Here is a 72,089-nt window from a genome sequence, read left to right on the forward strand (position 1 = left end):
GAATCTGCACTAAAAAACCCACACAATATTTTTTCAGATTGTCAATGTTTAATTTGAGGTATTAATCAGAAAATTTTTTAATGTTAAATTTATATTAATAAATTGTTTAATTTTTATATATGATAATACTATATTTTGTTAATAAATTTTTGTTAAATGGTGAATACATAAGATGAACTTCATATAAAAACCCAAAAACATGTGTAAATGGAATAACTTCCACAGTTAAAATGACATAGACAGTTTCTATTGAACTTCAGAATAATACTTGATAAGGTTAAAGAAAATAAAAAAGACAATGAAAATATCTAGCTTAAAATACGAGGGAATCTATATCAAAATAATTAAATTTTATTCATTTGTCAAACTGTCTATATACAAGTTTGGGAGATACATAAACATTTAAATAACTATCATAAATGTTATCAAATTGTTTTATTTTGTTTACTATATTGTGAATACATAAAATTGATATTTTATATAAAAACTCAACATTAAAAAAAAAAATTATAATTAAAAAATATACTGAATAACTTCTAACCAACCATTAGAGTTAGAAACGTTTGTTGATATAAATGTTTAAAAAATTTATAAGGATTATTATCAAATAAGCATTTCTTCAATAGAACAAAAGTCTTAATACAAAAAACATAGAATTATACATTTGTAGTTGTTTAAACATATTCCAGAAGTTTTTATTTACTAACACAATTTTAGTTTACTAACATAAATAAAGTTAAAATTTAACAAAACAGAGTTAGAATTAAATTTTTAATTATTTGAAAAACAAAATAAAACTTTCGATATATATAGTTGTGTGGATGAAACCTTTTTATAAGATCATAGATTTCTGCAAAATTCTAATTTTGTAAAAAACTTAACATTAGAAAAATATTTATTACTGTGGTGCTTACTTTTTTGTTTATTCTTCAGAGTTATAATGCTTTAATATGGCCAGGTATGAGTAAGAGGCAAGTGCAATTTTGTTTTAAATCTGTTTAATTAATCTGTAAAAAATAGGTTTTAAATAAATGCTGAAACTATAAAACTATTTCTTAATAAAAATAATAAATTTAATAGGTCACCAAAAATTATTTGTTATAAACAGTTTTTACTTTTTCATAATTTATATTTTTAACAATTTAATTTATATGCAATTTTATTTTGTTTTAACTATACAACACTAATAGATAGATATTAACTTAATATAATGCAAAAATGATAAGAGAGGTAAAAATATTTTAAACTGTTCCAAGTTTAAAAATTATGATCAAAAAAGGCAATGGATGGTAGAAATTTTTTATTTAGGGAAAGCAAGAAAAACTTAAAGAGTTTTATATTTATGTTAAATTGTCAGAAACAAAAAAGACAACGATTTTTAGAATAACTATACTTTACTAAAATTACTCTTTAAAACAAAAAAAAAATTCAAAATTTTTATCGTAATACATTTTATATAATTAAGTAAACAGTGAATCATACAGGGTTGCAACTGTTTTTTCAAATTTTTTCCAGATTTTAGAAGTACAAATCTTTGGGTATATTTTTAGTTTTAAATTAAGTTTAAGGTAAAAAATGGTTAGTAAAGAATAAAAGCATCGAAAAGAAACTCTAAAGCTATTTTAAATATGTTTTTTAATAAAAAAAATTTTGATGATCACAAAAATGTTTTATTTATATGAAAGATTTTTTGAGTCAAATCGAAATTTTACTACTGAACATGTGAAGATTTTTAAAATTTCAGGTTTTTTTGCCTAAATTGTCAAATTCCAGGTTTTTCCAGGATTCCAGGTAAAGTGGCAACCCTGATCATAATAAAATACAATAAAAAAATTATAATTTTTAACTAGAGCAAAAACTTATTTAACAATAAAACAGATTCAACAAGCTAAGACAGCTGCAAAACTAACTTTAAAAGTTTTTTATGATGAAACATTACTTAATTAAAGTAACTGGAAACTTTTTAATTAAGAGAAAGTAGCTCTATAAAATCAAATTACTAAAAGCAAATACTTTTGCATGACTCTCTTTCAACACATTAACACGAAGCTATAATTTTTGTTAGTAGCTCACTGTAACAGCTTAACTTTTAAATATTTAACAAAAGAGCTTTAGGTGTTAAATGAGTTACTTTTAACTACTTCTTTACTGTTTCATGTTTATGAAAATTGTTGTGAGTTTACTCAATTATTTTTATACAACTGTTTTGTGCAAAAAATTATTTAATATTTTTCAAACCTTATAAAATTTGTTAAACTTCAAAAATAAAAGTAGCAGTAACAATATAATCAAAGATAGAAAACTGTGGATGCTAACAATTAGAATCAACAGATTATAGTGGAGAAAAATTTCAGTAACCGAGCTTGTATAAACTATTTTAAACTACTTTAGTAAAAAAAGAATTTATGACTAAAATTTTCTTTTAAACATTTTAACTAAATTAAAAATTAAAGTTTAAAAAAAGGTAAGCACTATTTTTAGTTGATCATGGAAACATTAGTTTAGTACTTAAAAACTTACATATGTAATAAATAACCTTTCAATTCATTTTGTAAAAAAAAATAATAAAATAGAACTAAAAACAAATTGAGCAGCTCAAAAACAAAAATTTTAAGCCTTTTAATTAATTAATAAGTTGGTCATAATTTGTATTAAAATAACATGAAAAAAAAAGATAAAAGTAATAATAAATTTATTAATAAAAATAGAACAACCAATACAAATTAAAAAAACAGCTTACAAAAAACATATATAAAATCTATTTATAAAAAAAAAACAACTATTTTATGTTAGCATACACTCACTGCTTAAGCAACTAAAAACACAACTACTAGTTGAAACAAGTTTTTCACAATGATGCAAGTCTCATGAAAAAATAGCAAGAAAATTCTTGTAGAGGAGAAAGTAACTGTGTTGCAACTCTTTAGCGAGTAGCAAGTATTTTTTTTCGGCGCGACTAATTTGCATAATTGTTTTTTGCGAGCTCTCTTGTAAAACTTAAATAGTTGTAATTAAATTAATTAGTAAAAACAGTTACTGAGCTATTTTTACACACTTTTGTGCTGATATTTAACCTTTAAAAAAATTATTTGAATATTTTTTATACTAAAAACAATCAATAATGAAACTTTATTTTTATTGCAAATATTCTTTTAAACTATAAAAATACTATATCTATGCTTTTACATCGAAGGTAGTTTATTTCAAAGAAAATACTAACAAAAAACACGTTGAAAGTTTAACCTTTACATTCAAAATTGAACTACAAAATGCCTAAAATACTTCACTTTCTCTGTATATTAAAACAACAACATAACTATTCTAATTAGAAAACAATAGAATGCAAAAAATTTTTGTAATGAAGCTAATTTGTTTTTTCTAAAATATTTTAATTAGTATAAGTTGTATAACAATATATAACTTAAACTATTATAACAAAAGTTTTCTGAAAAGTCAATTTAATTTGTGTAAACTTTTCTGTTTGTCAGTAAACAAATCATAAATAGTATAAAGAATATCAGAAAATAACTTTAAACTTTATTTAGATAACTTTAAAAATTATTTGTACATATATTCTATATTACTAAGTCATTCTTTTGTATGAAGTTATAAAGTGCTTATTTTTTAAGAACAAAACTTTATAGGTTTAGTCTTCAATAAGCAACAAAAAGTACAACATAGAAATGCTTTGACTGAAAGTCAAGCGAAAAAATGCACAGATGCCTACTTATGAAAACTAATTTAAACTAATTTAGTCTGACATATCTTTAAAATAAAAATGCTTATTTGAAATTTTTATAGTTATTAATAGCTTTAATTTTAAAATAAAAAGTGTTAAGCTAGCTAAAACAGCAATTCAAATCAGCAAAATTAATATTTTCTAATAAACTTAAAACCAAACAGAGTAAATATTCGCGCACATTTTAATTATCATAATTTTTCAATGTAAAAGCTTAAACAATGTACAACAGCTTTGTACAAAATTAATAAAACTATTTGAATTTTTCAGCCAGTAAATAAGCAGTGAGAAAGAAATTGTAGTTTTTAAATTCTTCACTTAACTAATTATTAAGTATTTCAAATTAGTTTTCTTTCAAAAGTATAAAATTTTAAGCATTCTAAAACTAAGCATTCAGTATCAAATAACTAAATAATTACTTCTTGTTGCTGTAATAAAAAAAAAAAAGTTTATTACTTTTCGTTTGTACAAAAATTTTAAAAGTCCAAACAAGTGTTTTAATTTGAAAGAACTTGAAACGTTTTAAACTAAATTAAAATAATACCAACTTTAATATAGAAGTGAGTAGTTTTCCTAACACTTTTTAGTAACTAACGCAGAAATTTATCTAACTCGAATAGTATCGAATCGAACTATTTTGTTTTCTGAGAAGTACTTTGTCAGTACTTTACTCTTTGTCACTTTTAAAAAGATACTTTTGCTAGTTTTAATTTTCTATAGACTTGAACAAATTGAAGAATTAAATTAGCGATTAAACAAGTATTAAACCTGCTATATAAATAAAATTTATAATTTAGTGTATTTCTAACAAATATCATAAATAGTTTATAAGTTTTTAGTATAGGCTACAGTACAGAGTATCAAATTTGAATAAGCTATACTACTTCAATATTATTAAATAGAATTAACAACAGAATATAAATATACTCACGATTGATTTTGAACTAAATAAACTATACATATTAGTTTTAGATTTGAAATATCTTGTTATTCTATTCTTAGCTGCTTAATTAAAATTTCACTGTTTTAAACGTTTGTTATTTTGTCCATGTTAATAAACTGTTAAAAATCATAACACTTTTAAAAGCTAATTGATTTTTTTATTTACTAGTTTGAATTCTTCTTTTTGGGATAAAAGGCTATAAAACATTTTTAACTTGTTTGTCTTACATTTGTAAACAATGCTTTTATTTTTGCCCTTATATTCTACAAGCAATCTGTTTTTATCTAATACGTTGTGTACTTTTTAATTACAAGTTTTTAGTTTAAATCATTAATACAAATATATGTTTTGTAATGAACATTTTAATGAAAATCAAAGCTTTTATTGTCTTTAATTGAATTTTTCTTTCAAACTCTTAAAAAACGTAAACGATAACTGTAAATATTTATCTCTTACTTACTTATTGCATCATGTAAAAAAAAGTTACCTAAGTGTTTATTGTATATGACCAAAGTTTGTAAATGTTGAAAACATCTGATATGTATCATTGAAAATATCATTGACAGATAGACCAGTTACCAATGGTTATCACGATGTGCACAGTACTGCGCATAGATATTATATTACAGCTCACAGAAAACTAAGTAAGGTGATGAAAACTTTTCAGAGGACAACAAGGTTTTAATTTTTAATAAAATTTAAGTACTAACATAAATTAGAGCATAGACTAATAGTTGTTAACTAACACTTAGAAAGTTTTTGATAATACACACGATTTTTTATTAATATAAAATGATTTTTACGAAGCTAAATATTTTTCTTTAAACTGCTTAAAACACATCAAAACGATTTAAATATTTGAACTAGTAATAAGCAAAACAACATTACTGTTTTGTATTAACATTTTTTTGTTTAACTACTAGTTATCTAAAGTGTACAGATTTAATATTATAAACAGTCTAAGTTTAGCAGCTAAGCTAGTATCAATATACATACTATAACTTTACTAAACATTACAAAACTTTTATGATTAACTAATAATGGTTCAATCAAGCTTTTCTTGTTAAAATACAGTTACTTAAAAAACGTCCGAAACAAAGTATTTCAAATAATTAAAAGTAATTTTTCTTTTGAGAAACTATATTCAGTTTCAAAAACAATCACATTAAGATTATAAAAAATCTTCAGAAATCACTAATAAAAACTAATAAATATAAAGATAACCACATATTTATTAACTTTTGTCTAGGGTAACAAGTATTTGTTAACACCCTTTATTTCTGTAGAACATAAAATAAAATAGAAATGTTTAAACTTAAAGTACTTTGAATGGTTAATTTATAGTTATTATTATTTCGTCATAATGAAATAAACAGTTTTTCTCTGTACTGTTTAAAACTTTAATAGTTCTTTTTTCCTGTATAAATTAACTCCTTTTATAGTTTATTAGATGTTCTATAACAAGATTTGAGAACTTTCCTAGTCTATCCGGACAAGTGTTACACCCTTTTACACACAGAGAGCCGGATTTGTTTGAAATAGACTTTAAGGGGCATTAATTGGTAAATAGGTATTTCAACAGTTTTGTTTTTTAAAAAACCAAATTCAATCGTGGAACTTGCTCTACAGTTTACTCTTTGAATCTATTTATTTCATATTTAATTCTTTTATCCTAACAGTTGTATTGAGTTTCTTGTTTTGCACATATGTTTTAATTTAAAAATCTCAAATCCTGTGATAAAATCTCAATAAGCAAACCATAAAATTTGTAGTTTTTTATATAAAACTATGAGTATATACAAATTTCTAGGCTACATAAGGTCATTAAGCAGTAACCTCTTCTGTAAAATAATAAAAATAAGCAACTTTACAACAAACTATATGACATATGCTATTAATTTAAATACTAGTAAAAACAGGGTGCTATTAAATGATTATTTTAGTACACTTTTGCTTAAAATACGAAAGATGTTAAATAAAACTACTTATTAATAGCCAAAGGTTTTTTAATCTTCTAACAGGTTTTTCTTACAATACATGTTTTTCCATTTTTAGCATAATGTTATTATTACTTTAAAATTAAAATAAAAAATTGTCTAAAATAGTATTAACATATTGAAAAGATACTACTGTAGTACTATTCAATGTGTTTTTTAATAAAACAATCATAATGATAAAGTAAACTTTTGTATACCATTGATTTTTTGTATATAATCGAAGTTTCATCGTTTTAATTTAAAAAGTTGTTTGAAATTTCAGAATTTTTAATTTTAGTTTAAAATCGATGTTTTTCCAGGATTGCAGGTTTTATGGCAACCTTGTATTTTACCTTTTTTTTTAATATTTAGACTTACTCTAAACACAATACTACTTATAGTAACTCTGGCCCGCCAACAAGTAAAATGGTACTATTATATATAATAACGTTGAAATTTATCAAAAAATAATTATATTTTCTTAATCAAATGATTCGGACGGATCTTGTTTGTGAAAAGGATCTCAATCAGTTAGATCACTATCATAAAAACATATATATAAATATGAGCTTAAAGAAATAAATGCATTTTTTTTAATAAACAATTTATTACTCAAAAACAATAGCATGATATAAAATAGCCGAAATATAGAATATTGGTAATTGTTCAAAAACTAAAACTTCAATGTTAGTTTTTATTTTCCAACTGTTAAACATTGAAATAAAAACTTGAATTTTTGAAAACTCAAGTAATATTTGATAATATTTTTAGGAAGATTAAGAGTATATAAAATTAACTAACTATAAACAAACCAAGGGCTGTTAAATAAAAAAAACTACTATATGTCTTTACTCATAAACACCAAAAAAAACATAAGCAAAGATTATTAACATTATTAGTTGATCTGTTATGAAGCAACCGTACAAAAATAATAAATTGACAAGAAAAAATCATTCATAGTTGTATATAAACATAAACTAATTATACCAAATAGTATGTTAAATTTTTCAGCAAACAAGGAATATACAACGAAAACAATGAACAAAATTTTAAATTATACAAATTTAAAACCTTATCAAACACGAAAAGAAATCAGAAAGATGATACAAGTATAACAACATTAAATTGTGTTCATTTTTAATTAGCTGTCGTTTGGTAAAACAACTGTATATTAACAAGTAAAAAATAGTGTATTTACAACAATATAAAGCTATACATTTATATACATGATAATTTCTACTGCTGATTGACTTTCATGGCGCAGATGTTGATGCAGTTCTTGTAGCAGTTGAGTATGTTGCTGATCGTCCTCACATCTTTGTAATTTCTCTCCTCACACTGCTTCACCTCCATCAAATCAACCAGCTCCTCTTCGAACTCGCACGTCGCTGAAGTTGAAAAGTTATATAGGCAAAAAAAATGATATTGTTATTGATCAAGTTATCTAAATGGTATACTATCAAAATCCACCCGCGTTCAAAATCAACCCCATATTTTTCTACATTTCCTTTAATTATTAGTTTATTTTAAAAATTTTTTACATTTTATTTATTTTTCACTATCACTGTTACCCCTAACCCTTACCCTCGATCAGTAAGCGTTTCTCGAATTTGGATTTCGATCGGGTGGATTTTGAACGTGTCACATCTAAATCATGGTAACTAAAGAGATGTCAACTTTTTAGCTTAGAACTAAACTAAAGTCACGACAGCGGTTGAAATAAAAAACAACTAAGCATTTTCTTAAATATGCTTATAGAATACAAATATATGATTTTGAAGTTAGTAAACATAATTTTCATTTAAGTTTTAAATTAGATTTATTTTTATAGAAATTTTCGTTTGTACTGTTTTTATTTTAAAGACAATATAAAATTTTATAAGTATTTCATGTGTATTGAAATATGTGTTGGTTTATTGAAATATATGCATTTAAAAAATTAAGTTGCTAAAAAAAAGTTTTTTAAAATTTTGAAGTAGAATATAATATGATTAGTTATTTATTATACTATTTGGGTAACTAAGGGTTCTTAAACCAAAGTGTTAACAAAAACCAATGTTATGTTTAATTTTAATTGTTTCAATTTTACTACACTGCTTAAATTAACAAATAACACAGAATGTAGTTTCAATTTCTCTTTGCATTATGCATGTTTCATGATTAAATTAAATAAACTTGGTACCAAAAACGTAACAATACTATACTACTGACCAACGAAAATTATTACCTTTCAAAGAAAAATATACCTTTTATTATTGTTAAATAAAATATAAAAATTAACAACCCACCATCACCGCCACGTTGAAACAAGCTGGTGATTTCCGGTTTCAGCCACACGGCGTCGCTGTTCGGGTAGTCCCTGTTTATTTGCATTCTGAGCGAGGAAATTCCCATGTTCGAATAACTTTCGTCGACTGTTGAGAGAATTGAGTTAATTAACATAAATGGTTTAAAATATAGCTGAAAAAAAATTATTTGTTTAATTCTTAAAACTACAACATTGAAACAACTTCCCAAATCGAATAACTGTGGTCGACTGTTGAAAAAGTATTTATTATTTTTATTTTATATATTTTATTTAAAAACACAACCTATATGTAATTAACAGTAGAAAATAAAAACAAATATTATTTAAAACATTAATTTGGAACAAATGTTTGATAATAAAAAAATAATTGAAATATAATAAATTTTATTAAGCCAGTTTATTTTTAGGTTGTTTAAATTACCAGTTTGTTCAAATGAACAAGTAAAATACATCAAACAACTATACAAACTTAAAATATTCAAATTCAGAATATATAATTTTTTACAGTTGATGGCTTAATAAGCTTGTATATAAGTAATTTGTATAAATTAGTCATCTACCAGATGAATAAATTGGAATTTCCATCATTTTCGTAACCTCCATAGCAAAATAACATAGTTTTAAGTACTAGTAAACCTATGCTAGGGAGATCAAACATAATTTGTAAAACCATGAAGTTTTGTAATTTTTTGCGTCTGATAGTTTAAAAAACAACCAAACAAAAAATGTTAGATACAACAAGGCGTAAGAAAACTGAAGATATTTAACTAGCAAAGGTTATATGATAACTTTTTTATTTATAATATGTAACCACAAAACTTGATTGACAATTTATATTATTAAACATTGACTAAATATAACAAACAAGTATTAGTGTTACATACATCAATCACAAAAAAAATATTTTGCTTCACAAAAACATTATAAGGTCACAGAAAGTTAAGATATTTAGAAATAAAATTCATTTAAACAAAATCTATAAGTATGAGTTACACTTCACTTTTATAAAATATTATGTTTCAATTAACTTATAAAATCTTAGCATTTTTTTTCTTATTAATCTACTTTGAAAAAAAAAATATCTACTATTGAGTTTTTGAGTTATAGGTCTCAAATTTTAAGGACACATTCCGAAAGTATTAAAATACTAATATGCTAAAACTTTTTAAAAATCAAAACTTTTTTCTTCTAATTTTATTTTTAGTGGTGGGATTCAGATATCAGTGATAAACTTTTTGTATTTTGATTTAAAACTGAAACTTTAACAAGTTACATTTTGTACCAAATAGAGGTTTCCAAATTTACCAACTTTGGTTTCTTCTATCTCAAAAGTTACTTTAGGTTTCTAATTTAAAAAGTTTTTCTGGTAGTTAACATATCATTCTACGAAATAATATCAATTTTAACTGTTTTGGGCAATCTTAGCATATCTTAAGTTACACATAGTATGAAGCAATTAATTCTACTACTGAGAAGATTATTTAGCAATTTTAACGACAAAAATACAAAGTGCATGATTGAACATTTTTCAGAAAAAATTCAACTTCTTACTCAATTCAATAAGATAAGCAGTAACAAAAACAAAAAGTTATACTAACAGTTATGCAAGTAACAAATAAAAGTTAACTAATATATAGAGCTTTACTGTATCACAGTTTGAAGGAGGTTGGTTTTAAGACACATGAAAACAATATAAATTGTTTAAAAAAAAGTTTAAGTTAGCCAGAGCTAAGTAAGTGACAATCCTATAAAAGAAAAAAAAAAACTACAGAAATACATTTTCACATAAAAAAATTTGAAAAAAAGTAGCGACAAATAAATATATTTTTATAAAGTATGTATTAAGATTGAGGACTTTATACCTCATCTAAACATATTTATTTAACCAACTGACATAAGTAGCTAGCAAATGTATCTAAACAAAAAAAAAACATTATAGGCAGAATGAAAGAAATCACTAACAATTAAACTATTGTCAAAAAAATATAAACATAAATTTAGAGAATTTGTTATATTTTATATTACATTTCTCTATACATACCCAACCAAAAAAATCCAAATACTTAACTACTTAATTATTAAGTCAACTTTTATTATACTCACTCGAACGGTAGACACCATGAAGTGAAGTACAAACTATTAAGGTAAAGTCGTGTTTTGTTACATAAATAATTAATTAACTGTTTACATTCAAACTCACTCTAATGGCAATCTACATGTAGGGAAAACCAAATAACTTTACAAACCAATTATATCAACAAACTTAATACACATATCAATTGTATTATATTTATCAAACTCAAACTTACCCAAATGGCATACAAAGCAAATACATTATTTATTTAGTTTTTCATAATACAAAAAAAACAAATACTAATGTTCGTATTGTTAACTAAAGTTCTGACGTATTACACGTTTCATCAGAACAATATATAGCAAATAGCAAATGTTTTTTAAAGAATTACAAAAAAACACATTAGAACGTTCGAAATGAAATTGAATAATTTTAGTTAGCCAGTCTTAAAAACAACTTATGTACAAGGTAACTTATGTTTTGTTTTGCTTTGTTTGTTCTTATCTTTTGTTTAGTGTTGTTATAATATTTTTTATTGATTGAAGATTTTTGTATTTTTAAAATACATATTTTGGTTGTATTTTAAAACACTGTGAAATTTATATTTTTTCAACTCATCTAGATGGATTACAAAGTGAATCGTTTAGTCTATTATATTTATACTTATTTATTTGTTTAGAATATATTTATTTTCAAACTCACTCAGATGGTAAACAACGTGCAGTGAATCGCCAACAACCACACATAAATGATATATTTTTTTCAATTAATTTTTTAACACACTCAAATGGCAGACAACACAAAGCAAGTCATTAACACAGTGGTAACTATAGACCAATATACAGGGTCCGTGCGCGTATCTTTTTAATTTAGCCTGATATTTTTTAAAGTAAGGAAAATCCCCATTAAAAATAATTTTGGGTAGTGGGGGGTCTTAATAAGTAAATTAAAAAAATAACTCGCAAACATAATTTTTAAAGAAAATAAAAACTTAAAAAAGTTGTAAAACTTTATTTATCAACCAACTATCATAGAAACAAGTTTTTCCCATAACTTTTGATATAATGCTATCACTTAACTAATTATAGTAAATTAACCAAATCTGAAAAAAAAAATTCAAGCAGAAAAACTGAAAAAATCTGATAATTTGCAATTAAAAAAAAAACTTATTTAGCCTGATTTGGTCTTATGCGCAGGAACCCTGAATATATATAAAACATTTTAATTTGTTAATTTCTACTCACTAAACTCACTCAGATGGCAAACAACGTGTAGTGTGTCAGCAATAACAAGTATACAATACAACCATACACACATCATCTATGTTTTTCAACTAAATATTTTAACACACTCAAATTCAGACAACATAAAACGAGTCATTAATACAGTGGTAAGTACAGACCAATATATGCAAAGGTTAACAATTTCCAACTCACTCAGGTGGCAAACGACGTGCAGCGAATCGCCGATAACAAGTATATTTTACAACCTTACATAAATGATATATAATTTTTAGATAATATTTTAACAGCTTTTTTCCGGTGCATAACTTACTAAAAATATATAACAGAGTGCATTTCATTTTGTTTAAATTTATTTAAGTACTTTCAAATAGGACTCGTCAGAAATTGTTTCCTACTGGATTGCAATGAATACAAATTGAAATAAAATTATACTACAGTTTAAAGTTTTAAGATATAAAATGACGTAATAATCAAAAGTTTAAAATTAAAGAAGTTCTAATGCTAAACAAATTTGGTATACTAATAAAACTCGGTAGAATTAAAACATTCTAAATAAAGAAGCGAGAAAAAATTTTTTTAATTAAAACTATGCTTAAAAACAAAGTTTAACAAGAAACTAATTACTTTAAAATTACTAATATAACGATTTAAAAAGTCTAGTTTGGTAAACAAACTTTTTCTGTTTACATAAACTGGGCCTTAAAGATTGAATACATAAGGCTTCCAGAATATGCAATTGAAAAGAGTTCTCCGCTCTCACTAAGACTGAAAAATTGTCCTTTTTATAATTTTTAACACACTCAGGATTGTCCAATAAATGTTGCCCAATCGCCGAGAAGTAGTTTTTAGTTGGTTTCTCAGAACGGCCATCAAACCACTTTTTCAAGACTTTCGGAACATGTTGATCGATTTTTACATGGAACCTTTGAGATGTTTTTCCCACGTAGTCACTACCACAGTGACAACTAAATTTATAGATGATGTTACTTTTTTCATGGGTGGGAGAAACATCTTTGTAAATTCCATTTAGAGGTCGATCAGTATACAAAACTGTTCTTAAATGAACAGAGCTGAAAACTTGGCTTATTTCCTCTGAAATTTTCTTAGAAAACCTCCCAGAAATATTTCCAAGGTAAGGAAGTTTTAAGTATACTGGACACTTCTGAGGGCCAATCATTTTTAAAGCTGTTGAACTTCTAGCTCTTGTTATAACTTTCGAAACTAAGTTACCTGGATAACCAAGCGAAAGGAAAGTGTTTTGAAGTGTTTTCAACTCGCCCTCAAGAAAGCAAGGAGAACAAAGTCTGGTGAACCACTTCACCATACCCGTTAAAACTCCTAACTTCTGTTTGACTGGACCAAAAGATGCCCACGGAACATATAATGCTTCTGAATTTAATTTACGATGAATTTTAGTTAAAAGTTCCCCCTCAACTGATCGTTGGACACAAACATCTAAAAAGTTTAACGAATTGTTGTGTTCTTCTTCTTTTGTAAAACTAAGATTTTTGTGAAGATTATTAAGATCATTAAGAAAACTGGAGCTCTCTTGTCTATTTTCAAACATAATAAAAGTGTCATCTACGTATCGAAGATACATGAGAGGACTTTTACAGTTCAAAAATAACTTACTTTCTAGGTAACCAACAAAAATATTAGCCAAGATAGGACCTAAAGGTGAACCCATTGCAACCCCATCTATTTGTTTATACATTTTACCATCAAAACTAAACTCAACACCTAACACAGCCATGTGTAACATTTCTTTGCACACAAATTCCGGCATCTGAGGGTGTTTTAAATCGGAATGATACAATACCTTTAAGCAAATTTCAATAACCTCCACTACTGGAATATTAGTGAACAAGCTTTTGATATCATATGAAATCATATAGCTACTTTTGACTTTGGAACGAGGAATTAGACTAATTTTTTCTATAAATTGGAAAGAATCTTTAAGAGAGTAATTTGAAAATTTGTGTAAAACTGGTGCAAGTGTTTTTACTAAGAATTTTGCCAAATCATTTTGTGGCGAACCTATCATTGATAAAATTGGCCTTAAAGGGCAATCATTTTTGTGAACTTTAGGAAGACCATACAGTTTCGGACGTTGTGAGCCTGTTTTTGTGAGCGTTGATTTTAATAACACACTCAAATGTCAGACAACATAAAGCGGGTCGTTTATACAGTGGTAACTATAGACCAATATAACAATAATATAAAACTCACTCAAAACCAATATGATATATGCAAAGTCAAATAATTTGTTAATATCAAATTCCACCTCACTCAGGTGGCAAACGACGTGCAGCGACTCGCAAATTTATACAATACATGTTATATTTTTTTTACACACTCAAATTCAGAAAACATAAAGCGACCACCAATAATAAGTTTACATTACCATATATATATGACATACTTTTTTAATAATACTTTTAAACAGACAACATAAAGCGAGTCTTTAATACAGTGGTTACTATAGACCAATGGAATATATGCAAAATCAAAAATTTAAGTACACAACACAACAATGAGCTCACGCTCATGCTTATGAACAACATATGCTAAAATAAAATAAAAAAAGTTTGATAACTTTTTAACTGATACTAAAACTCACTCAGGTGCAAAAACGTGCAGTGAATCACCAATAATAAGTTAAATTATAGTTTTTAATTAAGTGTACAACCATACATTTTTAATTATAGTTTCTAACCCACTCAAATGGCAGACAACATTTAGTGATAATTATAGTATAGACCATTCAATTTAGTTAATACAAAATTTAATAATTTTATAAATTTCCAACTAACTCAAATGGCAAACGACGTGCAGCGAATCACCTATACTCTTCCTCTCGTCGATTTGAAAGTAGTAAGAAGCCGTGTTCCCACCCAACTCGCTGTTGATCCTGTGCGGGCACACCTCCTTCATGTCCTCCTCCTCCGCCTCCTTGCAAGCCTGCCGCATCATCGCCTCCTCGTCCGCTATCGTTTCCGGCCTGTTTGGGGGAATTGTTTTAATTAGAGATAAATCATTAATTGTTTGAAATTAAAGGTGAATCATTTAAGATGCCTATTCGGGGGATTTTTTTCACTTAAACACAATTTTTAATTTATTATTTGTTACAATAAATATTGTGAGTAGGTTCCGGCCTGTAGTGGTAATTTGAAATAAATAATTTAAGAGTAATTAAGATTGGAAGGAATTGTTTTTGAAATTAGAGGTGAATCATTTAAGAGTAAAAAACTGTAATACAGCTTGGTTATATTAGTTAGGCCGTAGGGGGAACTCTTTGAACTAAATAAATAGAAAACTTAATTTATAAGTATAAAACTAAGTTTTTATGCGTTTTAGGCTTTCAAATTTTAAAATTCTTCACTAATTTTATCTGTGATTGTCTTTGGTCTAAGTAAAATGAAAAAAAAACTTTTTGAAATAAGTTAATGGGAGATAAATTATTTAAAAGGACATTTAAACTTGATGAAACGAAACTGAGTTAAGTTTATTGAACTGTTTTCAAAAAATACCGTGTGATCAAAGTGTGTGACGCAAATGAAAAATATGAAGTATAAATTCAATGCACTTCAGTTGCATTTCTTGATTTTTCAAAAAAAGATAAGAGTTAGGCTTAGAATTTAAAAAAAAATCCACTATGATCATCTTTATTTTCTTTGGTATACAAAAAAATAAAACAAAAAAGCTTCAAGAGATTGTATTACGCTCATTTCGCTACTTTCACCAACTGTGAGGTCACATGATAAAAATCAACAACAACTGCTGAAAAAGCTGCTTTTAATTTAAAACAAACACAGGGTTGCCACTCTTTTTTTCAAAACTTTTTCCAGGTTTTCCAAATTTCTTCTAGGTTTTTAAAAGTACACATTATTGGGTCTTTTTTTAGTTTAGTTAAGTTAAAGGTAAGAAACTGTTTCAAATAGTATAAAAATATTTAAAAGATACTATAAAGTTACTTTAAATATGATTTTTAATAAAAAAAAATATTTGATGATGACAATTTTTTTTATTTATATGATAGATTTTATGAGTCAAATCGAAATTTTACTACTAAACATGTGAAAACTGTTAAAATTCCTGGTTTTTTAGTGGTTTTTGTTCGAAATTCCAGTTTATTTTTCAAAATTTCTCAAATTCCAGGTTTTTTTGCCTAAATTGTCAAATTCTAGGTTTTTCAAGGTTTTTCCAGGTAAAGTGGCAACCCTGAAACACTTTAAGGTACAATTTCATAAAAAAAACTATTTTACTACAAATTTGCCAACTAACAGGTTGTAATCTCCCTCAATGACGTCGACCACCGGCTGGAAAGTCCTCTTGAGCGTGTGGTGTAATAACTTGAACTGGATGGCCGCCCCTATGGTGTTGAATATCGACTGGCACATGTGCTGGTTGTGCGGCGAGTTGGACTGCGCCGGCTGCTGCTGTTCGTTGGTTTAAATTAAATAAATAAAAATATGCATAGACAGGATTGCCACTCGTTTTTTCAAAAAATTTTCCAGGGTTTCTAAATTTCTTCCAGGTTTTTAAAAATTACACACTTTTGAGTCTATTTTTAGTTTATAGTTAAGTTTAAGGTAAGAAACTGTTTTAAAATGTGTAAAAACATTAAAAAGATAATTGTCAAATTCCAGGTTTTACAAGGTTTTCCAGGTTTCCAGGTAAAGTGGCAACCCTGCATAGAATGTTTATTGATTAACAAGCTTCAAACTGGGTGTGTTTAAAGGCCGGTTGCTGCTGTTGCATTAAACATTAATTAGGTTTAAACTGGATCTAGTTGGTTGAACTAGGAATGGATCACTTTTGCACACATCAATTTTGTGTCAAACCCGTGCAAAAGTGACAACCACCCAGTTAAATTAGTTGTTGCTGTTATTTGTATCAAATTTAGAGGAGTTCATGTGTTATAATAATAATAAGAAAATTAAACAAATAAAAATATACACAGAATATTTATTCATCAACAAGCTTCAATCTGGGTGTGTTTAAAAGCTACTTGAAAGTGAAGCTCTCTAGCAATTTACTGTTTAAATCTCAACATAAATTGGATATAGTTGGTTGAATTAGTAGTTGCTGTTATTTGTTGGATTTTCAAAATCTAAAGCAGTTCGAAATTAGCAGTGCAGAATCATACTTTTCTGCACATGTATGCTATTTTTAAACTGGCCACACATTGATTCTCAAATTTTTAAAAATAAATCTGTGATCTCTGTGTGCACTGAAATTTATTTTCTTACATAATTATCATTATTATGAATTCTTATTGTAACCACACAGTTTTTTTAAGTATAAATTTTAGTATACAATTGACACTTAACAGGTTTAATTGTAGTACTTTTTTCCTATAAAAATTGTAATATTTTGGATAAAACAATAATAATTAAATTTACTGTAGTACCTTTATACTGTACATAATATATTAGTGTAGTGAGACCAAATGTTCTGTTTTGCACTGTTGCTTTACTAAATATTATCAGCATTTCATATACAACAACGATAAATAAGATCAACATTCTTACATTGGTAGCAGGTTTGTAAAAATTTAATAAGCAGTATTTAAGCAACATTCTTTATATAAAAAACATATGTTTTATATTCAAGTAGAGAATTGTTTAACTAGAATATATTTTTCTTTTAGAAAAAATATTTTAATTGACAAAAATAAACAAATCCCCACCTTGGCGGCGGGCTTCTTGTCGAGCCAGCTCTGGAGCACCTTCTCGCACTTCTCTAGCGTCGACCACGGGATCCTCTTCTGCGGGTTCATCAGCGTGTCCCTCAAGTTCTTCATCTTCAGGTAGTCCTTGTTGTGCTTCTCGTCGTCTTCGTTGAACTGCGGTGTATACTTTTGTACAAAAAATAACTGGTTATTATCAGGTGTATACTTTTGTACAAAAAATAACTGGTTATTATCAGGTGTATACTTTTGTACAAAAAATATTTGGTTATTATCAGGTGTATACTTTTGTACAAAAAATATTTGGTTATTATCAGGTGTATACTTTTGTACAAAAAATAACTGGTTATTATCAGGTGTATACTTTTGTACAAAAAATATGAGGTTATTATCAGGTGTATACTTTTGTACAAAAAATAACTGGTTATTATCAGGTGTATACTTTTGTACAAAAAATATTTGGTTATTATCAGGTGTATACTTTTGTACAAAAAATAACTGGTTATTATCAGATGTATACTTTTGTACAAAAAATAACTGGTTATTATCAGGTGTATACTTTTGTACAAAAAATATTTGGTTATTATCAGGTGTATACTTTTGTACAAAAAATAACTGGTTATTATCAGATGTATACTTTTGTACAAAAAATATGAGGTTATTATCAGGTGTATACTTTTGTACAAAAAATAACTGGTTATTATCAGGTGTATACTTTTTAAAAAAAATATGAGGTTATTATCAGGTGTATACTTTTGTACAAAAAATATGAGGTTATTATCAGGTGTATACTTTTGTACAAAAAATAACTGGTTATTATCAGGTGTATACTTTTGTACAAAAAATATGAGGCTATTATCAGGTGTATACTTTTGTACAAAAAATAACTGGTTATTATCAGGTGTATACTTTTGTACAAAAAATAACTGGTTATTATCAGGTGTGTACTTTTGTACAAAAAATAACTGGTTATTATCAGATGTATACTTTTGTACAAAAAATATGAGGTTATTATCAGGTGTATACTTTTGTACAAAAAATAACTGGTTATTATCAGGTGTATACTTTTGTACAAAAAATATTTGGTTATCATCAGGTTTATACTTTTGTACAAAAAATAACTGGTTATTGTCAGGTGTGTATTTTTGTACAAAAAATATTTGGTTATTATCAGGTGTATACTTTTGTACAAAAAATAACTGGTTATTATCAGGTGTATACTTTTGTACAAAAAATATTTGGTTATTATCAGGTGTATACTTTTGTACAAAAAATATGAGGTTATTATCAGGTGTATACTTTTGTACAAAAAATAACTGGTTATTATCAGGTGTATACTTTTGTACAAAAATAACTGGTTATTATCAGGTGTATACTTTTGTACAAAAAATAACTGGTTATTATCAGGTGTATACTTTTGTACAAAAAATAACTGGTTATTGTCAGGTGTATACTTTTGTACAAAAAATAACTGGTTATTATCAGGTGTGTACTTTTGTACAAAAAACAACTGGTTATTATCAGGTGTATACTTTTGTACAAAAAATAACTGGTTATTATCAGGTGTATACTTTTGTACAAAAAATAACTGGTTATTATCAGGTGTATACTTTTGTACAAAAAATAACTGGTTATTATCAGGTGTATACTTTTGTACAAAAAATAACTGGTTATTATCAGGTGTATACTTTTGTACAAAAAATAACTGGTTATTATCAGGTGTGTACTTTTGTACAAAAAACAACTGGTTATTATCAGGTGTATACTTTTGTACAAAAAATAACTGGTTATTATCAGGTGTATACTTTTGTACAAAAAATAACTGGTTATTATCAGGTGTATACTTTTGTACAAAAAAAACTGGTTATTATCAGGTGTATACTTTTGTACAAAAAATAACTGGTTATTATCAGGTGTATACTTTTGTACAAAAAATATGAGGTTATTATCAGGTGTATACTTTTGTACAAAAAATATGAGGTTATTATCAGGTGTGTACTTTTGTACAAAAAATAACTGGTTATTATCATGTGTATACTTTTGTACAAAAAATAATAGGTTATTATCGGGTGTATACTTTTGTACAAAAAATAACTGGTTATTATCAGGTGTGTACTTTTGTACAAAAAACATTTGGTTATTATCAGGTGTGTACTTTTGTACAAAAAATATGAGGTTATTATCAGGTGTGTACTTTTGTACAAAAAATAACTGGTTATTATCAGGTGTATACTTTTGTACAAAAATAACTGGTTATTATCAGGTGTATACTTTTGTACAAAAAACAACTGGTTATTATCAGGTGTGTACTTTTGTACAAAAAACAACTGGTTATTATCAGGTGTATACTTTTGTACAAAAAATATGAGGTTATTATCAGGTGTATACTTTTGTACAAAAAATAACTGGTTATTAACAGGTGTATACTTTTGTACAAAAAATATGAGGTTATTATCAGGTGTATACTTTTGTACAAAAAATAACTGGTTATTATCAGGTGTATACTTTTGTACAAAAAATATGAGGTTATTACCAGGTGTATACTTTTGTACAAAAAATATGAGGTTATTATCAGGTGTATACTTTTGTACAAAAAATATGAGGTTATTATCAGGTGTATACTTTTGTACAAAATATAACTGGTTATTATCAGGTGTATACTTTTGTACAAAAAATAACTGGTTATTATCAAGTGAATACTTTTGTACAAAAAATAACTGGTTATTATCAGGTGTGTACTTTTGTACAAAAAATAACTGGTTATTATAAGGTGTATACTTTTGTACAAAAAATACGAGGTTATTATTAGGTGTATACTTTTGTACAAAAAATAACTGGTTATTATCAGGTGTATACTTTTGTACAAAAAATACGAGGTTATTATCAGGTGTATACTTTTGTACAAAAAATAACTGGTTATTATCAGGTGTATACTTTTGTACAAAAAATAACTGGTTATTATTAGGTGTATACTTTTGTACAAAAAATAACTGGTTATTATCAGGTGTATACTTTTGTACAAAAAATAACTGGTTATTATCAGGTGTATACTTTTGTACAAAAAATAACTGGTTATTATCAGGTGTATACTTTTGTACAAAAAATATGGGTTATTGTTTGGTGGTTTCAATTTATTTAATAAATAGTTTAAATAAAGAAAAGTATTGTACAAAAAATATGGATTATTATTTGGTGATTTCAGTGTGTTAAGTTATAAAAAATCAAACGACGGTTATAAAATTCTACAAATTATTGCAAACTAGCTCAAAACGCTTTCAGACAAAAGTCTACATCAGAACTATTGATGCAGAAGAAAATCACAAGTAAAAAATTGACTGTGTCCTGGACAAATTTAAGAATTTTATAAAATTCTTGTCAATGTATTAAGTGCAAAGACTACAGCTAAACTTAGTTGTGGAAAATTAGTATTTGATTTTGGTTATTTGAATATGCTTTAAATTAAATTACGATAATTTACTGGTTAGTTTAAAGATGATTATACTATTTGTTTTATTAGTTGAAAACCAATAAAAAAGCAGTCTAAAATAAATTAGTTATCATAAAGTTCAAGTCCTAGTTAAATAGTGGTTTATACTCATACATAAAAATATTTTGAGTTATTTTTATGGTCTCAACGAATTTATAGTAAACAAAAGTAATAAATGGTACTTAGATTATTCCTTTTTTAAAACTCAAACAACAAAACTTAATAATTTGAACCTGTGTTTCCAAAACTCATTTTTATATTCACCTTTTGGAAAAAAGCTTGAATAAAGCTGCTTATTTTTATTGGATAATGCCCCTTAAATAATGGTTTTTCTAATGGGTGATATCACATACTGTCAAAGTAGCGAAAAAAACACAAGTAAGTTGAATTTTTTTTTTTTATGATACTAAAATTGTGAATAACTTAAGAGAAAAAAAAAAAGCTAGCTATACTAAAACATATGATTGAAAATATTTTCATTAAAGAAAATTAGAAAATGCATGAAAAAGAAAACAACTATTTTAACAATAAAGATTTAAAAACCTTTGATGGTTAATTTAGAAAGCGGCTAACTGAACTTTATAATATTTAAAAATTTAACTGCAAAAATGATTAAAAAGGATACAAGTAATTTTAAAACAACCATTTTTAAAGCTTTAAACTAATGTGGAAAGTGGCTCAAGTTTTTTGATGATTTCAATAAATTTAATAATTTTTTTACCTAAGAAACACTTTTTGAACAAAAATATTTGGTTAGTTTTTCATGCTTTTTATGAGTTGAATAACAGTTGAACTAAATTTAGGCATAAAAGTAATGAGTTAAAAAAGTAATAAATATAAATATTTTTTTTTTGTTAAGTAATCAACAAAACTATTCTAGTGGGATACCTAGCAAAAAACACACTAATTAACTAGGTGAGTGTAAAATTTACCATAAGGATGCAACCTATTTAAATAGAGTATTTTCAAAAATAACCAACCTTGTGGATGACTTTGGAAAGCGGTTCGATGTACTTTTGCAGCTGCTTCAGCTTCGCCCTGTAGGCGGCTTCCGAGTCAGCTTCGTTCTGATGCCGCAACTGGGGGTTGCTGCCGAGCTGCTGCTGGTTCGCTGACACTTGAGGGTTGATTTGCTGCTGGTTCATGTTTGATTGAACCGGGCTCGGCACTGGGTTGAGAGCTGGAAAAAAATTTAAAAACTGTTGATAGCTTGGTACGGGTGTTAGCTTGATTTTTAGTTTGTTTTAGTAACACCTCGCATGCTTTAGTTGTTCGGCTAAAAGATTAATTCAAAAGCATGTAAAATTAAAAAGTATCAATTTAAAAACTTTATTAGAATATTGATTAATTTGGTATAAATTAGAGCTGTTTGAGTGTTTTTTTTGGAGTTGTGCAAAAATGAATTAAATAAAATTTACTAGATGTAGCTGGTGAAATAACTGGTTGATTGATGTAATTGTTCTGAAATCCACCGTTTAACTGTGCTGGAGCTGAGAAACAAATATACAATAAAAAACTACAATTTATTGTAAATTCTAAAAAAACTAAATACATACTTACTTAGGATGATTAAAATTGTTTGTAAAGTTCTCTAACTAAAGGTTGCTAATGGTTGTTCTATTAAACATTTTTTTAAAAACTATCTGATTTGAGTCTAACTAGTTTAAGACGTTATAAATAATTATATTGATAAAAACACATTTGTTACAATACCATACACAACAATTTGTAAACAGGACCGAATTTAATACATCCATCCTTTTTTAAAAAATTTAATATTTCATAGAAAACAGTAAAGTGTTCTAAAACTTAAACTTTTTTTTGATAAAAACATACTGCTTGGGAATGGTGTAAATCGGGGTTTTCCTAAACTTTTTTTTTCAAATGGACCCATTTAAAGAAATTAAAAAAGCCATGGCAACCTTCAACAAGATTACTTGAAAGACTGCCATTAAAACACCTAAGATCATTTTTTTTGCTCTTTTTCAACAACTCCAGAATATCTGGTGTAAGTTTCAAATTATGACCTGTGACTCCTTAACTGACCTTGCCTCCCCCCCCCCTTTTGCTACTCATGGCCCCAAGAGAGCCATTTGGCCCACTTTGTCCCCTGGTGTAAAAGCTTTAAACAGACTTTCAATGTTAACGACAGTCAATAAGGTAAAAGTAGTAATTTACTTAAACTAATGGTGACCAATTTTTTGGTAAAAAAAAATATCTTAGAATTTTATAAAGCAGGCCTTTGTAGAGAGAGCTATACAAAACACGTGTATAGGTTACAAATGCGCAACGAGCACTTTTGCATGAGATTTATATTATATTGTAATCAACCACTTTTAAAACTTTTTTTTTAATAAATAACAAACAGTTTGCTAACTAATTTGAAAATTGAAAGTTTTTCATTAAACTTTGATCAGTTTGTGCAAAAGTGTTGCTTTGCGCATTCCTGACACCTAACCACAAACACATGTTGAACAATATAAGTAGTAGTATTAGTTGTATAAGTATTATTTCAGGGTGGCCACTAGGTATTAAGAGATTTCTTCAAGGTTTACTGATTTTCGTACAGGTTATTTAAAGTACAAGTTTTCTTGACTCTTCTTAGTAGAAAATAAAACTTAAGGCTAAGGTTAAAATGCTTCCAATAGTTCAAAACTACTAAAAAATACTACAATGCTACTTTAAATGTGCTTTATAACAAATAAAACTTGTAAAGATTAAAAAAATTATTTAGGTAGTTGTTAAATTATATAATTGTTCATTATCTTATTAAATCTAAATTTTTACACATAAACATGTAGTATTGTTTATAATTCATAATTTTCTAGGTTCTTGTTATGATTTTTGTTTTGAAGCTCAGGGTCTTACAGATTTTTCAAAAAGTATTGAAATCCAGGTTTTACCAGGTTCTTAGGGACAAATTTTCTATTCCATGTTATACCAGATTTCCTTGTATAATGGCCACCCTGTTGTATGAAATCAATGATTTCTTCAACTAGAAGATCACCCTGTAGTCTGAAAACTGCTACTAAGTTATTTAAAAATCTAAGAAAACATTACTTCCCAATGTTTCTTTTAGAATTGATAGCATGCGGGCAACAGCAGTTGTTAATTTAGAATTTATAGCACAATACTTTATTCAATTATAAATTTTAAAATTTTTTAACAATAAAATGTTTCAAGCGAGTTAATTCATAATTTATCATTCTCCTTTCATTTAAGTTGAGAACTTTGATTGCAATCTTTAAAATATAAAGTACATAACACTTTATCTCTCAAATTTTTTCAACTACCTTGCGACATGCCAGCAGAATTAATATTGGGCACGGAGCTGCTAATCTGACCGGGCTGATTCAACTGCATTTGGTTGGGCTGACCCATTGGTTGGTTCAACTTCATTTGGCTCGGCTGGTTCATTTGAATCTGCTGGTTGGGCTGGCTCATTTGCATCTGGCCGGGCTGGTTCATCTGCATCTGATTCGGTTGACTCACGTGCATTTGGTTTGGCAGGTTCAGCGGAATTTGACCGGGTTGATTGCCCTGCATCGGGCCTTGCATCGGCCATTTGCTTTTTGCTTGAGCCTCGATTCCTAAAACCAACAATGGATCTTGGCAATAAACAACAAAATAATTTTATGCAGTGTTAGCAAATTTCATTCAGGTTTTCAATATAACACGTTTTAGGCTCAATTTTTAGTTTAAAGTTAAGTTTAAGAAAAAAAAACTGCATTAAGTAGTATTAAAACATTAAAAAGACAATGTAAAGCTACTTAAATTTTATTAGTAAGATACTTTTTTGTAAAAGATTAAAGTTGTCTGTAGCATTGAAAAAATAATGTATTGAAAATTACTAACAAAAATTGAATAGTGTAATAATAATAATACAAACTGTCACTTTAATACAAATTGAAAAAGCAACATGTACTCACTTTGGAATATCATACTCATGTATTGTAAATATTTTTCTTTCTGTTAAAAATAGTATTCAAGTCATTAGTGTTTTTTTTTAAGATAAGTAGAAAATTTTATGAATATAAAACTGTTGTGTAAAAATAAATTAATGATTTTTTAATTATTAAAAAATTAGGTGTCTTTTAAAAATACTTAGTTTGTAAAGCATTGTAACAAGAAAACATGTTTTTATAGGTAAGCAAAAAGCCAAAACATCAAGTGAAGCTTATGAACCAAACTTATGTATGAAAATCTAAAAAAATCATTTATAGTAAATCTCACATCTCCAGCAGCTTTTTGAAACATGTTTTGTTCAAACAGATCCCAGCCGCTTGTTTTTTTCAGTACGGTCAGAAACATGTTTTTCCTGTAAATATTGTTATTATTTTTCTAAAAAACATGTAACTGACATTTATTTTTTAGTATAAAAGCTTGTACTAAACCGTTACAACAAGATTACCACTCTTTGAAGGAAAAACTATAAACCATAGATACCATTGTGGTAACAAGCCACCCAATAGTTTAATTAATACTATATTGTACACAAATATAAAATTTAATTTAATTAATTTGTAAACTTCAAGTATTTTATATCTAACTAACAATTTATCTCTGTGGAACTGACGAACTTGTGGTTGCCACGGAGCTCTGTTTGGATCTCCACCAAAATTTTGCATTTTATTATATTAGTTAATAAACTAAAATAAAAAAATTAAATTTGAAAAATCACTGTTTTTGTTAACATTTTACTTTTTATTTAACTGATCAAAAAAAAAACATATATTTTTTTTTTTAATTTGACTTGTAAACAACTTTTAGTAAAATACTTCATTATGCTAGCAGTAGTTTAGTAAAAAATCAAATTTAAATAACATATGGTTCATATTTTAATTTGATGTTGCAAAGAGCTACCAACATCATTTAAACTTAAGTTAAAAAAAATTTACCAACTAATGTGGTAATATGATCTATTTCAGTGATAATAAACATTTTCAAAAGTTGTGCACTGTAAATAAGTGAAAACAAATTTTGTGCACACCAGACTACAAAAATACAAACTATAAATAAAAAAACACAACTTCTTTATGTGTATTAATATGCCATGATTTTTGCAAGGGCACAATGGGGTCAATCTTTTTTTTACAAAAATTAAGATTAGACCTTATATGAAAGATTTAACTACATTATATACTTTTCAAAAAAATATTGCTAAATTTTTAAAAATCAAATATGGTCAATTATTATATAATGTAAAAAGTTTCAGATACAAATGTATGGAGGAAAATTTTCATTGCCAATTTTGTAGGAGTTTTGAAGAACCCACTAAACGTCTATCTTTTTGTTCATTTTTTGGCCAATTAATCTCAAATTTTTAAGAAATGATTCTTGCCTAAATAAAAAATCCTGTTTTTGAGAGTTTAAAAATTCTAAAATTTGAGAATTTTATAACCAAAATCAAAAAACTATCAATTTCTATTTATAAATAAAAATATCCATACTCAGTTAACCCAAAATCCAACAATATAAATGTTTATGATTTATTTAAGATTAAACAGAAAAAGCTTCAGAAATAGTTTAGAAAAACTGCAGATGAAGATAGAAAGTATAATGAAGTAGTCTTCCTTTGCCCTTTTACTTTGGTCCTTCCAACAAGAGCCTATTGAGCTTTCAACCTCATATTTAAAAAACTAAATTGAATTTCACAAAACAGTAAGAAGCAACTGCTAGCTAAGTTGAAGAAATTTGAAATAAGATAAATATGTTATGAAGTTCTTTTCCCCTCCCCCCTTTGCCCTCAAGTTTACAAAATACTGGTCATTAAAATTACTGTTTAAATTATTTATCCAAAACACTTTACAAATATAAATATATCTATAAGGTAATGAACTTAATTAATAAATCAATCAACTGGTTTATAGTTTATAACTTAAGCTTTCAAAAAAAAATTAGTGTTAAAGTTTATAAAGTAAATTGTCTTATTTCCTTCTGTCCTTTAGAAATAAAAACAGAATAGCTACTTGTTTTTTTAAAATACCTGCGAGGTTTTAAAAGCACAATTTATGTTTGTCTTTTTAAGCATTAATTTAACTAAGAAAAGTTTTTAATATTTTAAAACTAACAAAATAATAACGTAATGCTAAAATAAAAGTGTTTTGTAATAAAAATAACTTTTTTTAAATAACATAAAGCAGCTAGTATATATTATTTGTTTTTATTTAATCTAAACTACACTAAACATTTTTTATATATAATTTGTTCAAAATTTTGGGTTTCTTCAAAAAGTATAAAATGCAACAATTTTTATGTTTAAATGTTCAAATTCAAAACCAGGCTTACAATTTAAATGGTCACCATATAAAAATACTCATCAAAAAACATTTGTCATAGTAATTTTAATAATATTAATGTTTAGTATCCAATTGAAATGCAGGACTACCAACAAAAACTAACATGGCATCTGTGACCTAGTTTTGTCCTCAGTAGGACTTATTTGGCAAACATAGTCAAGATGAATTGTTGAACCAATTAAACTAAACTTGCTTAAGCATTTTTGCACTGAAAAGTTAGTGTCATAAATATTTTTATTTTCACCTAGTTCGAGTTTTCAATAGATTCTTGGTGGGTATGGTTGTAAAAATTATTATTAGATTTTCCTCCAGCATTTCTGATTTTATTTTAAGTTTTTTAAATATAGTTATCATTTGTTTATATCAGTAGAAAATTAAATTTAACAAAAAAGGTAGACTAAATAGTAAAAGATACAGTTTTGATAACATTTGATGAATACCAGTTAATTGTGTCAATGCCTGCTGGACAAGTCCTATTGAGGACTAAACTGTATAGCAGATCAACATTCAACTGACAAATTAACTGTTGTTGTTGGACGTGTGGTTGAGTTTAATTTAGTCTATTTATCATAATGAACAATTTTGTTTATGAATGTTAAAATATAAATGTTACAATTTCCTAGGTTTTATGTAAGGCCACATAATAGCCTTTTATGTTTATTGTGTAAATAATTGATTAACATGAGATTATTTGCTGATATACTTAAGTTTTTATTACAGTAACTTAAACATGTCAATAGTTTTATTTTAAAAAAGTTGAGTTAAGGGCATAAGGGGGTCCAACTTTTATTATTATAAAAAAACATTGGTTCTTAAATGAAAGCTTCAAGTCAGGGCCATAACAGGAATTATAGGGGGCTATGACTATGAGCAGCAAAGGGCCAAAGGGGGGCATGAGCAGTAAAGGGGCTACAGGGGGTCATAAGGTCATAATTTGAAACTTACACTAGATATTCTGGAGTTATTGATGAAAATAAAAAAAAGATTTTAGGTGTTTTAAATGGTAATTTTTTGAGTAATCTTGTTGGAAGGGATTATAGCTTATTTAACTTCTATAAAGGGGGCCTTTTGAAAAAAGTTTGGGAAACCCTGCTTTAAGTACAAAATACCAGTTTTTATAGAAATTAAAAATCTTATTTAACTTTAAATAAATTGTAAGTTTAGTAAAAATTTTCGATACAAAAGTACGGACCACCAGATTTTTGGGGTCAGTTTTCACTGAATTTTAAATTTTTACTAAAATCTGTCTTCTTCATTTTTTGACCTAGAGACCTTAAATACTTAGAAAACATTCCTTTCATAAATAGGAATACTTTTAATGTTGTGATTTTAAAAATATTAAGAAATCAAAATTATAATAAAAATGAAACAAATATTAATTTTAATATTTTTTTTATTTTTCAAAAGAAAAAATTTTTTTGCATTTAATCTATATTATACTTAACAGTGGACTTTCTGTGATAATTTAAAAATGAGTTAAACAATGAAGCAGAAAGATTTTAAATAAAAAACATTTTTTTTATGTTTTTGATTTGTGCCTCCAGTAAGGAATATGCTGAGCACACCTGATTTGATTGCTTATATCTCAAAAATTACTTTTAATTTTTTCAAGTGGTAAAATATTTCTGACAGTTTAGATAGAACTCTATAAAATAAGATCAACTTGTAAAATCAAGGTTTCCCCTAAGCCCATAATTTGATAAATAATAAGTGATAGTAGTTGTTTTATGACTAATTATAAAAAAACCTTTGGTCTAACATAAAACTTGAAAATGGTAATTTTAGTGTAATTAATTAGTGATTGATAAGTGTTTAAACTTTTATATCATTCTGTATCAAACAAATTATTTATTTTCTAAGTTTTTCTTAATAAAAATTAAAATTCATTTTTTTCTTTAGTTTTAAACTTTTTTTCATGCATTTAAACTTAAAAATTACTACAAAAAATTACTAATCATTATTGATTATTATTTTATATAACATTACTATTATAACTATTTATTATTTGTATTTATTTAATATTATTAACTGTTATATTTTTTGTAAAAAATTATCAGTTTTTATAAGTTAAAAAGAATATTTTTAAAGTTTTATCTTTTTAAAAGTTACCTTCAGCTAAGTTAAAAATTATCCAGTTCTGGTTTTAGCAAGTAACTAATTTTAGTCAAGCATCAAGTTGAAAATTTGTGTCTAGTCTGACTCTGTCCAGTACTAAAACCACTATCAACATTTGTAGAAATTTCTAAAGCCCTAATTACCATGCTCTTTGACATAATTTTCATTTAAATAAATCAAAAAGTTGGGTAGGTTGGCATTTCAACTAATTTATTCTAAGGTAATCAAAAGGTAATGGCTTGGCGTTTAGCCAACAGATCCTTCGCTCAACTGAGCACAAAAAATAGCTTTTTTGAAGAAAGTATTCAACGTTTAAAAAAAGCTTACTGTTATCTAATATGAAAGTTCATTATCGTAAATAGTTAAATAGCGATGAAATCAATGCGAGTTGGAAAAATTAAATTTAAACATCAGTTTTAAACAGGCATATTTTCAAGTGTTTTTTAATGTATTCTTACACTGTACTTTATCTTACTTTCGCTATTTGTACAAATTAGTTATGTTGTTTTAAAGGTTAAAATATCTAAATAAATATTATTTTGTTTAAAAATTACATATAAAAATCAACCTTACCTATTCAAAATTATTTTATATATAAATTAAATATTAAGATAAAATAATTGTTGTTTAATAAGACTTATAATATCGATTTAAAAGTTTTAAACAAAAACTTTTGTAATTTTTCTACATTTAATGTAAAATAAAATTACACGATTTTAAAATATTTTTAATAAAAGCATTAATTAACGTATTATTTTTTTTAAGTTAATTTAAATACGCAAAGGGATATTTTTAACATATAATTATTTATTAATTGTTTCTATTTTAAATAAAAACTAATAAAAAGTAGCATATACTTATTTAAAGTATAATAATAAATTGTATTTTGAGAAAAGTTTACACTTTAAAATGTAAAAATTATTAAAACTGGTGAACAAATATTTTTTTTCTTAAAACAAAAAAAGAAACTGTTGAAACGTAATAAAACAAACTTATAGATTAAAAGGTTGGAATTTAATCAATTTTAAATAAGAAATAACTTTAATAAATTTATGTTTAAAAAAAAAGCAAAAAAATTTTTAAACGTAATAACTAGAAATCATTTTTAGTAGTTATAAGTAATAATTTTAAAAGTTTCAATTAAACTTTTTCAATAATTAGTTTTTCACTTAAAATAAACTTAAAAAACTGTTTAAACGTACTTAGTAGAACCATTTTGTACATATTTAACATTAGTTATTGGTCGAGGCATGGCTTTATAGGCAATTTAAGTAGAGAATATGAGAATAAATATACTTTTAAGGTTTTATAAACACGAAAACAAAGTTATAGAATCCAAAATTCTAAAATATTGTTTTAGTACATAAATTAGACAGACAGTTTTAATCTAAAGTTAACAGTTTTAACAAAAAAAATAAATAAATATACTTTTTAGTAACAAAAAACGTAAAAATGCTTACAAAACCTCTTATGTAGAGGTTTTTAGCACAAAAAATACAAAAAACAATAAAACTTTAGTTTAAGCAGGTATATTATATAAACTTACAATAAATAAACTTTTTTACAGAAACAAAAACACAATTAAAGCGTCTTTAAAGTTATTTTAAAGAAAGCTTTATGAAAAAAAAACAAATACTGTACTTAACAAAGAAAGTAACTTTTCCTAAAATTATCTACCTACAATCCTTATTGAAACATATATTACAATTCAGATAGTTTAATAATCTGTTCGGCAGTTAAACTTAGTAACAGTTTGTATAGGTAATATAATTTCCTATGACAACAAACATTTTAAAATGATTTGGTAAGCAGTTATAAAAAAGATAATCTTACAAAGTTCAAACTTTTTGGTAAAAATAAATACAAAAAAACTTTTAAAACGTTTTAAGTAGAGGTTTTTATCACATAAGTTAGAAAACTAGTTAAAATATGTAAGTTTAGCATGTTTAATAAAAAAATTTACAATAAATGAACTTTTAGGCTTAAACAAACACAAAAGAACATTTAAAACGACTTTAATGTTGTTGTAAACAAATTATTTTAAAAATAAATAAGTTCGTATCTTATGTTTGTTTTATGAATTCATTTTTTATTTAGTTTTTTTGTTATTTTAGCCAAATAGACATATAGTTAATTGTTTTAGCATATTTTCTTGAACTTACATCTAAGAATATAATTGCAGTGCAGAAATTTGGGAAAAATTTCTAGAGTTATAAAATTTATAAAAGCTAAATATGATAGCCTTAGCAAGCCCCGATGGCCGAGCGGTTAAGGCGTAGGGCCCTAAATCGTACCATTCCGAACTGTGGGGGTTCGAAACCTGGCATGGTCAAATTTTAAAATGTCAATTGGTATTCTGCTGGGCCCACACCTGCTGGCACTCACCCTTTAGCTCAAAAAGTTTTGAATCTAGATTTTGGTTCCTTTAAAACTTGTTTTTTTAAAATGTCACTAAAGGAGTCAAATTAGCTCTGCTGATATAAAACAGGGCTAATTAAATTACCTTACTGAAATTTAATAATCACTAAAAATAGATATCCTCCATCTTTTTTAAAGCAATATACTTAAAATTATTTCATAAAGGCATATAAATTGTATGAACAAAGAAACAAACAAAATGTTACTAAGGCTATTATAGGGAGGGGTCAATCAATTTTGTAAAGAAAATTTAACACATTTATAAATAATGAGAACTTCAACTAAACAAATGGACTTAAATTTTATAATATTCACACTATAATCACATTCTTAGATTAGGCTAACACCAATTTTATTTATCTATGTGCTGTTAACTGTGTCACCATTACTACTGTTTATAACTTCAAATATTTTAAGATTTTATTGTTTCACTCAAAAATGTTATGTTGTGTTTTACTATTTAGCTGTTAGCATCAATTTATACGGTTGAATGACTTTACTTCATTAAAAAAAGTTATCTTTTGTGCTCAGTAGAGCGAAGGATCTGTTGGCTAAACGCCAAGCCACCCATCAAAAGGGTATCAAAATACTTAAACAAATAAAATCCCCTTTAATACACGGTAAACTAAAAACATTATGAAACTATTAACCCAGGGCAACAAAGTAAAATATATAAAAAGACATAGTTGTTGATCAATATATTAAAGTTTAAAATAAACTAGAACAGTTTATTTACACTTAAGATATTTTTTATCCTATTTTCTAAATAAATTAAATTTTTTGTCTCTAGTATGAATCATTTATAAATATTTTAATTTTATCTTTTTGTTAGTCTGTTTCTAACATTAACTTTTACTGTTTAAGATTTTAAATCTTTAATTTTTTGCCTTCGATAGAAGTATGTTAAAAAAATTTTCTTTTCAGTGTCTTTTTATGTTATAAATTCGGTACTAGCTAAAATTTTTTTTACCAAAATTCAAAATTGATGTTCCGTGCGAAAATATCGCGGTGCAAAAATTTCATCGTAAAAATGTAACATTGTGCAAAAGTATCTTTGTGTAACAAGGGGTAAAAATTGTCATCATGTAAAATGTCGCCGTGCAAAAGAGTCCCCTCGTGCTAAAGTGACGCTCGTGCAAAAGAGTCACCGTGCAAAAAGACCCCTCGTGCAAAATTGACGCTGTGCGAAATTGTCCCCTCGTGCTAAAGTGACCCTCCGTGCAAAAATGTCCCCTCGTGCTAAAGTGACGCTCTTGCAAAAGAGTCCCCTCGTACTAAAGTGACGCTCGTGCAAAAGGGTCGCCGTGCAAAAGTGACACCCACCCGTTAGTTATAACTTTATAGCTTCATTACTGAAGCTAAAAAATTGCAAAACAGCTGATTATGTTAGATTATCTTAGTATAAATTTCTTACACATGAGCTTAAGTTTATAAAAAATATTCTGATTGTTATGCAAAAAGTTTTGTTACGTCACTTTGAAGCCGAGAGTGCTTTAGTTAGTTGTAAAAAAGCGACTTTAAAATGAAATAATTTTGTTTAAAAACAGTTTAAGAAACGATTGTTTAAACAAAGCAGTTTTTAAATTGTTTTGGATGCTTTAAGGGTTTAAAAATTTGTCTATTTTAAACCAAAAAAAAAAAAATTAATATCTAAACTTTTTTCTTGACTTTGTTTTGTTCCTTATTAACTGTTTTAATTTACAGTTTTTAAATTTACTATTAACATTGTTAACTGATATGTTATTTAAAAAAATAGTCATATGCTAAATAATAAAAGTACAACAAAAGTAGTTTACTATCTGTTATTATATAGTTTTTAGCGTCATTTACCGTCATAAAAATGAACAAAATATTAAATTCAAGTCAATTTAAAGTTGTTAGTTGGAGAGCTTTTTGCAAAATTAGTAGTTTAGTTTGATTAATCAATATAAATGAAAACATCAGCAAGAGCCTAAGCCTCGAATTGCATACGCCGTGAGATTAGCTCAAGTTAACAAAAGGTTTGATCATAGTAATTCGGTCATCAGACCACAAGCCTTCGGTAGATTGAGACCGATAGTTTTTCATTCATATCTTACATAATAAACCGTTTGTAGATTGATGACTGCTAGTCTTTCGGTTTTGACTGACTGATATGTCCTAATCAGGGCGAAACCAGTAGTCTGATGATCGGATTGAATTGGTGAAACTTTTTGTTAGTTTACATAACTTTTTTGTTTTCCAAACTTTTTTTAAATAATGTTTAATTACTTCTATAGTGTTACGTCGGTATACAAAACTATTATTTTTACAGATGATTGCAACAACAACTTTTTATTTAAGTTAAACGTAAATCATTTATATATGAAATACTTTCTGAAGTAAGCATAGTAATAAAACACTTCTATACATAGATGTAATCTTATTTGAAAATATAACAAAACACAATATCACAAATAACATTTGATTTTTCTTAAATTGTTTGATTACTTTCGTAGTACGGCTCATCAGAAATTGATTTTTACTAAGTTTTACTGAATTGAAATTGAAATAAAATTATACTGTAGAATAAAGCTTTAAAATATAAAATGACGTAATAGTCGAATGTGAAAACTAAATAAAAGCTTTTACTGTAGAACTTTGCTGTACTAATAAAACTCGTTAGATTAAAATCAAACTAAAATAAACCAACGATAAATATGAAAAAAAAACTACACTTTAAAAATTTCAACGGGAAACCAACTACTTTAAAATTACTTAATATAAGGATTTAAACAGTCTGGCCTGGTAAACAAACTTTATCTGCTTACACAAACTGGACCTTCAAGATTGAATGCATAAGGCTTCCAGGATATGTAGATGAAAAGAATTCTTCGCTCTTTATAAGACTGAAAAATTCTCCTTTTTATAGTTTTAAGCACACTCCGGATTATCCAACAAATGTTGCCAAATCGCCGAGAAGTATTTTTTCGTTGGTTTCTTAGAACGACCACCAAACCAACTTTTCAAGATTTTCGGAACATGCTGATCGATTCTTCTCGGCGACTGGGCAAAATTTGTTGGACAATCCGGAGCGTGCTTAAAACTATAAAAAAGAGAACATTTTAGACTTAGTGAGAGCGGAAAACTCTTTTAAGCTACATATCCTGGAAGCCTTATGCATTCAATCTTTAAGGTCCAGTTTATGTAAGCAGATAAAATTTGTTTACCAGGCTAGACTGTTTAAATCCTTATATTCAGTAATTTTAAAGTAATTAGTTTTTGTTAATTTTTCTAAAGTGTAGTTTTTTTCATTTTTATCGCTGGTTTATTTTATTTTGATTTTAATCTAACGAGTTTTATTAGTACAGCAAAGTTCTATAGTATAAGCTTTTAGTTAGTTTTAACATTCGATTAATACGTCATTTTATATTTTAAAACTTTATTCTACAGTATAATTTTATTTCAATTTTAATTTAGTTTAAATTAGTAAAATATAATTTCTGATGAGCCTTACTACGAAAGTACTCAAATAAATTTAAAAAAATGAAATGAGCTTTGTTATATTTTTAGAATAAGTTATGCACCGGAAAATAGGTGTATTTATAAAACATAAAACCAAAAAATATCTTTTAATTATTTTTAAAATAATTTAACTCATTAAAAAAACTTCTTTTAATTATATACTAAAGAATATTTGGTGCAAAGTTTCTAATTGTTCGTCACTTTTACCTCAAATCTTTTTTTACTACTTTTTATTTTTAACCAGGGTTTCCCAAAGTGGGCGATATCGCCCCCCTGGGGGCGATAATTAGTAAGGGGGCGAAAGGGTGGGCGATAACTAGTAAGGGAGCGAAAAGGGGGCGATTTTAAAATTTTGGGTTGTCATAAGATTTTTACTATTTTTTTTGCTATTTTACTATTTTTAGCTTGCTATTAATTATTTAACCCTGAGGTAAAACTTAAACAGAAAGTTTATTTTATTTATGAAAAAAAAAGAAAAAAATCTAGTGCTTATGACTCCTACTTTCAAGTAAATACTATATTTTCATTTATATATTTCAATATTTAACAATTACATATATCATAGACGATTGGAATCCCTCTCACTATTTTATAACCTGACATAAATGTTATTTGGGGTTATAAATGGTTTGTAAAAATCTATGTTATTTATTACTAACGATCACCTCATGATATTTTCAGTTGCTTTTTGAAAAGTCACTAAGTTAGACTAAGGAATAAAACTATACAGGGTTGCCAATTTACCTAGAAACCTGGAAAAACCTAGAATTTGACAATTTAAGCAAAAAAAACCTGGAAAAAATCTGGAATTTTTAACAATTTTAACATTCTAAGTAGTAAAATTTAGATTTGACACAAAAACGCTATCATATAGATTAGGGGTGGGCAACGTAAGTATTTGTCGGGCCGGATCCAGAAAAATATAGTCCTCAGCGGGCCGGATCATTTCAAGTTAGTGATCTTTTGGATTCAGCTTGATCCTTTTTTTAGATCCGGATCCCATTTTAAACATATTATCCGGATCCGCCTAAATACTAATTTTAGACAAAGATCTAGATCCAAATGGAAGCTAATTTCAAAAAGATTTGAATCCGGTTAAATGCTTATTGATCGGGTATTTCAGAATTTTGAATCAATATATTAATTACCAAGGTTAAGTATTCATAATTCTATGTATATTATAACTTTGGACAGAATTAATACTAGTTAGTCCTAAAAAAAATATAATTTGGTTACTAAAAGTTACTCGAGCCTAACATTTCAAGCTAAAACATAAAAAAATTGCTAACTATTCGAAATTAATTAATTTTGGAAATCCTTTTCTGGAGTTTATATTGATAATATTTGTTCAAAAGTTAATAAACAATACAATATTAAACTACTATTATTTTACTTAATTAAGCTAAAGAAGATTCATTACATTTTTTGCATGTATAAAAGAAACAAAACAAAAATAATTCTGATATAATAAACAGTTTTACCATAAAAATCAAAAAATAAATAAATAAAAGATCTCGATGAAACACTTAAGGTTGATCATGTAATAGAGTTGTTTGAATCTAGTTGCATGACAGTTTTGGAAAATCTGCAAGTGCATTAAAATACGATTTGGTTTGAAGTTAGCTTATCCTTGTTAATGTTTGTGGTCGGAAATGTTTGTTTTCAAATGTATGAAGTATCTAACAACACAACTAGTTCCATGGTCATCTTTAGAAGTTTAGAAGTTGACAAACTTTGGCTCGATCAATTATACATAAAATCTATCTAAAAATCTTATGAAAGCAACAAAAATTATATGTTTGGTTTCTAATTTTCTTATTAACTTATTTAAAAAACAGTTAAGCCTAGATAAAAAATTACTTTGGCTTGAAATTATAACACGTTTACTTTCAAAATATCAAATAGTTATAATTAACCTGCGAAATTTAACTAAGTTCTGTACTTTAAAAATATTCTTATTAAACAGTGCACCTAAAATACTTTAATAAGAGTACTAACATAAAATAACGAAATATTGATGCAATAAATAAATTAACATGTATTTTTAGCATAACAAATATTTTAGTTTAATAGACTTTTAAATTAAGATTGATTTCGCTAGTGAAAATATTACTGAACGAAAAACTAAAACATAAAACTGTCACATTATACTTTAAATGTTAAGTTTAAAGAATTTAGCAAAAATAATTACACTAAAAAGAAGTCAATGAGAAATTTATGGATCATAAAAGTTTTTAACAAGTTCTTAAAAATCTGGAAGTTTATTTGAAGTAGATATTCTCAGTAATGACTGCAAATTGGTATCAGTAAGATTTGAACGCAGCCTACTTTTGTTTATATACATGGTTAAGAATGTTTGTTTGCAAAAATATGTAGACCAAAACAGAACAAATATCTTCATTGTCATCTTTTTAAAATTAACAAATTTTGACTTGTTAAGTAAGTCATAAATCTGTCAATTTTACAGTTTTGAACTTTTCTTTTTGTGTACTGCCACATTGAAGTTCAACAGTTCTAACAATATTACTAAGTACATTTTCGGTGTCAAACGTCGACGGTGATGAAATAATGTCGAATTCTTCACTTAATTGTTAAAAGTCTGCAAAACGACGACCAAACTTTTTATCAAGTGAAACTATTGTCATTAATTGGTCATCACTAAACTTAATCATATATTTAATCAAAAAGTCCTTAGTGAAAAAACAAAAGCAGAAAAAGTGCAAATTGTAGTCTAAACTTAAAACATTTGACAAAAATTTAAACTTGAGCAGTTTGACTTAAAAAAGTTGTCGATGTTTAAAAAGATATTTCTTTTTTACTATTTTAAAGATTTAAAAAACAACTCAATACTTATCTGGAAAAGACAGCAATTTTTTACACGTCTATTTTTTACGAAAACATTATGGTAGGTATGAACATCAAAGTTACTTCAACAAACAATTGCTTTTGGATAATTTGAGAAAGGATTACTTCAACTGACTTGAAACAGAACAAGATAGTATAACAAAATAGTGTTTTATCACCTCAAAATAATAAGCCATTTTAACAAACGTTTTCAGGGTCAAAGTCTTACAGTTTTGTTTAATGAAATAGTTCAAAAAACGTTTTGTACAAGTTTTGTGATAATTAAATTGGCTGGCCGGATTTTATATAAATTTTGAAAATGCTTAGCGGGCCGGATCATCTACTTGCGGGCCGGATCAATGTTGTCCGCGGGCCGGATTCCATTCAAAATTAAAAAAAATTGGGGGGCCGGTCATTTTCACTCTGCGGGCTGGATCCGGCCCGCGGGCCGTACGTTGCCCACCCCTAATATAGATAAAAGTATGGATCCCTTCGAGGCAAATACTTTTGAAGTAAACGACTTACAGGAAACCTTCTCAGACTTACAAACTGACCTTAAACTTAAAATAAATTCTTCCAAAGAACGATATGAAAGATTTTGGACTCAACAAAAACTAAGGCAAAAGTATCCAATCATTTTAGAGGAATTTAGATTGTTGTTTATAGCTTTTCCTTCTAGCTATGTTGTTGAGAAAGCTTTAAGTTCAGCTATCAACATCTTGAGCAAAAGGTCTAATCTAGATATTTATAAAGGAGGTGACTTATGCTCTATTTTACTAATTAAGAATCAGATTAGAAAAACTTGCAAGCAGTCATATTCCTCATCCTTCACATTATATTAGACTTCAGTAGCAGACATTATTTTATGGAAGTTTTTTAATTTTATTTGATCTTTTGAAGTATTTCTTATTTAACCTGGTTTGTATTGTATTTAAGTAGTCTTTTTATAATAACAACTTTGTTAAGCTATTTATTCTACAACAGGTTTGCATAATGCCTAATAAATATTATTTACGGTAGACTTCCTCTTGAGTTCGCACTTTTTACCCAAAAAAAAGTGCAAATCTATATTTTCTTAAATTTAACTAAGTAAAGTCTATTACTAACTAAATATTAATAAAACAAAATATATATAATATTTAATAGATTATATAGATCTATTTTTTTAATGAAAGTTTGTTTTATGTTTTAGTGGATTTCATGTTTATTCATAACATCATTGCATATAACATATTGAAATTTGTCATTTTGTAAAAAAAAATATAGTTATAATTTTTTGAGTTTGCACTTTTTAATTTTTTTCAAAGAGCGAACTCAAGCGGAAGTCTACTATATTTATTAAATGGTTTATGTTTTAAAGATTTTAATAATTTTATTTTGACCTGGTTAATTTTGTAGTTGATATTCGTTGTTTTACATTACACTAAAAGTTTTTATAGTATAGTGATTAAAATGTTTGTTTGAAAGACCTTTATTTGACAGGTTTTTGTTATTACTAGTTTAATCTGTATACAACTTATATCACTATAAAACTATTATCTGATTGTAATATTTTGACAACCATTAAAGTTTTTATTTCTAAAAAGATTTTTTGGTTTTAAAAGAGTATAAATTTGAGGTCTCTATTTGAAATGACTTCTACTTTTTCATTTAGAAGTTTCTTAAACACAATTTTATTTTCTAACTTGATTTATTATTGTTCAAAAGTTTATTATAGTATAAGAAGTTTTAAACTATTAATACAACTGTTTTTTGTTTTATCTGAATTCAATATATATTAGCAATTAGAATATACTTAGCTTATTTTAATACTTCAACACTAGCTTTTAGTTTTTCACTATTTTTCTCTCTTAAATTATTGTAGGCTAACAGCTAGAAAAAAAAAACTTTTTAAACAGAATTAAATAAGCCATCATAAAGACTGCTACAGTTACAAAACAAAATTTAAACCTAGTTAAAAGTTTTTTTTAATTGATTACTTTCTGTTCACAGAATTAACTGTAAAACATTGAATTTTTTTTGAATTTAATTAAAGAAAAAAAGTTGTTAGAATTAAGGTTTAGTTCCCTAAAGATTATTCCAAGTCAAATGCTATTTCATGGTATTCTACTACGAAAAAAATAGTTTAAAAAGTTAAAAATTACATTTTTAACTTTACAACTAACTTGCTTACAATATATCTTAGCATTAAAAATAGTACATTTACTGCATTAACTAAAGCTGTTGATGAAACCACTTTTCATGTGAGATAATCAACCAGTCGGTCAAACTTCCTTTAAATAGATCAGAAATAATGTTTTAATATTTATAACATTATGTGTAAAATAAACTGTTAATTCTTTTATAGTTTTTTAATCTCTGGTATAGATATTTAAAAAAAGCCTATTTATAAGTAATTTAAGTATTTTGTGCGGCTTAAACAAGTTACTTAGTATTAACTTCTAAATGTCCGAAATTTGTTATATGAGATATTATTAAGTTGTCAGGTTTAAGTTAAAATTTCAGGTGGGTAACGTACGGCTCAGATCCCAGTCGCAGATCCAGTCGAATTTCGACCCGCTAAGTAAATTGAAAACTACTTGTGCAAAATAAATAAAATTTAGTTTTTTGATATTTAATATTTTGATATACGCTTTTATTTCGTTTTCAGTTCACAAAAGTATTTCCTAGATCACAATAATACTATATCATTTTATTACAATTTTGCTCGAGTTTTTTAATTTTCTTATTTGTAATTTTTCTAAATCATGCAGCCCGCAATTACATTTTCTAACGAGTTGAAAATAGAAAATATTTTTTAGTAAATATGAATTGCTGACTACAAAAGTTGTCCACCACTGCCGTAAAAGTTTCAATAGTTTCAAAACAGATCATATTTAAACAGGATTGATTACAGATTACTCAAGGCTTTTTAATAATTAAGTATTTTGATACACTTTACTGGGCTTCTAAGAAAATAACTGTAAATTATTTTCTCAAGCCCTGTAAACTACTTTGAACACAAAAGTGCGTGCATAAGAAGTACAAGACTAAATTACATTTCGTACACAACTTTTTTTAGCTCAAAAGTTTGTACTCAAAAGAAAAACTACTTTGTAAAATCGTGGGGGGCGATTTTTTTTTCAAGTTACTGAAAAGGGGGCGATTTAGTTAATGAGTTTGGGAAACCCTGTTTTAAACCAACGAATACTTTTTGTAACTTAGTAACTGTTGTCTTGTTTAATTATTGTCCCTCCCTGACTCAATAAAATCGACCGAAAAGGGGCAATTTTGCTTATATCCGGAAACCTTACTTTAAGTATAATACCATTTAATTGTTAAAACTTTCAACTTTACTTAAAAGAAGGTTTTAAGCAATTGAAGACATTTGTAGTAAAAAAATTATTATACAGACTAGATTAGAAAACTTAAATATGTTTTGTAGTGATTTTTAGGTTATTTATTTAAACGATTAAACTTTTAACTAAAAAGAGTAGAAAATAGATTTAAAAGTTAATAAATATTACAAACTATTATAAGGTTTTTTTTAGATAAACTGTACTTTTAGATTTATTTATAATTTAGTTTTTGCATTAGTCAATTTGCAAATTAGTCAAGAAGTCTAGTAAAAAGAATGAAATTAACAAAAAGTTGTAAACCTTTTATAAAATATGTTAAGAAATATCATTAGGTTAAGTAAGTTATTAAAAATTAGCTAAGGTAGTCACAAAACTTTTTTATGAACATTACTTTAAAACCGTAAAACTGCTGAACTATATTGTTGAAGAAGCTAAAGATAAATTTGTATACATATGAAACGTTAAAATCTTTGAACCACCTTAGCGGCTTAAATATAGTTGAATAAGACTTTCCGTTGATATTGTTTTGTAAATATAGTTGAGAAAATTAATGTTAAAGTTTTACAAAAAGATTATAGTATGGAAATTAAAATTATACTTATAAAATTGTAACAAATTAGCATTGTTTTTCCAAAGTCGAAAGCAGTGTTCTTTTTCTCTCTTTTCTCTAAAAGTTTCAAACCGCTTAAATTCAGTCATGTGGTATTTTTTTGGAGAGTTAGTTTTATGGCTTCGTAGTGAACGCATTGTTTGCTTTAAAGGTTGTATCAGCCACGTAATTTTTGTACGATGACGACTGTTTCTTATATGAACTTTTAAATTGAAGTAGCTTATTTGTACAGTTTATTATTGTGTTTATCGTATGTTCTATTCATCGTAATACAGCTTTATATTTTAAGACTCGATTGCTTTATACATATACAATTAGTTTAAGCATTCTAACAATCTAACTATTTAATTAGGCTAAGTTTAAAATATAGTCTAAGTTTAGTTCGCAATTCATTAAGTCGACTTAGCTAAATAACTTAGCAAAGTCAATTCGAAGGGAGCGGGTCAGAATGACACAGCGACAAAATGACACGGTCGTAAAATAGACACAGTGCGTCACTTTGGCACAGCGACAAAATGAAACGGTGCGTCACCTTGGCACGGTGCGTCACTTTGGCACGGCGAAAAAATGACACGGTGCGTCACTTTGGCACAGCGACAAAACAAAACGGTGAGTCACTTTGGCACGGAGAGTCACTTTGGCGCAACGACAAAATAACACGGTACGTCACTTTGACACTGAGGGTCACTTTGGCGCAGCGACAAAATGATACAGAGGGTCACTTTAGTCACAAAATGACAAGGTGGTTAATAAGGGAGAGAACGATTTGTTGTGAAACTTTAATCTTCATTGGTATAAATAACGATCTTATTTTTTTAGGAAACTTTTAGGTTTCCTGTCTTCTAACCGGTTCTGTAGAATTAGCAACAATCACATTGATTAACTTTAAAAACAAAAACCGCTGGAATTTTTAATTGTGACTTCATAAAATAAAATGAAACATGTAATGTTTATAATTTCTATTGTCTATCGTCGTACTTATAAACAATATACTCATTTTTAAGCAGTAGCAAAGTGTTAGGTGTGCTTAAAAGCTGTGCTTAATAAACGACAAACAATTATTTGTATCAAACAACGTTCACAAAGATGCAAAAGCAGCAACTTTTTTAACAAAATACGACTGCCAAAATTAAAAGGAATTTATTTTTGATTTCTTTCGAATGGAAAAACTTAAATACAACTGTATACAGTAACCTCTCGCTTATTTACGCACATTGTGTCCACAGAAAAAGTGCGTAAGGATATGAGAAATCGTAAAGATACGAGAGGTACCAAGTATACTTACTATAATGGCTGTTTTTTGATATTGCTTCTAGTTAAAAGTAGACTTGGTACTTTCCCACTTTTAACAATTCTTTACTTTATTTATGAATATGAAAGCATAAAATAAAACTATACATAAAATAAAGATTTAAACTTATATAAAATAATAATACTTGTAAAAAATTTTTACTAATTTTAATATTAAGTAGATTTTATCTTTATCTTTATCTTTATTTATATGTGACTCATTTGATACTTTACATTTATATCCTATTCTCCTTAGCAAACTAAATTTATAATTAAGCATTTGTTTGCAATTAAGAAATGGCGTGGTGTCTATATTAAAATTAGTTTCTATAGCCTTTTACAAAAATGTGCGTTTGGTGCTGTAATGTGTTTCTTCTTTTTTACAAAAAATATACAAAAGATATGAAAAATGTTTAATAAAAATTGTTTATGTTACTACAGCTTTTTTTAATTTAATCTCTTATTGTTAACAAAATTTCTGATAAACTGAGGTATAAATGTTTATCAATTAGTCAAGGAACATAAGTTTATAAATTCTAAAGATATAGAGAGGTAAGTTAACATTTAAAAACATTTATTTTAGAAATATAAAATAAACCTAATCTGAGTAATTTTACAAAGATTAAATTTTTTATTGTTTGAAAATTATTGAATTCTAAAATGCGTTACTTAACGAGAGTGCGTAACGTCACGAGTGCGTAAAGATGCGAGAGGTTACTGTACTTGAACTTGAAACGAGTAATAAAATTTAGCAAATGACTTGGCATTTTGCAAATAAGAAAGATGGAAACTCATTCAAACATATTTTTAAACTTCAGGAACATTCTGATCTAAAACAAAAAAAATCTATACTTTAGAACAATCAATCAGCATATCAAATCAATAAACTAGTAGTAGTAAACACATAAAAAAATTGTTTTATCAGCTTAAACTCAGACGTTAATGAGAACAACTATTCTGCTGTTGTAATTCTAAATTCTATTGCGGTTATTATTTTACGTTTTTGTGCTTAAAAAAAGTATTGCTTATGCTCTTTTCGTTACTTAATAGGTTGCAATTTCGAACTAAAATACTGCGTTCCCTGACGATTTACGTTAGTAGCAACATCTTCAAAAAATCATTGTGCATTTGACTTAAAAGATCGAAATTATTTGCTTTTAGACTAGTTTATTGTACATTTTTAATACAGAGTTTTAAATAAACATCCAAACTTGTTATTTTTTATTGAATATTTCTTTGTATGTTTTTGGAAATTTAAGACTTTACATTAAAAAAAGTATTTTTAACTGCTCGTAATAGATTTTTAAAGCATGTGATTTACGACTCGATAACTGAAATGTTCTTTGGTATAACTTTTTGAGCGATAATCTTTTGTCGTTTAAAAAATAGTAATAAAAAAACTTTTATTTTCAAACAAACTACTAGCTTAAAATATTAAACATATTTAATATAACAGGCTAGTTACTACAAAAGCAGCTTAATTCTGTATCTTTAAAAACTAGAGTTAAAACACGCATGACTTAATCTTACAACGAAACAACTCTGTATTAAATTAAATCTTAATTATTTTTTAATACAATTCCTGATAATAGTTAATTAAACGTTTAACAAAAAGTACTAAATTTTATTCATTACATAAATATGAAAAGTCGTGAAACGTAAAAAACGAAACTTAAAATGTTTTTGTTTTTATAATATGACATAAATTTTAAAGCATTGTATCATAGATAGTTTCAACTGTATTAAGCTACTATAGTTTGGAAAAATATAATAAATCTTTTGTTTAACTAATTACTACAAAATTTTACATTTAAAAGTTATATTACTGAAGAAGTTAAGTTTTGCTTTAAGTTTGTTATAATTTTGTTTTATAAAACTGAATGAAAGCTTAAATTAACAATAATTTGTTACATTATCGAACAAAAAACTTTAACTGTTTGGTTAAGCTTATTAGATTTGTTTGTTTAATAAAGTATCAAATGTATATAGCTACAACGCTGTAAAAACTATTTAGTACAAATGTTTTTAAAAGTAAATAAAAAAAAATCAAAATAAAATTGTATTTTAAGGTTTACTCACTTACATATTTAATGCGAGTTTATTTTTAAATTTTATTTCAGTTTTCAAACATGTGCTTTGAATACTACATTTTTCGAAATATTTATACTTCGAATTCAAAATGTGTTTTTTGGAGTAAAGATAATAACTAAAAGAATAATTAGTTTAACTCCAACTTCTGTGTTGTTATACTCACTTTTCCCAATTTTCCTTCAATTTTTACACGTACTATAGAAGAACTTTCAAATTAAGGTATTTAAAAGTTTGGTTTCAGCAGTAGTAACGCTTTTTGCAAAAATAAAAAGTTGAAAGACATTCAGAGCGAATATAGATGAAAAAAAAAACGGTGAAAAAATGACAATTCATGCTATAGTGAGGCACCGTGTTGTTTTGTCGCTGTGTCAAAGTGACATATCGTATCAACTTTGTCGCTGTGTAAAAGTGACGCACCGTGTCATTTTGTCGCCGTGCCAAAGTGACGCACGGTGTAATTTTATCGCCGTGCCAAAGTGACCCTCCGTGCTAAAGAGACGCACCGTGTCATTTTGTCGCTGTGCCAAAGTGACGCACCGTGTCATTTTGTCGCCGTGTCAAAGTGACCCTCCGTGCCAAGGTGACGCACCGTGTTATTATTTCGCTGTGTCATTCTGACACCCACCCTATTCGAAACATTTAATTAAAATCACTGATATTGTGTTAGCGCACGGAGTCAGTTAATAACTAAATTCGCGCGTAAATATATATAACAACATAAGTAAATCGGGATTGTTAAAAAAAATTGGTTATTAAAGTAATTTTGAAATAAATAGTTTAAATATTTAAATAATTTTATAAACAATATAAAACAGTTGAACCGTCACTAACGAGTTTAAATTAATAATATGATAACTTTTCATAAAAATTTTCTGCTAAATTATTTAAAGCTTAAAAATTCACAAAATTAGCATTAAGTAAGTATTTGTGTATCTTTTGTTATTTTTGAAAATAGCCTAAAACCTTTAAAAAAATTACAATTTGCAATTACTACGAATGTATTTTGTAATATCGTTAAAATTTTTTTTTTATTAATAAGCTAAACTATTTTTTCTACCATAAAACTATACAAACATATTTTATGAGTTTGTTTATTTGAATTTAATAGGTTCACGATACAGTTCCAAGAAACTGCATCTTGACTTGATTAAAAAGTATTTTTAGTCTTTGTTTCTTGAAAGGGTATTTTACTTATTGTTTATGTTTAGTGAAAACATCAAAATTTCAGTTTAGCTAGCAATTTCATTATATGACACAAACTTAGTTTTCAATTTAAATTTTTTAAAAGTAATTTCAATTTAAAGATTTAGTTTTAATGTTCTTATTGATAGAAGTCTTATAAACAGGTGAATTTTAACTATTTTGAGAACTCTTTAAGTTGATCATTACAAGATCAAAATCCATGGCCAGACAAATACATAAAAAAAAAGTTTGTTAGTTGATGCAGTTGTCCAATTTAAGAAGAGTTGCCTATAAACCTAAAAATACCTGAAATTTGACACCTTAGCAAAACTTGAAATTTTGAACAAAAAATACTTAAAAAACTTTAAAAACCTTGAGTTTTTAACAAAACTTTACATTTAGATATGAAATTTAGTTTACATACTACTCATTTGTTAAATTCAAACAAAAAACTTGTATTATTTAAGATTTTTGTTTATTTTAAGTCACATAAAATGCTATTGCAGTATATTTTAGTATTTTATACCAAAAAAGACATACTTTTACAATTAATTTAATTTTATACTAAACATTTACTAACTAAATATTTTTTTGAAATCCTGACAGAAATTCAGAAAACTTTATGAAGCCCTGTTTTGTCTGCAAAATACAGAAAAAGTGTTATTTTTTTTTGTAAGAAAACACTAGTCTCAATTTCTACCATTTACAACAATAATAGTTTTCTTGTGCATGTGTAAAATCATGTGTAAGTTTACTGTTAATATTTATTTAATTTATTTAATAATTTTATTTAACAAAAAAATCTAACCATTGTCAACATTGTTAAACTATGTTCAGGTGTTCTTCCATGTCAATGTAACTCTACAGTTTCATTGGACCTTGGAGCTAAGTCCATTATTATGAAGAAGTGCTCAGAAAAGACAGAAAGTTATAATAAGTTGTCTGCATACTCATGGAAATATTTAAGGGCATAGGGGGGTCCGATGTTATTTTTTACTAAAAATAACATTGGATTTTATATGAAAGCATAAAGTACAAACTACAAGCCAATTTTTATAGAGTTGAAAAAAAAATCTAACTTTTAAGATATTGTAATTTTTATAAAAAGTTTCCAATACCAAACATATGGACCGCAAATTTTTTGTGGTCAATTTTCTTAGAAATTTTAAAAATCACTAAAAATCTATCTTCTCCTTCATTTTTTGAGCTGGAGACCACAAACTTTCAGAAAACATTCCTTTTATACTTTATAGGACTTTAAATGTTGGAATTTTAAAAATGATAAAAAATAAAAACTTGAGATAAAAAACACAACAAAATATAGGTGTTTTTTTTTAATAAAAATTTTTATTTTCAAATTGAAAAATTCCTCCATTGAATCTTTTTTAAATTTAATAATACATTTTTCGTAAAAACTCGAAGAAGATTGCTTAAAAAATGAAGGAGGAGATAGATTTTTAGTGAATTGGTCTTTTTTGCGTTTTAGTTTGCACCTTTCATTAGGAACCTATTGAGATCACTGGCTTTGATCTCTCATATCTCAAAAAATACTTTGAATTTTTTCAATATTTTAAAAATGTCTGATAACTCAGATAAAATTCTATAAAATAAGATCAACTTGTAAAAATCAGATGGACCTCCCTTATGCCCTTAATGTATATCTAAAGTTTTTCTTAATTAACTCAAATCTCTAAAGGAAAAATGATCTAGTAATTATTTTTTAATTAAATTATTAGTTTTTTTTTAAGTTTTATATTTCAAAAGATTGGCGTATTAAACTGATTGTGTTGTTAAACTTTTTTCCATGTCATCTTAAATTAATATATTATTTATTATTTTCTGTTAAAAATATCAAAGAGGTATGTTATTATTGAATTTATTGTATAGCGAAACCCATTTCAAAGATAATTAAACATCCATAAGTACCTAGTTCACAGTTTATCTTTTGATGTTGCTATATGTTATTTCTAAGCTTCATTTATCATACTATTTCTTTGTTGTTATTAAAGAATGTAAGTGCGATGCTATTATAGTAATGAAGTTAGTGTTGATTAGACTTATTATAAAATCATCAAAGACATCAAAGTTGTTGAGAGAGGGTAAGGATAAAAACATAAATCCACAAAAAAAAACCTCAGTTTTCAAAGTTATCTATTCCTTATTGGTAACCTTACTATATATTTTTTATTATTTTATACTATCACTTTTTTTTTAGTTTTGGACCTACAAAAGTTAATTTTTAATCCTTCTGACTTCAGTTATAATAACAAAAATCATTAAAAAATTTAAAGAAAAGTCATTTCAATAAGTTCATAACTTTTGAAATGTTTTCAATTATAAAAACAGCATTAAAAAATAGATGTTGCTAGTTATTATTGCAGTATAACAAATACCTTTGAAGTATAACTATTATTTTACTATCTTACAAATAAAGTGCTCCTTGTTGTTGATAAAAATGTTTAGTTAAACTTTAAAATAAACTTTTTTTATTTCTCATTAAAAAGTTATGTAGTTTAAGTAAATTAACCCTTCAGCTTAAACTTAATGTTAAACAAAAACAGATACTGCATAAAATAAGTTTAATTTTTTATCCTTTCAATGGAAATTACAAATCAAGCTTCTTCAGTAACTAAAGGTAAGTTATTTTATTTTTAATTTTTAAATGCTACCCTGATAAAGTTTTTCAATACTGAAAAAAAAATTAAGCTTGGTTCACCAACCAAAAAAGTTGCATACTGCTTTACTTAAATATTTTATATAAAAAAGAACATTGACATACTAAATTATTAATTTAATATTTTTTTTTGTTTTAAATTCTTTTAAAATTCTAACAGAAAAACTGTTCAGTTGTGAAGTTTGCCACAAAAGTTACGCTTACAAGTGCAGTCTTAATCAACACATAAAAACCCATGATGAAACAAAAGCATTTAGATGTGGTGAATGTTTGAAATATTTTTTTAACAAAGAAAGCTTCAAAAATCATCTCAGAACTCATACAGGAGTAAAACCCTTTGTGTGCAAAATTTGTGATAAAAGTTATTTTAGCCAAAAAAGTCTGAAACAACACATGATTACTCATGATGATTCAAAATCATTCAAATGTGATGTTTGCCTAAAGGTGTTTTACAGCAAACCAATGCTTCAAAGACATTGTAGAATTCACACTGGAGAAAATATTTTTGCTTGTAAAGTGTGTAAAATACCCTTTGCTGAAAAAGTAACTTTAATTAAACATCAAACATGTCACAGTAAACAAGTTAAAACTCAAATGGATTTAAAAGCATTGCAATGTGATGTATGCTTAAAAAGTTTCTTATACAAATCTGAATTTCAAAAGCATTACAGAACTCATACAGGTGAAAAACCTTTTGCTTGTCAAGTTTGTGACAAAAGATTTGCTCAAAAACAAAATCTAGTTAGACATCAAATAGCTCACAGTGATGTTAGAAGTTTTAAATGTACCATTTGTCCTGAAGATAAATTTTTTAAAACGAAAAGTCAGTTATCCAACCATATGATATTACATTCTGAGCCTAAGTTTTCTTGCAATTATTGTGATTATAAAACTCACTTTAAAGCTAATTTGATGAAACACTTAGGGACACATTACAAGACTAAGTTGTAATCTTGCAACATACTTTGTATTATTTAGTTAATTATCAGAACTTATGTAACAGTGTTTAAACCATTATTCCAAAGCTATTGGTTTTTGACGATAAAAATAGAACAAAATGTTGTTTTACACAAACTTTTTTTAATTGTGGTAGTAATTTAATTTATTTAATTAATATCATGTTGTTCTTTAACAAACCAAAAATTATATAGTAGTTTTTGTGGTCATAAAATTGTCATATTCATTAAAAATGTAAGTCATTTTAATTAATGTTTATTTTGGACACTTGACTTCGTTTTATATTAAATATAAAAGAAAAAAAAAAGAGATTCCGAATGAGAAATCACAACCTGTTTTTACTTACTCATTAACCAAATCCAATAGTTTTTAACTTTTAAGGTTTATAAAAACTATTGATTTTTTTTTGGCTCACCAAAAACGTTTGAGTTTAAAAAATATATTTAAAAATCTTTATTTGTATAATATTTATGTGCTTAGATAGGCATTTAAAGACACGTTTTTATGATTTGTTAATTTGAAATAATGATTACAAAAAATGGTTATAATAATATTTTTAACGGTGGTGCTTCATGTGAATTGAACTAAAAAAAGAAAAAAGTTTAATTTATTTTAAATTTTGCTAGTTTGATTTTGGTATTTTTAAAGTAAATATGTTATAGTTTTCTAGTTAGTTATCTATTTGAAGTACATTGTAAAAATGACAATTGAGAAAACTTTCAAACAAATTATTAAGCTATTTTAAAGTTTTTTGACCACCGTTCGTTTTTGTTATTTTTTTGTGTTAATTGCATTTTTGTAAATAATATTAAAATATTAATTGCCAAATGTGTACTATGAATTTTATTTTATAAAGTGATTCAGAATCAATATTCATACAAAATTCAGAATTAATACTCATACAAGTTTTATTCTTTTAAAAGTTCAAGTAGTATGAAATGTTTAAAATGTGTTTAATTAGACACTTATTTATAAGCATTAATTACAAACTTTAAGATTTATAGTATTATTTAATCGTATTTGTTTTCTTTTTTTTGAAGTCTTGTTAGTAGTTAACTGGATCAATATTTTTAATTTTATTTAATTAATTAATAGCTAGATAAATTAATAGAAACACATTTTTTTTTTAAATTGAAGACCACAATTTTTTGTTAGCAAATAACATTCATAAGGTTAATGGATATTTTTTTGAATTTTTCGAACTTTATAAGTAAAAATTGAATATTGTTTTAAGTTTACATGTATTTTATTGTATTTATGCAAATTAACTTTATCTTTGTTAGTTTAACTAAACCAATATTTTAAACAACTTATCTGATGTTGTTAATCAAAGTAAACCTAAATGGGATGATTAGTTTTTAAAACTAACCTATATATCTGTTTATTTTATTTATTAAATTTTGTATATATGTTAGGTGTTTTATTGTTTAAACATCATTAAAAGTCAGAACTTGTATAAAGTATAATTTGTTAAAACATTTAACATAATGGGAACTGTAAGTCAAAACTTTTTTTTGAGTAAAGGTAAGTGGATAATTACATATTGAATAATTGATAAAAAAAATTAAGATTTAAGTAGAAGTAAAAAGGAATTTATACTTTTTTTATTAATAAAAAGATTCCCATTATTTTAAGAAAAAATAACTTTATCTGCTTATCTTAAATTTTGTGAATAAAATATAAAAAAAGATTTAATTAAAATGTTATTTCGGTTTTTATTCGTATTTTTAAGTTGACTTTAAGTTCTAATGTATATTTTTCAAATATCACACTACCCAAAAAATGTTTTATTATGTTTAGTCCAAAGAGCCTTTTTTTTTTGTAAAATCTGGTACGCCAGAATATAAAATTTGTCCGCCTTTATACTAGCCTGTTATAAAAACAGTTAAAAATTGATGCCTGGAAATTATATTCTTATAACTTTTATATTTATTATACAGAAAAGCCGTACAGTTGTAAATTCTGCCATAAAAGTTATGCTTACAAATGCACTCTCAATCAGCACATAAAAATCCATGATGAAACAAAAGCATTTAAATGTGATGAATGTTCAAAATGTTTTTTCAGCAAAAAAAGATTTGAAAATCATCTCAGAACCCATACAGGAGTAAAACCCTTTGCTTGCAAAATTTGTGATAAAAGTTATTGTAGCCAAAATAGTCTGAAACAACACATGATTACTCATGACGATTCGAAATCATTCAAATGTGATGTTTGCTTAAAGGTGTTTTATAGCAAACCTATGCTTCAGAGACATTATAGAATTCACACTGGAGAAAAACCTTTTGCTTGTAAGGTATGTCAAAAAACGTTTTCTGAAAAAACAACTTTAGTTAAACATCAAGCAGTTCACAGTAAACAAGCTAGAACTAATAATGATTCAAAAGCATTGCAATGTGATGTTTGCTTGAAAATTTTCTTATACAAGTCTGACCTTCAAAAGCATCACAGAACTCATACAGGTGAAAAACCTTTTGCTTGTCAGATTTGTTACAAAAGATTTGCTCAAAAACAAAATCTAGTCAGACATCAAGTAGCTCACAGTGATGTTAGAAGTTTTAAATGTTCTATCTGTCCGAATGGTAAATTTTTTAAGACTAAAGGTCAGTTAAGCTGCCATATGATATTACATTCTGAGCCAAAATTTTCTTGCAATTATTGTGATTTTAAAACTCATTTTAAAGCTAATTTGATGAGACATTTAGGGACACATTACAAGACTAAATTGTAATTTTGCAGTGTACTTTGTATACATCTCAGAAACTATGTTACAGTGTTTCAACATTACAATCTAAAACATTGTTTTGAATATTTGACTTAGTTTTATGTTTGAATTAAAAATTACTTTATTTACTTTTATGTGAAGCTTACAAGTTTTAAAGTTAGATCAACGCATAGTTGACTATTGTATAGAATATTAACCGATTTTACATAATTTTTGTTTTGTATTTAATGTATAAAGTTATTTAAAAATTACTAGAATGAGATAAAAAAGCCTAGTTTTTGAATTTTCTACAACTAATTCAAATAGTTTTTTTTTTTAATTTAAAAGTTTACTAAAACTGTATGAAATTTATTGCTTTTGCTAAAAAAGTTAGAGTTATTAATTAATACACAATATTTAAGACTGTTTATTTCCAAAGTTTTTTTTGTTTTTAAATAGAGATTTCAAGATTTGTTTGTATGATTTCTTAAGTTAAAATATTGCCTACGGAAAGTAATAATAAAAGATTTTTTTTGGTGGTGTTTCAATAATAATACTTTGTAATAAAAAAGTTTTGAATACATGATACATATTTACTTGAGATTGTAATAATTTGTACAAAATGTTTTATAAAATTATGTTACGAATTTTAAACTAATGACTAAGATTATCTATTTAAACTAGTTTGTAGAAATGACTAGTGAGAAGACTATAAAATGATTTAAACTGATCTAGAGTATCTTTACAAATCCCTTCCTTTGTTTTTTTCTTGTAGTTTGCTTTTTGTAAATAATGTAAGGTGTTATTTCCAAAGTTTTCTATGAACTTTTTTTTGATTAAGGCTATGAAGTTTACAGTCATAAAAATTTCAACTTATGTAAATTATATATTACGTGTTTAGTTTTAGATACAAACTTAATAAATTTCATTTTTAGAAGGTTTTTAGTAACTAGCTAGACTTTTTTTTACTAAATTAGTTATGAGTTATATGAATTATTTAAATAACATAGTTTATTCATTATCAAAAATTATAAATGTTAGTTTTTTATATATTTTTATACAATTGCAAGTACCAATTCACTTTCAAAATGTGAAGTTTTTAAATCTGTTAAGAACTTAACGTAAAAAGAACAATCTGAATTATATATATTTTAATTACATGTATTTTAAATTAATGTTTTTACAATACTAAATTTATTATAAATTTGTTTAATTTTATTTAACTTTAAAACAATTTATCCGATCATATGAGTGTTTTTGAACTTATATAAGTGGACTTTTATTTTTAGATTAACATAAGCTTCACTTTATTTTACTAACACTTATTGTAAATATGTAACTCTTTCGTTATTTCAAAATTTATAATTTAAAACAATTCAATTTCAATTTTATTTCAATTCTGAAAAAAATATTTTGATGCAGATCTCATATTAAGTATAACATTGTGAATTGTTCAAAATAATGGAGACTATGAATCAAAACTTTCTTTTTAGTGAAGGTTAGTGTTTTTATACAGATAGTTTAATTATTATGTATACATTTTAAGATTTAACGTATAAATAAGTAGGAAGTTGTAATTTTTTTAAATGACTAAATACTAGTTTTTCTTGAAAGCAAAATATGTTTTGAATAACAGTTTAAGTTCAAATTAAAAAAAAATGTTTTTTCTTTAAGCCAATGACTATCAATTTTCATTTAAAAAATACATAATTCAACAATTTCTATTCAAAAAAATTTAGTTTTTAGACTGATAAAATCAAAAAAACAAGTATTATAATAATAAAAAAATTGACATAAATTGAGAATTAATTTATTTAATAAGTTTTTTAAAACTATCAAGGTAAACTTGTTTATTGTACATTTAAAATTAACATATTAAACATAGTCATTTTATAACAATATCAATACTTATAACAACTAGAAATAAAAGAAAAATAATAATACATACTAAATGATATAACGTTTTTGCGTATTTTTTACAAAAACAATTTTAGGTAGATAATTATTGTTTAAAAACTATTGTGTTTTACTTTTTTATTGTCATAAAATAATAAATTTTTCACAGCAATTCTTCTAAATTGAAAATGTTTACTTTATCTTTTGTTTAATTACATTATATTTTATATTTTTGTTTTTATTTTGTAAGTAAAACATACTTAACCGTTTAAAATAATTTACAATATATGTTTGAACATTGTAATTTATATAAAAATTATCATTTAAGTTACTAAAAATAAACAATTTTAGTAAAATTATTTAATCAATTGTTTGTTTTTTATCTGTTATCTTTAAAGATCGTCTACAATTTGTAACAAAATTAAACTTTAAAAATAAGTTAATTAAAATAAAACCACATTCATATTTGTGTTTTTACAGTTTTTTCAACTTTTATAATTCAGTTTGTCCTGGACAATACGTTAAAAGGTATCCGTTGTGTACGACTCCATAACCGAAAGGTTTTTCTTACACCAGATCCTTGGACCAAATTTTTGAGTGTTCAATAAACTTTTTCTGTTAAGAAAATAGGGGAGGAGAAATCCAACTTTTATAAAAACAACATTGGCTCTCATATGAAAGCTTAACGTATAAAGAACAACCCAGTTTTTTTAATATAAGAATGTTAATTAATTATTAAGATATATACATTTTTTATAAAGTAGCCATAACAAACGTATGAATTGAAATTTACTCATTGTTAAGTAAATTAAAAATTTACTAAAGATCTATCTTCTCCTTCATTTTTTATTCTAGAGACCTCAACTTTTCAGAAAACATTTCTTTTTCTTTTGTTTAAAGGACTTTCAATATTGCGGTATTTGAGATTCTAATAAATAAAAATTGATTTTTTTTAAAGTAAGTGAGATGATAGATTATAATTGAAATACTGTTTTCCGAGTTTTTGGTTTGTCCCTTCTAAGATTTTGAAAACTAAGTCAGATGATAGATTGAAACCAGTGGGTGTTGGTGACCCAACATCCAAAGATTCATTTACCCTTAGAACGTTTACGTTTACGGCTTAATCTGAGTGTGACTTTACTATTGGGATTTGACATAATTATAACCTTACCCTAGACTAAGTATTACTAGATATCAATACTACTATAAACACAACAAACAACGATTTAGTGAGTTTCTGTATGAAACGAACTTCAATGAATACGAAATCAATTGTTAACATTACAAGAACTATTAAATTTGTAAATTCTGTAATAAAATACTGTATATTGACCACTATACAAAACTCAATAATATTTTAAGTCATACTTAAAATTAAATGCAAAACCAAGTTTTAGTAGCTTCAAGAACTATAAAAGTATGTCACTTATGTGAAAAATGCTTTATATTATGAACTGTTAAAAATGCTTTAAGTAAATCACTTGTTGAAAATCAAAGAAGCTGTAAAATGTTTAGTAAGATAATTACAAAACTTTCTCTAAATAACAACCTTTAAATCTAACAAACACAATTGTAAATATATTCACTAAAACTTTATAAAACAACTCAATACCAATATTCAAGTGTTTTTCTTGTAAACAGTCTCTGCAGCTCCTGGCAGTTCTGTCAACCAGCTCAGTCTTTCGTATCACCTTATCACCATGAATCGTTGCATCATGCAGTTATGATAATACGCCTTAGTAGATAAATGCGCTCTCATTCTCTTTATTCTCTTTCTCACTTCTTGTTTCATCATACTTTGCCTGGGCAAGAATTGTAAGTGCTCTTAATAACTCTTAATTTTCTCTTAAAAACGAAACGGTTTTCAAGTGAAACTTGGAATAGCGTTAGAAGATTATTAATAAAATAGTTTATTTTTGAGTTTTTGGTTTGTCACTTCTATAAGGAACCTAGTCTTTTTTGAGTTTTTGGTTTGTCACTTCTATAAGGAACCTATTGCGCTCAGGGACTTTTGTCTTTTATGTTTCAAAGGTTTCAATGTGATGCTTGCTTAGAAACTTTATTTTGTAAATCAGGGCTTATAATCTGAGATTTAAAGAATTGTTTTAAAATATTAAGCTGATAGGGTTGAATAAAGTACATACTATGCAATTAACTAATGTATTTTAAAAATAGTCTAACTAGGTAAAATAAGTTTGAAAACCAAGATTTTAATATTACTAAATAAAAACAATTATTAAAACCTTAATTTCTATTTTTACAGGAGTTGACCCAACGGCTGAGTTTTTCACTGATGACGAAGGAAACAAAACCTGTAAAAATTCAACTAAGAATAGTGACGTCATAAATAAGACTGATATGGTTACGAGGAACTCTATGAATACAAAACCAATATCTATGTACTTCACAAGCACTCCATATGGAACTAAGACGACAAAAACAATTGACATCAATCAACCAAATACTGATTTACTTAATGACAAAAGAAAAATTCTGAAAATAAAAATACAAACTCGACAGGTATGCATTTTTTGTTTGTTATAAAATTGTAATACATTTGTTATAAGAAGTATAAAGAGTAAATCATTGCTTTAAATATTGTGTAATGTCAACAAAATAGACACTATTTTATGAAATATGTAAAAGTTTAAAGCTTAATTTGTTTAATAAATATATTTTTGTGAATAAGTTAAAGGTTGTGTTGCATTTTAATTCTTTTTTTTTATTAATCGACCATTTTAATTTTTATACAAAAGTATATAAGCAGAAGTAAAGTAAATTAAGTTTTTCATATACCACTTAGATATGCTATATTATTAAAACAGTTTGAATAAATTAAACAGACCATTTCAGTTAAAAAAAATATTGAAATAATTAACAACTGAAATAGATCTTTTCAGTTTCAGAAAATAAAAAAGTATAAGCTAAACAAACATTTTTTAGGAAAGAAATAACTTTGATGAAGTTTACAAAAAAGCTATGGCTGACAATCCTGTCACAGTATTTTATGATAACTTGTCCTCTGATAACGAAATTTCTGAAATAACTGAAGTAAATGCGTATGTGACAAAAAGTAATGACGTCATAAAACCCAATGTTGATTTACTAAGTGTAGACTGTGATGATGGTAGTGAAAAGCCTGAATCGTAAGTGTTTATTTTTGAAACTATTAACAAACTTAGTAGTTCAATATCATAACTTTATGAATTAAAAATATATTTATATTAAATTAAAGTGAACTAGTCAGCATAATGATTACAAGGTTATTAAAGTTAAAAATCTTTCTCAAATAAATTAAACAAATAATTTCAAATATGCTTAAAAATCATTCGTAGAACTTTAAAAATATATCTGTTAAATTTAAAGGCACTTATTACTTAACATGATCTAAATTTTACCAGGTACATTTAATTTGAAACATAAATTATTTAGTATTACGACTTCAGTTTTATTTCAAATTTTTTATTCATAAAATAGAATCAATGTAAAATTCAAAACCTAATGCTATGATAAAATGTTTAAAAATTTATGACTCTGAACAAAATACTTACTATACACAATAAATAATAGTTAGTGTCTAATATATTTAGTTTAAACATTTTTTTTATATAAATATCATAGTAGTTCGTCTACTTCTTTGTCATAAAATAAAAGTATTGAAAATAAATCTTTACAAGATAATATTTTAAACAAGACAGTTCAAATTTTATATGAAATTCTTGAAATAATTGATGATAATTGTTAGTTACTAATATTTATATCTATTACAAAAATAGTTGTTTAAGTTTTTGTTTTTGTTTCAAATCTAATAAAAATCATTTTTATGTATTTCCATTAAAAATCCATTATTTTTTTTATGTAAACATTTTCATCACAATGAGCAAGTAATTTCAGCTTAAAATTTGTAATATTGTAGGACAGGGATGCCCAAACTTTTTTTTTTCAAATGGCCCCTTTAATGAATTAAAAAAGCTATCACCCCCATTGTACCAAGATAACTCAAAAACTACTATACAAATAATTTAAGACCTTTTTTTTTGCTCTTCATCAGCAACTCCATAATATCTAGGTATCTAGTGTAAGTTTCAAATTGTGACCTCATGGCCCCCTGGTGGCTCATTTACTGCTCATGGCCTCCTGAGTATCTGTCACGGCCCACTTTGGGAAACCCTGTTGTTGAATCTTACTTAAAATTTAAAATAGAACATTCTTATTTAAAAGGGTTGTTTTTTTTTTTCATCAATTTTACTAAAAAATAAAAACAATCCGTTATGCAATTAATTTAAATGACTAAACAGTTATGTTAAATACCAAAACCTAATAGTTTCGCATAAAAATAAATTCTGAAACAGCATAGTTGATTTGTTTAAGAATAACAAGTTTTTATCTTCATGTTTAACGCTTTTAATGTAGCTTTTGTTAATCTTTAACATTAATTACAGTGCAAAATACCTCAAAGCAACACCAGAAACAAACGAAGCCAAGTAATAGTGAAACTAGTTGCAAACAATCTAATTTGCATATTTGCTTTATTTCGTACTTTGCATCGAGAGATTGATTTGAAAATATGATCTTTGTTGTTGATTAGTCAACATTATGTTCTCTTAACATTTTAAATTATATTGAAATAAAGCATTTTTTTAACTTTTTATTGCATGAAGGTCGATTGTTAAGCGAAACAAAATTATTTCTCTTACAATCAGTTCTTCGAAGTAAGCTCATTTTTGTTTCATATTATTGTGACTTTATTATTGTTGATTTTAAAATGTTTTAGATGCAATGTTTATCATACTATTTTTTAGTTGAACGTTTTTGTAACAATTTACTGTTATAATAAACAGTAAATAAATACTTCCGAGTTTGAATTGTCGAAATGTGAATTATCGTTAACTTTTACTTCTTTTTTTTTGTACTAAATTTTTGTTAAGCTTGTCGTAAAAACAAATGAAAAGTAAATAGAAAGTTACCCTATTATGACATTAACTAAAGTTTCAATACTAGAAAAATAGTGTTTTTTTTGGATTAGACCGACGAAACAATTTTTTAGTTTTTAATCCAAAATTTAACAGTTCTCTACTATAAATGAACTTCACTTTTTTTAATGTTTTAATTAATATGTTTTAACGATGAATTTTAAAATGTGCTAACAACTTTATGTATTACTTAAATCTGCATTAAGTCATCTACACACATCTAAACTTTATAAATTAACTGAGAATTACTATGAAGTTTCCACTTAAGTAAATATTGATATTTAAACAAGTGTTTTGATATTTTTAATTTTATACTTCCAGTCATGTTTAAAGTTCAGGGTACAGATTAAGCTACAGTCTACTTTTTGTTGCAGTAGTAAAATTAGTTTAAAGACTTTTGCTAAGTAACAGTAAAGTTTTCATTCTTTTAATTGTCGCATTTATTTTGAACTCAATAGCAGAAAACTTAGATTAGTCTGTATACTATATACAAAAAATGAGTGAAGTGAACCATTAAAACAACTTTTTGTTTCACTGATGTGGTAGTAAGACCAATATCTTTTATTCAAGAAGTTAATTTACCTGAGGTTCTGTCGACCTGATAATATAAGTCTTAAACTGTCACTTAAAAAAATACACAGGATAACATTTGAGAAGCTTTCGGACTTGTCATTGAAATTAATATTTTTTGTTTTATTTACTTCTAATGAAGTTAACAAACTTTGCTCATCTTTAGATTTTTAAAAGCATTTTAGTTTGTATACAATGATTCTTTTAGGACTACCTATAATTGTTTATTATTTTACTTCTCTTAATTCTAATTTTAAAACTTAAATGCTTTTGATTGCGATTAATTATAATAAAAATAATTTGAACTCAACTTCTCTATGCTTTCACTAAAGGTTTTAGGTCTTAAGTCATTTTATACTAAATTTAGATGTATATTAGTGTTTCATAGTTTAAAACAATTTTTTTTTAATTTGATTATTAGTAGTTTATAACTAAAAGGTAAGTAAGTTGTGAATATCTTAAATACTAAAGGTTATTTTTGTTGAAATATTTTCAAACTAAGTTTTCATGATAGCTTTTAATCTTTTAGAAACATAGATTAATATTTAAAACAGTTTTTATTGGCAATTAGCTGCTAGGATGTTTAAAATATTTTGTAAAACAGTCGTAAAGTTGACTTTTAAAGGCACGAAAGAAAATTAATTTTCAAGTTTTTTTTAAAACAAAACCATAATATTAAGTCTAAATGCTGATTTTATTTTAACTAGCTGTTAAATTCACTTTATCTGTAACACTTAGAACATTAACTTTAGAAATAATTTTGATTTACACAAAGAATTCGGTATCTATGAATTATGCTTAAAATTATTGTAATAAGAGTAACCACAATGTATATCAATTTATAAAAAGACAGTGTAAACTACTAAAATTAGATATTCACTAAACACTCTTTACTTTTACACTACAATTAATTAAGGTTTAAAACAATTTAAAAAAATCTACATAATGTATTACATTTTAGAAGGATTTGATCAACAAAGCTTTAATTTAACATATACAAAAAAAAATAAAAAAAATCCTTAGGCTTAATAGAAGCTTGTTTTCAAAATAAACATAGTTTAAGTTCGAGCTATCAGTAGCAACTACTCAGTATAAAAATGTTAAAACCATTTCAAAACTATTTCACTGAATCATCTTCTAAAATAACAAACGCTCTTTCTCAATATTTTCTAGTCCATCTTCTGCATTTAATTATTCAGACAAAAAATGTTTTATTAAATCAGATGCTGCATTAAAAGGCGGGTATCTAACACTCGGGCACACAACAAAACTTGCAACATTTTCTGTATCAAATCAAAACTTGGTAGGAAATGATTCTCTTCTAGGTTCAAACTTGCTGAATACCTATAGTAAGGCACAGCATCATCGAACACCTAAACACTACCTCCGAGACCATCGTCTATTATCTCAGCATCATGATTGGATAAAACATCAAAACGATTGTGCTGAACTTCAGAAAATAGTTTTATTTTCACTTTCAACCACCTCGCTATTAGTTATTCAGATGTTGTGTTCTTCCATACTAGTTTGGTTGCTAATAGTAAGTATACTTTAGCACTTGGGCTAAGGATAATGAACAAATTTAAATATACGAAAGGTTTGTGGAAAAAAATCAATTCTAGGCTTGCTTTTTTTTAACTTTAATAGTCTTGTGCTTTTAATTACGATTATTTACAAAAAAAATTGGACTTTAAATCTTTATAATTTCTATAAAGGTTTTATGTCTGAAATAAATTTAAACTAAATTTAGAAGTATATATTAGTTTTTTATATTTCATAAGTGTTAGTTTACAACTAATAATTTTTGAATATCTAACATACTACATGTTGTTTCTCGTAGAAATATTTTGATATCTTTTAGTATAATTTACTTAACAGTTTTCAATGAGGAGAAATCAACACATTTTTGTTTAAAAATAGTTTTTATTAACAGTTAAATGCTATATACTGATAGAGTTTTGTTTAATATACCTTTTAAAACAGTTGAACAACAGAGCTCTAAAACGATGTAGGAAAATGAATTTACATATTTTCTTTATTAGAATAAAACACATGTAATTAAGCCTAAATACCGATTTTATTTTAACTAGCTATGAAATTTACTTTGACTGTAACACTTAGAATATTAACTTCAAAAAATAGTTTACACAATGGATTCAGTATCTATGAGTTATGCTCAAATTAATTGTAACAAGAATAACCCTAATGAAAACAAAAAAAAAAGTGTAAACTACAAAAAATTAGATATTTTAAAATTATAGGAACATCCGGCCGAATTCGAACTTATATAATTTTTTAGTACTAGGGTCCGGCTGATTCTATTCCGAGTCTAAAAATGCATTATCTAGCCAGATTTGAATCAGAGCACTAGATTCCTGTAAATCACTAGTGTTCATACTGAAGTTCTACTTAAGCTATCTCGAATCAGAAAACTTATATGTACTTGTAATGTGTTTTAATCTTAGCTTACTAATATTAATATTTTGGATTATGAATGTTAAGCTTTAAAAGCAGTGAAATTACTTACTAAACTGTTACAAAGCAAAACACATTTTTTAAGAGTATTTAATTAAAGCATTACAGAATCTTTTTAAAAAGCAATAGTATTCCATAACTATATACATGAATTTGAGTTATTAAGTAAAATACTGTTTAAAGTTTATAACTAGTAATATACTATTTAGCGTTTAGTAGTGTATTAAATCTATAACTATTATCACCTTTTGTTGAGTGAAATAGAAGAATTTCAATATTACTAAAACCATATTTTTTTTAAGTATTTAAGGAATTGAGTGATACACTTTTTTTTTTGAGAAAAAAAGTTTTTTTTTTATGTAAGTTTTTCCTTATTATATATTTGTGTAACATAGTTATGCATATAATTAAAAAGGTTAAAATCAATATGAAAAGTTTTACACAACTACTATTCTTTCTAACTTATTTTAAAACATAATTTTAATTGATACTTGAACAAAATCAGTTAAAAACGAAGTTTATATTAATATATAATGATAACTGAATTACCTCAATACTTAGTTTTAATTTTCTTTATAACTTTTTAAAAGCATCATCGTTTTACAAATATGAAATTTTCATAATCTATTATTACTTCATGGTTGCCACATACTCTCGGTATTTTGAAGTTTTTAAAGTCTTAGAATTATTCAATATAACAAATTTTTGATTTAAGGTAGACTCAAAATATTCTTTTTTATAATATTTTCAGGGTAGTTTCAAACTTTTTGAATTGTGAGAACAACTATTTTATTATTAGATCTTAAATGAGATTTTTTTGTCTAACTTCAGTAATCAGTTATTTGGTTTTTTTTGAACTTTTCAATTTTCTTCAATTTTTTTTTAAATCTATTAATGAAATTTTCTAAGCTTTTGCTATATCTTTACTACTTTTTAACTAAAGTTTTAGTTTTTGTTTGAATCTGAAAAAAAATATATTTTGGCTGTAATGCATGTAAAACATGTTTACTTGGTGCATTAAAAAAATTAAATAGTGTTTTAATATTATTTTTCTTTAAGTCTAGTAAAACTTCTTTTATTTATATAGGTTTCCTAACTCCCTCAATTTTAAGTACTAATAATTAATTCATAAAAAAATACTGATTTTTATTGACTTTATCTATTTTTGCTTAAATCTGAAAATTTTATGATGATATTTCAGACATTTTAAATAAAAATTATTTTTACTTTTATGTTATAGCTTGAAAATAGGTAGAATTTCGAAATTATAAAAAAAATTATTATGGTTATTTTTTATTTAAAATAGACACTTTAATAAAATAAAGATTTAAGTTTTAACCAGGTCCCTTGGTTATAAATTTGAGGTTTTAGTTTTTGTTTGTTAGTCCTGGCGTTTTTAAGTATAAAAGTAATGGCTAGTTTTTTTTTTTTGATAGCCTGCCTGTTTTGCATATTTTTGGAGTTAGCAAAAAACTAAGCTTTATCTAGTTATATTTTTAGTTTTTACTATTGAAGCTAGTTTTATTAACTTTTTTTTTATGTTTAGAGAAATTTGATAAGGGATAAAGGTACAAAAAATAAAAATTTAAAACACTTGCTTGCTCAGCAAACACGCAAGACAGACTGACCTTTAAACAAAGTTTCAAAGAATTGTACAAAACAATTAAAACGTGTACATAAAATAAATATAAAAAGAGTATAATAAATAGTAAAATGCCACTAAATAAATAAAAAATACAATATATTAGCATTTAAGGAGCTTTTGTTTGCCTTTTATGTTTATTACAACTTACAATGTGTAACTTAGCTGCTATGCTACTGTAAAAGTATCAATGAACTTTTTAAAAAAGGTTTTAAAGCTTTAGAAGACATAAGTACAGGGTTGCCACTTTACCTGTAAACCTGAAAAAGCCTGTAATTTGACAATTTAGGCTAAAATAACCTGGAAAAACCTGGAAATTTTAATAATTTTAACATTTTCAGTTGTAGAATTTTGATTTGACACAAAAAATCTATCATATATATAAGATTTTTTGTCATCATCAAAAAATTTTTTAATTAAAAACACATTTAAAGTAACTTTACAGTATCTTTTCAATATTTTTTTACTATTTAACACAGTTTCTCAAATAGAAATTAACTTAAAACTAAAAATAGACCCAAAAGTTTGTACTTTTAAACACCTAGAAGAAATTTGGAAAACCAGGAAAAAAAATTGAAAAAACGAGTGGCAACCCTGTAAGTATATTTCTTGTTAAAGTTGTACATAAGTCTTAAACAGGGTTTCCTATATTAGTATTCATAATCGCTACATTTTTGAAAATTAAAAAAATTAACCCATCCTTATAATTTACCTCAAAACAAATAGTTAAGATAGCTGTTGCTTCCTTTACTTTGATTATCGCCTTACTCTCTAATATTAATAACTCTATTTTTTTTTTAGGGGTGATTACACCTCATTTGAGAAAGCCTGGTCTCAAACAAAACTATTTGAATAAAATTATTTTTTGTTGAAATAATTCTTAACAATTCTTAATTCTTCACTTCTAAGTAATAAAATATAATATACTTTAGTAGGTTTTATTAAAATAAATTATTATGAACAATCTAGTTGCATCAACTACTCGTCAGATGATGACTAACATGGAGGTACAACAGAGGTTATTATTGTTGTTTTTATAATTGGACTTTTGATTTTTTATTTATTAAACCATTATAAAATCAACAACATGTTATTATTTGTGATGAGCTGAAATCACATCTTAAAAACTCGCAAGAAGTATAACTCGTAGTTCGAGATAAATTAAAACAACAATAAATGGTAATGCTTTTTCAAGGTGTGAACAAACGGAAATGAAAAGAAAAAGAAAAGCTGAAGAAAATCTAAAAATCACTGAGGAGAAATTAATGAAGGCTGATGAGGAAAACAGACAATTGAAAAATCAATTGGCACAAATAAAGTGAATGTTTAAAAATATGTTTTATTGTGTTTACAAATTCAGTGATGTACTTTTAGGATGCTTTTGAGAATAAATTTAATAACATATGAAGGTGATACTCTTTCAAAAAAATTTCCAAACTATTTTTTTTAAATTACCTCCTTGAACAAATAAAAAAGGCTATTGCCCTCTTCAACAAGACTACCATTTTAAAACACCTATGACTTTTTTTTTGCTCTTCATCTGCAACTCAAGAGTATCTCGTGTAAGTTTTCTTATTACTAATAAATACACCTAAGACTTTTTTTTTTAACTGCAACTCAAGAATATCTAGTTAAAATTTCAAAATTTTAAAATTACCTCCCCTTTGTTCCTTTACTAATTATTGCCTCTCAACTTACTAAAATCGCTTCCAGGGGCAAACTTACAGGGGTAAACCCTGCTCTAGGGAGGTTTATAGTTTTGTCTATATAGGTATAAATTAGAATTGAAAGTAATTTTGATAACTTAAAACATCTAAAAAAACCTTTTAATATCTGCTGTTTAAGTTCAGACACATTTAATAACATACACTAGTTTTTTCACATTTTTTTCCTAGCCAAGTTTCTTTCAAAGACCTCGTCAGTGCTTATACGAAAATCTAAACAGGCATTTAAAATCCATGGAAAATAGTATTTAGATAATTATACAAAGAAAATCTTTTATTCAAAAACAAAAGAAGTCAAATTTAAATCTTAGTGTTGAATATGTAGTAAAGTTTAAAATTTAGATACCTTTTAAAATAAATATATTTAAGTGTTTTAATACTGTTTTCCATAACTGATACATATCTTTTAGATTTTTTGTATAGGCACTGACAAGGTTTTTAACAGAAACTTAAATCGCATTCAAATTAAAAAAAAATAAATATATTATTTCTCCTCTAGAAGTTGAGATCTCTTTGTTTGTTTTTAGAAAATTCAAAACATAAAGCACGTTAGACAAATCAATACATAAATGATCTTTTTTTAACATTGCAAACTGAAACATTTTCTGTATAGTGGCTGTATATGCACAGTAATACAGTTTGTTAACATGTTATTAAAAGTTTTTATTTTAATAATATAATGTCACTTGGTTTAGCTTGTTATGTATACCTAGTAAACAACAAAAAAAGTTTTACTGTACGCTATAGAAGTATTCTATTTATTATTTTTTATTCAGTTTAAGTAAAGGTTAAGTAAGCTGATACAGAACTACTAAATAGTTGCGATATTAAAAAATGGCACTTAAATCTTTTAATTTTATTAAATCAATAAGTAGTTGTTTAGCCCTGTGCTGGATTAATTTTATGATTCTAAAATGAACATAAATTAAAAACTTCTATAAAAGTTTTTAATAAGTATTTTGGATACTAAAAATATCATAATAAAGCATTCACAGGGTTTGAAAAAAATTTGAATAATTTATTTAGCTCGTTGCGCGTACTTAACTCATTTTGTCATTGTAAAAGGTTGTTCATTTTATTATGCATGCAATAAACATTATTTAGTGTTAAGGTATTGTTTTTAAACAAACCTTGGTTATTATTGTAAACTACACATATGATAAATCCAGTTTTATTACTTTTAAATGATAAAACTCTATTGAATATTAAAAGCGAACATGAACAGTAGTTTAAATTAGCGGATGTTTAGCTCTTAAACATTTTTTCACATTAGGAAATTAAATAAAAATACTACCACAATGTAAAATACATATGAAATTGATAAAAATTATAGTTTTAAAATTTTTCTTTAAAGCTGTAACTAAATAAGGAAAATCAAGCTTTTTTTTAGAAATAATCATAAAATATTGAAAAAAAAACATTTTCTAACAGAGTCAGGACTCTCTTTTAGATAAAGTAAAACAAGTAATTTTTCCTGATATTTTTGAAGTATTAGTGTGCAGTCGGTTTTTTTTAGCTTGCTTCTAAATACTTGTTACGAAATTAGTATTATATCTTAAAAACTGTTAACTGTCTAACAGAAGTATTGCACGTAGTTTGGATACCACGGAGAAAAAGGAAGTTGTTCAAAATAAAACTGGTTAGCCTGATTTTTTCAAATTTAATTTTTAGATAGAACCTCTGTTTACTTACATAACAAAACACTTATTTAGATAAACTTATATCTTAGAAACTTTATATGTTGCTTTGTATTTTGTTTACAATCTATATTTATTTATTCCATTTGAATCTTCATGTTATATTTTATACAAATTATATTTAGTATTTCTATATGTGTACATATTTTTTTTTAAATAATGATGTAAGCTTATTTAAAAATTTTTTGTCTTTATAAATTTATTAAACTAGAATGACTATTTTTTTGTTTATTAAAACGATTTTCAAGGAAAAAAATCAAGCTGCTGTTTAGCTCATAGTACTGTAGTTTTATAACAGTTAAAAAGTAGCTAGATAATTTAAGTTACTGTTAAGAAGATCATTTAGACTTGCTAAAAAGTAAAATAACATTTATTATCTGATAACATTATTTTACAAAAAAAAAAACCTTATTTAATTTTTAGGAACTGTAGGTTGGAAAAGAAGTATTTAGTATTTTAAAGTTTTATGTTATATAAAATAAACTAAAGTTATGCGTTTAAGCAAATGAATCTACTCTCAGTCACATAGTAGGATAATAACTCTGCGATTTAATAATGTAAATTTAGGAATGAAATATCAACTAAACTTGAAATCGACTTACTTAAGTTAGCATAAAACATAAAAATTCTTTGTTTAGTGTTGCTAAGTTTTAAACTATGTAGTTTTAAAGATCTTAATCTCTAAAATAAAACTATCAGACAAGCTAGCCAGTGTCCTTATCAAGAAAGCATGTGGATATCCGTTAAACGTGGATGAAACTGAGATTGTTGTTAAGGTTTTGAGAGAGATAACAGAGAGCATTCCTGTCAAATCTTATGAAGCAAACAAGTTGTTGAAGGACACCGATTTCAATCCTGAAAAGTTAATACTGTATAAATATTAATATTATTTATTTTCAGCTTTATATTGTAACGTTTAAATGTGCACAGCAGTCTTCAAACTTTGTACTAAGTTCTTTTCTCTGTTTTATTTGTAGTTTGATATCCAAAGTTTTATTTTTTTTTGGGAAAAATTATAACTTAGCATTTATCTAACAACAGATATAATTATTTTACTTCTTAACATTTTTTTTCCTTAATATAAAGTAAATATCTTAAAGATCTCAGTAAAAACTTTAAAAGAAACCCTATTTAAAAACATCAGTAAAAACTATAACTTGGAAAGAAATGTTCTTTTATAGATTGGAATCATTTTTGAGTTACAACCCATTGTTAGCTATTGAACTACTTTTGTTAATGATAAAAGCTGGTTTGGCGAAAGAGTATCTTGAAAAACTAATTGATATGCCAATTTCATTCCAAGTTTTGCAAGTAAGTAATTTTTTATTTTATCACAAAATACTTATCTAAGTTTACTGTTGGTTTCATGAAGTTAAAAATATAATTCTTTTTATCTGATAATTTACTTCTAACTGAAAATTTTTAAAATAATGTAACGCTTTTAAACAATTAAGATTATGATATTATGATTCCAATTATAACTGAACATGTACAGTTGTTAACTTTCGATAGAGTTATTGACATATATTTTTCAAAAATTTTATTGAATTAAATAGTATTATAACATAACAAGTATATATATAGGTTTTCAATTTGAATTATTAAAGCTTATTTAATATATATTTTTAAAATTAAAGTAAAGAAGCTTAACTGATTTTGCATAAAGTTTGAGCCCAACTAACTTAACGATTGTAAGCAACTTAAAGTAAATAAATATTACTTCTAAGTTCTTTTTTTATCACTCGAGTATGATAGGTTTTGCAATCAAACTATAATCAATAACTAGTGTTTTATAGTTTAGTGTTATATTTTAATTTAATTTGTGTTTTTTACCGATCAAGATTTGAAGCTAATATTTTTTCATTAACTTATATTTAAAAAATCCAAGTTAAAAATAAATAAACGTAAACTTCATGCATTCACCAAAATTAATTACTTAAAATCAACTAAGTAATATATGTTAAGTATTTGTTTTAAGTATGTAAAATAATAAATACTATTAATTATCATAATAACTAGTTTAACTCTTTGTTAAATGCAGGTTGTCTGCAGACTGAGCTTACTTGTCAAAATACCGTACAATTTTTTAGAACTTTTTGTTGTTAAATGCATAAAGACGTGTCTTGAAAGTGAAAAAGGCAAAAATGAGAATGTGAGTTGTTTTCATTTTGTATTTTTGCAAATAATTGTTTTTAAAATAGGGTGTTTTAACTTTAAAACAAAAAACTTAGCGAAATTTTACAACATACATAACTTTTATTGGTATACTTGATGAGTTCTAAAACTAACTCCACTTATGTTAAAATAAATGGAATAAACTACAAATGTAGTTAACTTAATGTTTATAAAAATTTTAAACAATTTTATACCCTAATAAAACTATTAAGTTTGTTATACATGACACAAAATTTAATTCCAGGACACTAAAATCCTTTTTTCATTATTTTTATGCATAAGTTAATAATTTTCCATCAAAGTTTTAATTATTAAGACATTAGAAAAATGTTTAATAATATTTTTTTTTAAATGTTGCTGTTTTATTTCAAACTTACTCAATAGTGATTGATGTAAAAACTTTACTTATATTTTTTCGTTGATAAAAGCTTATCATTATTTTAGAATGAAAGTGAATTTATAATTTATTTATTGTTTTATTTTAATTAAGTTACAACTAAGTTAAGATAACCTAACAACTTTTAAACTTCACAATTTCCAGTAAAATTTTATATTAGTTTGTAAACATAATTCTTAGTATAATAAAAAAAAATCTACCATAAATGTTGATCATTCAACTTCAATCATCCAAACAGAAGCATTTGGTAGATCTAAAATCTAGTTCTAGTCTTATAAACTATTTTATTCTAATCGGTATGATCAAACATTTGTTTTAACTTAAGCTTGTCTCGCATAATAAAAAATATCAACCTAGTATTTTAGATTTTCGACAATGTTTTCTTTAATAGAAATCAACAAAAACTATATGTGTAATGAAAGTAAAATTATTGTAATAATATTTAAATTTTCTGTGTTTAATATTAACCACTGATGCTTTAAACAGACTCGTTTAGTGAGATTGGTTTGCGTTCTTCTTCAAGCGCTGATCAGAAACAACCTTTTAGATGTGAAAAAAGTTTTTCTTGAAATGCAAGCATTCTGTGTTAAGTTCAGTAAGATTGAAGAAGCTTCTTCGTTGCTCAGAACACTGTGGCGTATGGAAAAAGAATTTTAGAATATTTTACTAGCAACATTTTTGATAGTGTTTTATTATGTTTTAAAAATAAATAAACATGCATACACGTTCGTACCTGAACAATAAATTAAATAAAATATATTAAAGCAATACGATAAAATGTTGATAACTTCTTTAAAATTGTAGCCATGTTAAATTTTTTTCAAACTTATTGCTACCTACTAGTGATTTATTTAAGTAAATTCGTAATTTACTTTAAAAGGCTGCTAAGCTCTGTCTTACAATTTACTTCTTACTTAAGTATATATTAAAAAAAACTTTGGTCCACATACTTTCTTTTGAATTCATACCTTTAAGTGCCTAAAAAGCGTAATCAACAGGATGCTGACTACATAAAGTTATATTTATAACATTTTACTAAACATATTCTTAATTAGTATTTAATTTAATTACT

At 25.7% G+C, this 72,089-nt stretch overlaps 1 protein-coding gene across 4 annotated transcripts; it reads right to left on the minus strand.

The window, feature by feature from the left end:
* Positions 1 to 7,671: 7,671 nt before the first annotated feature.
* On the minus strand, positions 7,672 to 26,114 carry LOC145831758 (uncharacterized). 4 transcript variants are annotated; one of them, XM_082939087.1, is made up of 11 exons: positions 26,018 to 26,114; positions 25,697 to 25,781; positions 25,393 to 25,432; positions 24,757 to 25,053; positions 22,882 to 22,953; positions 22,444 to 22,643; positions 17,977 to 18,132; positions 16,569 to 16,723; positions 15,098 to 15,285; positions 8,947 to 9,072; positions 7,672 to 8,046 (listed from the first exon to the last, which is right to left on the minus strand). In XM_082939087.1, exons 1-11 carry the CDS (start codon positions 26,089 to 26,091, stop codon positions 7,895 to 7,897), a joined length of 1,545 nt encoding a protein of 514 aa, XP_082795213.1. In that variant the 5' UTR covers positions 26,092 to 26,114; the 3' UTR covers positions 7,672 to 7,894. The 4 variants fall into 4 exon arrangements, with proteins under 4 accessions (XP_082795213.1, XP_082795212.1, XP_082795211.1 ...); XM_082939086.1 differs by having other exon boundaries at positions 16,569 to 16,720; positions 17,977 to 18,144; XM_082939085.1 differs by having other exon boundaries at positions 17,977 to 18,144.
* Between the last annotated feature and the right edge of the window lie 45,975 nt (positions 26,115 to 72,089).

This window comes from Thalia democratica, chromosome 3 (genome assembly GCF_965202585.1).
Source record: "Thalia democratica chromosome 3, ktThaDemo2.hap1.1, whole genome shotgun sequence".
In the NCBI taxonomy this organism is placed as follows: Eukaryota; Metazoa; Chordata; class Thaliacea; order Salpida; family Salpidae; genus Thalia; species Thalia democratica.

Excerpts from the sequence above, each read along its gene's own strand:
- LOC145831758 (XM_082939085.1), bottom strand. The coding sequence starts at position 26,091 with ATGCAAAATTTTGGTGGAGATCCAAACAGAGCTCCGTGGCAACCACAA. Across the intron at positions 16,724-17,976 it reads ACAAGAAGCCCGCCGCCAAG|CAGCAGCCGGCGCAGTCCAA; the intron begins GTGGGGATTTGT and ends ACCAACGAACAG. Across the intron at positions 9,073-15,097 it reads GCACGTCGTTTGCCATTTGA|TCGACGAAAGTTATTCGAAC; the intron begins GTTAGTTGGAAA and ends TTCTCTCAACAG.